Genomic DNA, 72,089 nt, shown 5'->3' with positions numbered 1-72,089 from the left:
TATACAACTTTACAATGGACTTACAGGTAAATCAAATATGCCAAACAGGTGTAAACCAAATATACCATCTTTAGAGGAGAAAGTGCATGTGCTTTGGCAATGGTCGTAGTGGTAAAGTGCCCAAAGTCAGAAAGACAACAAAAAGAAGGTAAAAAAAGGAAAAGAAAGGCAAAACGTTTGGGCTGACCCCTCAGAGAGGGCAATTTTCTAACATTGGCAAACCCTAACATTTATGTATTGTTACCGTAATGTAAAGTTTAATTGTAAAACAAATTAAATTTTTTAGTATCACTTTATAAAAGGTATAGTTTCTAAATAATTTTTAAAGTTGTTTTACACAATTTAAAATTGGTATTTACATTTTTTAACAAAATATTAAAATGTGTTTTATTTAAAATTTTATTACAAATATTTACCTTTATAATGTTTGGTTTTGCCTTTTTATTTTATTTTGTAAATAATTTTTGGTATGTTTTTTTATATTGTGTTAATTTATACAGTGTTTATCTAAATTCAGAGTATTTATTAACTAATTATTTAAATAAAAATGTATGGTGTTTTTTTAAAGTTTAAGCGTTTTTGTGTAATGCATATAGAGTTTTGAAATAGTAAATCTCACCCTTTCAGTCTCCAAGAGCTTACTCAAAATGGATTAGATTGGATTGGGAGAACTAAATCTGAGCCCTTAAGTGTCCAACACCTTGCTCAAAATGTTGTACATTGGAGAGGGTATAGCAAATCTGACCCCTTTAGTGCCTAATACTCCCTCAATGTGGTTTAAAGTGGAGTGGGATTAGTAAATGTAACTTTTTATATTAGATTGGAACTAGTACATGTTTCCCCTGTTGTGTACAACATGGTCCACAACAATGTTTAGATTACATTAGAAATAGTGAATTTGACCCTTAAGTTTCAAACACTTTTCTTCAAAACTGTTTAATTTGGAGTGGTAATAGTAGATCTAACCCCTATACTGCCTAACCTCTTACCCAAAATGCTTTGGATTGGAGTTGGAATACTACATTCGACTCGATTACTGTCGAAAACCTTCCCCAAAATGGTTTTGATTGAAGTGGGAATACTAATTGTTATGTGTTTAGTGTCCAGCTCCTTCCCCAAAGCAGTATACAGTTCATGCGTATATGTAGTGTGTTTGAATGTTTATGTCTTTCAATGTTCAAACCTGTTTTCATTCAGATGTGCTATTTATTTCACTCAAAGCACATTTCAATTTTTTTATGTCTACCTTTTTTAAGCAAGAACAAAAATTGATAACATTTTCACATTTTCCCTGATGGCACATTTCTATACACTTTCCTGTATAGTATCACTTTTATTTTTTTTAAGTGGTTGTAAGTCGTGCCTTTAAAAAAAATCAGAAACAGTACATATAGATCTGTTCATACATGTATTTTTTATGCATTGTGTATTGATATATTTAGCATACTTTATATTAATTCGTACTCCAGCGTAGTATTATTTAAGTTAAACTTAACATTTCTGTTTGTCTAATAAGTTGTTAAGCATTTTTACACATTTTTACAAGGATATCTCCTTTTTCACTTACCTTTAGTGACCATTGTATTTTACCACTACCTAGAATTTGTACTATATTAACATCATTGTGAGACAGATTTTGTTCCTGTCAGTCGCAATTTCATATTGTTGTTCAACTTATAAGGAAAGAACCTTTCTAAGTTATTATTTAGGGTTTTTGGGCTAGGGTGTGTGGGTAGGAATACTTGCTTTGTATTGTGGTGTTAGTTTGTTCCGGTATGGTCGTTTAGTGGTAGATTGTGTTTTGATATTGTGCTCTGTAGCCCGGTAGACCTATCTATGGATTGTCTGTATTACTTTGTTATCATAGATGTGATATTTTCTATGATGTTTATGTAGATATATTGTTATGTTTCCATTGTATTTGGCATTTATGTCATGTGAAGGTGGGTATATTATGTATTTTAAAGGTCTGTAGGTTGGAGTGCAACATTTGGAACTAATTGAAATGCATTTTTTTACAAAGTGAGATGTATTAGGTTTGTATTTAAACCAACATTATTTTTTAATTTCCTTTTATGTTTTTGGATTGCCTGGAGTGTTTTTTACTCTGACTTTTCCAACACACATGGATTAATTCAAGGGGTTTATTTTGGATATTTCATTTTTGCATTTTATTTTGAGATTGTTTTCACTTTTATGTGGATGTTCTTCAACAAATTGAAGGTAGATCAAGAGCATCAGCTGCACAACTCTAAGTTGAATATTTTTATTTCTTTTGGGTTGGGAAATGTTACATTATATTACATATATACATATATATTTTGCTTTCAGCTTGATTACAATGTTTTATTTAATATGTGAGAGTGTTATTGTGTGTGCCGCATAGTAAATGTTTCACATACAACCTTTTTATGTTGATGCCAATTATTTTAAATGATATATTATAATACATTATTTGTAAATGCCAGTCTTGTTCTGTAGTGTTTGAATAATCATTAGTATTGGCTGGTTCAGAAAAATAAATTTTGCTATATTTATTTTAAATTGGTTATAATATGTTGACTTTGCTTTTCTTTAATTTTATTTGCTCATATACTGCTAGGTGAGTAATAATAGTTATATAGCTGTTTTGTCAAGGAAGTCTCCTGCTATTGTATTTCCAAAGAGTCTAACATTGAGTTGTAGCATTTTGTACATTTGTATGATTTGTTTAGTTACTTTAAGCATGATGTGGTTAATTGCCACTACTATTGTTAGTTGTTGGCAGTTTTGTTCTTCTTGAACAGCTTCTATCAATCTGTACATTCTTGTTTGGGTTTGTCATAATGTGGTTTGGAAGGTATTGTGTCAACAATCCACTGCCTTGTTGGTTCTGGTTTGTTGAGCCATGATGCTGTCATAGATGTTCCACTATGGTATTAGAAATTTGGAACGGTGTCTGTGGGCAGAATGATGCAGTCGGCTTGCCCACATGTCCTCAAAATAGGCCATTAGAAGACTTAGTTTTTGCTAATTTCTTTGGTAACATAGGGTTTCTATCAGCTTTGTTTAGGGTTTTGGTGTATTTGTGACACACACATGTGCTAGGGTCATCAACTGTTTAATTTTGAAAGCAAACTTGTTGTTTGTTGCATGTACTATATTTATTACACATTTTTGCAGATATCACCAAATGCTTTGTTTGAAATCGTAATAGCAATCTTGTAGGGCTGTGTGTCGGTATAGTTTCAATATTGTTTGTATTATTGCCTGCTTAAAGTCTATTCTAATTTTATGTATAGATTGATAGTTAGTTTTTATATAACTGTAATTTAACAGTTCCAAATGTGTAGAAATTTCCATTTTAGGCAGGATTGATAAAGTTAGGGCTATGTTTTTATTTTGATAATCACTATATATGATGTATATCAGTGTGAATGGGGGGGCATACTTTTAAAGTTCTTTCCAACCTCCATGGTTCACATTGGATTAGGCTTAGTAGGTTATTCTCAGTTGAGAATATGATTATTCATCTGCCATCATTGTGATTGTCACGTAGCAGGAATTGTTCATTCTTATGTGTAGTGGTTAGTTATTCTGAAATGCCTTGGTATAATCTAAGAGTAGCATGGCTTTGACTTGTACCTTGTTTTAGTGCATGACATTGGTCATTTTAAAGTAAGACTTTCTGGTAGCTGACTAATAATGTGCTAAGGGACTTTAGGGAGTATGTCTTTTAAAGTTATGTAGAGGGTTATTGAAAACTGGTGCTTACTTCCTTTGACTAATGAAGTACATGCCTGGCTTATATCTTCGTTATATTTTGGGGGTGGTTTTGTTCTATGATGGTAACAAAATTGTTTTTCATTGTAGCCAAACCATAACGAGCTTTAGCATAAAACTAAGGTCCTGATTTTGACTATGGTGGTTCATTGAGCCACTGTAGTAGTGGTCGTGATCCATGGACTATCAGACTGGTGGTTCATCTATCGTATTATGACTTGGGCAGTTCGACTTCCACAGGACTGCTGCAACCGCTAGAGATTCTTGATCCTGTGGCGGTTGCGTAACAGTCAGGGGCAGCAATACGCTGGTGGTGTCGCAGCATATCACAAGTTGCCTCACTGCCATCATTTCCATGGCAGTGAGGTCGCCCTGGACAATATGGTGGTGAGGCAACTCAGCGTGCCCTTACAGAGCCTGCTTTTGCACCTGGGCCTGAGAATGCATGCAGGGGGGCACATGTTATTCCCAACTGTATGTTTGCACCTCCCAATTCCTGCATGGCATGGACTGCATCACATAGTGCATTCAATGCTGTGCAGGAAAGTGCTGCAGCATTTCAACCGCAGTGCCTTTTAAGGCTCTCCCATGAGCCTCTGTAAGGCACTGCTGTGGGACCACCGCAGCACCGCCTGCCAGACCAGGATTAGACTCCAAAACTAGCAGCTGCTGTATGAACGGGTTTGGCAAATCTCTAACTGAGCGCTGTGCTTGTGATTTCCTGGCTGAACATGCATCCCATATTCAATAGCAATAGTCTGCCTTTCTGTGATGCGATATATCTTACTCTTTCTGCCATTTGATCTTAAAGTACAATCATTTTGCTTTTAATACATTTTTTAAGATCTCCTTTTGTAGTTAATATTACAATGGAAGCATTAAAATGTTTTACATTTTAAACTTACATAGGAACTGTTGCTTTAAGATGACCTTGATTTTCTTCCTTTTGTGTTACATGGTATTGAGATTTGTGCAGCTGGGTCTTATTTCTCTGTAGATACGAAAACATTTGTTTTAGTGTTATGTTGAAAATTGAGGTTTGGTTAGTTTTGGTGGGGAGGTCGGATTTTAGGGTTAAGTTTAGCATTAAGGGGTTGTTGTATTTTTATACATGTGTTTATTGTACCTAGATATAAAGTGTCCTTGTCCAGAATTACAAGTGTTGAGTTAGCATTCTGGAGAGCACAACTTCATTTTTTGGTGAAGTGTTTATAATAGATAGTTAAAGAGAGAGTTTAGCGATTTATTTATACATTTGTGTTTTCAAAATATGTCAGTATACATTGCAGTTTAGTTAATTTTTAAACTTAGTTGTAATGGTGACATTTTTCTATTTTCATTTCTTCCTTCTGGCTTTACTTAGTGCAGTCCTGCAAAGTGTCCTTTTTTGCAGTTATTTAATTTTTAATGTGAAACAGTGAATCTTTGACTTTAATTAGGTGTATAGTTTTATTGGTTAGTTTGTTTTACAGCAGATTATATTGGCCAATTTGCATTTAGTTTGAATTTATTTTCAGTTATCTCCTTTTTTAGTAAACGTAACTTAATGATTATGTTTTCATTTGAACTATGTTTATGTGCTGGATTATTGCATAATTATTTTATTGTAAATGTAAAATTTCAAGTTATTAGCTTTTTATGTGTGATGCAATATTTATTTTAATATTGTAGTATTTGATTTATGTTAAAGTGTTTCTTTTTAACAGTAGATTTAGAGAGAATAGATATGTTTTTATTTGTGAAGGATTTTATGTTTGTGTTTCCAATGCATTAGTGTCATTTTATTTAGTGTATTGTGATTCTTTATCTTTTTTGCATTTATATTTAAAAAAATGTTTGCTTTTGATAATATTTTTTGGATGACTTTTACCTTTTCTTGTCTAGGGTGTAATTTCTACATTATGTACTATGGCTTACAAGTTAATTATATTACTAAAGACAGTGGTCCCTAGACAGTTACGGATTTCAAACATTAATGTTGTTCTCCCCTTTTCCTTCCCACTCATTTTCTCCTGACACTGTTAAATTGCTTCTGTATTTAGACATGATTTTAACAAATGTCAAGTACTGTTCCCACGCAGGCATGCTTATTTATAGGTCCTGAAGATGATCCCATGATTTTTTGCTTTAGGGATCGAAACGTCGTCGACATCCAATGTACCATATGTATTTGAAATAATGTGGACCATGATGTACTATGGTACCTTAATCTAAATTTGCCTAACTGTATGATATGCAGAAACCCCCTCTATTTCTTTGCCTGAAAAACTTTTCCTTATTTGTTGTTTGTCTATGTATGTAAGTTAGATACAGGCTGTGTCCCACTTGAAACCGTACTTGGTTTCACTTCAATGCACTTATTGGAAATATTAAAATCCTGTCCGGCTGGACAAAGAACATATACTCTATCTAGCTTATGTTTATTATCTGCTTGAAATCCGTGACTGTCTAGGGACCACTGTCTTTAGTAATAGCTTATGCACCCAAGGTCCCTGACGTATTGCCTTTGGGTTCCCTTGTTGTTTAAAATATTACAAGTTAAATATGTCAATCTGGGATTAGTAAATTTTTACATATTTTAGGGGTCACTGGACAGCTGTATACCAGCGTGTAGTCTGAAAACCAGTGTACATTTTCAACAAAAATGTGAAGGACAACACTTAAGGGACATTTTCTCACAGGAAGAATCAATCAAACCTGAAACAATCGGGTGTATTCAGTGCAGGCCATAAGCATGATTTTTAAAGCATATTGAAAATGGGCAAATTAACTGATCAATGATCATGTTCTGTCGTTCTATTAGGATGGTGGGTGAAATCTAGTTTTGCTGCTTTATTTATTGTTTTTAAATGTGTCCACACTGCCAGGCAGCCTCTTCAGAATACTTGTGAAGAGTAGTGATGTGGGGAACAGAAAGCCAAAATGGAACAGTAATAGAGATGATCATCATTAGCTTATGCAAGGAGCCTGTATTTCTTCGAAATAATGTGGTATAAAAAAACATTTGTACCCACCCCAACAATTGACATCACATTCCAATCTAAAAATGTCGTATGAGTTACCACCCCATCCTTCTTATTATTTTAGATAATCTATTCAACACGTGCTTTACTCTTTGCCTCTTCTGAGCACTACATGGTTTTCCAAAACCTTTTTTTGGCTTAAATTCTCTGTTTACCTGAGATAATTACCCTTACACCAAAAGTATAACTTTCACTCAATATAAGAACCAATCTCCCAGATGTTACTGCAGAACTGAGGGTGATATGTACAATGAAGCGGTGGAGCATGTTGTTAGCCTTCTGGGCTTAACGACACGCTCTGCCACTTCGGCAACGCAAGGCTGCACCATATTTACAGGAATGAGGTGCAGCCTTGCGTTTCCGCTGCGATTGTGGTAAGTTTAACAACTTAGGCCAACGCAGGCAGCCTTGCACCAGAGTGCAAGGGTGCCTGCGTGCAGGCAAGGATTGGTTATGTATAGGAAGGTGTTCCTTCCTGCACATAAACAATCCTTAAATGTCATTTTGTAACTTTCATGTGTGCTGCTTCATGCAGCACAGATGAAAGTTACAAAATTGTATTTTTTTAAAAGGTTTGTTTATGTACAGGAAGGGACACCTTACTGTAAATAAACACATCATGGCATTTTGCTTTTTCCATGTGTGCTGCACAAGGCAGCACACATGGAAAAAGCAAAAGTTAGGAGAAATAATACATTTTTCCTCGTGTTGTCAACTTAAGACCAGGATTTTCCTGCGCTTAATGTTGGCGCTGTCTCATATGTACGCCACCCTTGTACATAGGGGCAGGGTTAAGTACAATGGGTGTTGCGGGGGAACGCCTACCGCAACACCCACTGCACGCCACTTTCACACCGAACATAGCGTGAAAGGGTGCCTTATGTACATGGCTTAGAGCTGCCTTGCACATAAGGCACAGCCACTATCGCCACGAGAACGTCACACAAAGTACAGTTCCCTGCTGATAGGGGCTTGTACATATGCCCCTGAATGCTTTATCCAGTCTGTGGCATGGCAAACATGGCACACAAGTACCTGGAATACAAAGAATGCACATATTTTACAGTGCATGCCACTCCTGAGCCTTAGCTATTTATTACAGTCCCCAGGTCTTCTTCCACGTGTCTCTCTCCTGCTGTCGGGGTTGATTCACAAATGCAATTATGACTTTGGGCATCAGTACCACTTGAGTATCCTCTTACATACTTACAGATGTGTAAGTCTGCCCCAAAATGTCTAAGTGCAAATAGTAAACTACTGTTTCTATTTGTCCTTATTGTATATGGAAGTTACCTAAATATTCTCATTTATTCCCATTTATATGATTTAGAGTCAATTAACAAAAGCAAGTAAGGGTATGGAAGAGAATATTACAGGGTACTACTTTAGATACTCCAGCATACCGTTGTAATTAGTCTCCATCATCTGCAAAACGTATCTCCTCACTTGCCAGTAAATATACGAGGAACTTATCTCTCATCCACTAACCTTGCCTTACAGGAAAATAAAACCGAGTATTAACAACGAATATAAAGGGGTGTAAAAGTAAATTCTTGACATTTCAAGCTTGAATTCCCGCAATAGTATTGAAGATGTCACACACACTACTTGAAAGTCATGAGGTGATGAATGTGCATTTGACATTTGAAATGTCACTTGGAGAGCACTGAACTAATAAGAGCCAAGCTCGACTTTTAAAGCCAGAAATGAGACTACAATGATTTATGGGTTTGATTCATGCAAGACGATCCAATCTTTCCAGCAAAGCGAGATAATGTTTGAGGAGTTTCATCCACGTGCAGTTTAAACACCCACGGCTGCATCTTAAAGCAGACCCCTGGGGTACCATTAAGTCCATTAAGATTAACTCAGTGGGTGTCTCGAGGTTCATCTTCGCACTCTTTTCGAGCTTCATCTTTATTCTCCTATCAGTTTACCTTGAATTGAAAACCAGAGTGTTGAATGTCGTTCATTTTGTCTTGAATGTGGCCCTGCTCAGTTTTCTTCACCTAGCTTGTAGTTTCCTATTTCTTGAAGGAAGCCAGGATATAAATATCGCATGTCCCTGTATAAGCCTTGGAAATTTTACAATGGAAGACGAGTACGGTAATTTATGGAGTAGGGTCATTATCCTTCTGTGCCTCAGTTCAACAGACCTCTACTTGATGATAATGCTGCTAACAGATGCATTATGATAACTTTCACCTTGCTGCCACTGATGCCAAACTGCCTACATGCCTTGTATTGAAATAGTGCTGCTCAGCATTTAAAAGTGCTGTAATGCGGCAGCGCGAGAAGAAAAGCTGTGTCCTGACTAGAGTTATTAATGCACGTTAACTGCAAGAAAGAGAGGAAAGATCCGACAAAGCAAAGCTGGCAGGTAATTTCTCATACTATTTCAAATGGCAAATATCTCCATAACTGCCTAAAAAGTAGAACAAATCTTGTCATGTTTTACTCAGTTACAAACGTCAATGCATGTTTTGTGTGTTGGCAAGCGCGTGTGTGTATGTAAGCCTATTTGCCATCTGATACCTCCCCAAAACACTCCTGCAGAACATTGCTACATGTGAAATGGGTGTGGCCAGTGACGAGGAATCCATCAGGGGGAGGATGGGTTCCATTGGAATTCGCCTACAACAATCTGTTGCTTTATGTAGCCCCTCTTAGCTCTGGAATTTGCACCCAGTTGCTTTGAAATAGCGGCCTGAATTCTCTTTTACTTTGATCAACATATGACATATGTGAGTTATGGGTTGTGTATCATGCTAGATTTCACAAACGCTGAGTGTTTCTTCCAAATAGTTGAGGCAAGGCCCGCAGATGCTGGAAGACCCAGTCTTCCGAGACAAGTTAGGGTCGGCCATCACAAACTACTTCGTTGAGAATGCCAACTCTGCCTCATCCAACCTCATAGAGTGGGATACAGCAAAGACAGTAATCTGAGGTACTGCTATCAGTGCCATGGTGGGGGCCCGTCAAGACGTCGACAAAAACCTAACAGCGCTAGAGGCCTCTTTAAACACACTAGAACAAGAGAGGAGCAACAATCCCACCAAACATGAAACGCTGCAAGAAGGGCGAATATGGCACGCAGAACTCCTAGAACAACTTCGATTGATAGACTATCAAGCATACATCTAACACAAACATGCAGAAGCGAATACATCTGGAACATTATTAGCGCAATGAATGTGAGAGGCACCCCCTCCTGTCCCATACATGAAGTGGCCTTGCCAAATGGTGTGATAGTGCACACCCAGGAAGAAATAAACCTGACCTTTAGTAATACAGTGCCCCCAATGTAGCAATACCAGACTCCATAGCGACTTTCATGGCTGGATTAACCTACTCCAAGTTAATAGAGGCGGCTCAAGAGAAGCTAGATGGCCCCATTACATGGGCCAAAATTAATGAGGCAATCCGCTAGCTTCACCGCAATAAAGCCCCAGGATTGGATGGTATCCCAGCAGAATTCTACACCACCTTTGCAAACAAATTAACACCACACCTTGAAAGTATGTACCAAGCAGCTTATGAGTCTCATTCTCTTCCGCTCTCCACTATGCAAGACCTAGTCACGTCCCTCCCCAAACCAGGCAGAGACCTACGGGATATGTCAGGCTACCAGCCCTCTCTCTCTTACCCACAGAATTTAAAATCCTAAGCAAAATCCTTGCCGGTCATCTTCTTCCTTACCTCCCAAAATTAATTCACACTGACCAGTGCGCCTTTGTCCCAGGCTGAAGTACATCCCTGAAGATCAGATGCCTGCACTATGTCCTGGAAGCTGCCCCTGAGGTCTCTCACGAGGCTGGATGCATCACTCTTGATCTGCTGTAAGCTTTTAACACTTTATATTGGGAATACAAGTCAGCAGCCATGAACAAAGTTGGCATCCCACCGGTATACATGGGTTAGGTTAAGTTATTATATACGGCTCCTACATCTCGATTCCGTACTGGTTCTCATATTTCACGTTCCTATACAGTAGCAAGAAGTACGCGACAGGGCTGTCGCCACTGCTGTTTGTACTAGGTCTAGAGCCCCTTACCATCAAACTCCAGAAAGAGGCAGAGAACAGGGATCAGAACAGGAGATACGCCACATGTATTATCGGCATATGCCAATGACCTCATTCTATATATCCATGACCTGGGAGCATATTTAGAACCTATTGCAAGTATATTTCAGCTATTTGAATGCATTTCAGAGATGGCTATCAATGAAAAGATATCACACGCTTTCTTTGCTCGCTGTAGGAAGGGTCTGGGTACCGTCAAATTCGGGCAGTTCACCCCACAAATATTGAGCACCTTGGTATACAAATCTACAGGATGTCCTAAGATCTTATAGAGGGTCATTTACTGAAAGCAATCAGAGCACCACGTGCCCAGGTCTACTTTTGGATATCCTTACCCCTCTCAGTGATGGGCATCGTTTTTTTTTTGCTCACCATGCCATTCCAGTTTGAACCCAGCTATATGCATAACAGTCTTGAACCTGGTCCCCATGTGAACAGGTCAGCCTGAACTGCCAAGCCAGGTCCTCCCTGGACTGTAAACACGCCTCCTAGGTCCGGTTTTGGGCTTTCAGCCCTCATCAGCCAGGATAGCTTGATTCCACTGGCATGGAGAGCACGGGACTCACGTCTGAGCATACCCGTCCTACTTGGGGTGACAAATGCAAAAACAACAGTTGATGGACAGAATGCAGAACAATGTCATACATTCACCCCAGTACAGTGATCTGGGCCTAAATCAATCTCAGAGCACCTCCAGTCTTTCACAAATTGCCAAACAACTACAGACTCTGGACTACTGAAATGCTGCTCCCCGGTGACTCCGATGCAGCACCCAGATCAATAATTGTAATCCAGCTTTGAAGGGTCAGATCTGTCCCTCCACTAATTGTTGGGCCACCAGGACCTACAGGAGCCGTGATGCAACACTACCCAGGGTACTAGACTTTTTGCAACCTGCACCAAGACAAAGAGTCCTCTCCAGACACCAGCTGCCCATGAAGCAAGCACCTGTTGAGGGATCTGTAGACCCCTGTGACCCACATTGTGAGTGGCCAAGCTGTACCAAAATCACCTCTTCAAGTTCCCTACTTCTGACTGAAAAGACATCTTGAGAAATGCTGCCCTGCTGATATATCTGCTCCGCTCCCGGCCAGACTGGCTCCGGTAATGACAATCCAGTTGTGGTCCCATAGCTCCCTTAGTCCTGAGCCCCTTGTGACCTGCTCCCCCAAGTTGGCCCTCTCTGACTTACTTGTAAGTCCCTTTGTGCATTGTATTTTCAATTGGTACCCTCTCCTGTAACTCACCAGCTACCAATGATCTCAGCACCATGCTCCTGGCTGAATCCTGAATGCTCCAGAGAGTACTTTCAGAACATTTAATTTCTTGGCATGAAATACTGTATAAAAATGTATTTTATTTTTGTAAATTGGTATCACATTTATTCTTCTGTGTGTGTCTCATCGAATTGCCTCTCAGAGTATAACAGATGCTTAGCGCTACAAATGCTTAGCACTACCCTCTGATTTCCTAAGTTCTTGCCTACACTACCACACATACTGTGCTAGTATTATCTATTGGCAAGCACTGAGTCACAAACCTGCACTGGAACTCATAAAGTTACTCACAGACAAATACACCCTCTATCAGACCCATTAAAAAACTGATTAATTAACTCACACCCACGGAGAGACATGCGGCCACTCACAGACCCACCCAGACATCCATGAACCCACTCACAGAATCAGTCAAAGATGAATGCATTCAGTTACAGACTGACTCAGATTCATGCACCCACTAAAAAATCTAATCAGATAGTGATACACCCATTCACAAATCAACTCAAAAGCTCATGAACATGCTTAGACATCTACTCAAACTCAGAAACTCACTCAGATAGTGATAGACTCACTCGTACACCCAGTGAGATACTTACACAGGTAGTCCCAGACACACTCAGACACACTGTTCCAGACAAACTCAGACACACACATCCAGTCAGACAACCATTAAAAAACTCACGCACTCAGTCACACGCCCACTGAGGCACTTTTAAACTCCCATCACACATACACATTTTCAAAGGTAACAGGTTACAGATAGGACATAGAATTATATAAAAAACCTCAGAAATTCAATTGAAAAAAGAATGCAGGGACGTTGTAGTTATGAAATAGAATGTAAATAACCTTAAAAATTCAGTGAAAGGATTAAGGCATGGATTCACGCCTTGAAGGATGGTCACTTTCTGCTGAGGCTCTGGTGTAGTCATGAAGAAGGTACCAGCGGTTCCTTGCACACAGCTTCTTTCTCCTGCAGACAGGCACTCACATGTCATGTAACACTTGCTGATTATGAGGTGTGTTTCAGCATTTGTTTCTTGCCAAATTGATTATTTTTATAGGCAGAATCGGTGGATGCATTGTAGGGAGGTTCATGCCCCCCATTTTGTTTTCTTTCTGTGAACACTGATGGAGTAATTGTTTCCTCCTTGTCTCTCCTCTGTCCCTCTAAAGATGGTTGTTCTTTCTCCTTATTGATTCTGCATTACTTTTGAGGTGCTGGACACATCATTTGCTCAATATACTTCCATGGAACTTTCGTAACTGTGAGAGATGCGCTGACAAGAAACATACACCGCCATTTTCTTTCTAGATGCTAATGTTGGAATTATTATCCTTACTGCTCATTATGCCTTCAGACTTTTACATTGGAAGACAGGAGTCCAGCTACAATATCCTTTTAAATGGTGTAGCTGAAGAATTTTCATTAGCTGTTTGGTTGTCTGCAGAAGGTATCCTGCTATAGCTCTCTTATAACCTACTGACTGTTCATCTTTCAATAAACTGTTGCTATTGTGCAGAGCTCTGCTGTGGTGACTTCTTTATTTACACAAGCTGATGACTTTATGTATGGGAAAGACGAGGACTCAAACTAGGTACTCCTACTCCATCGTTTACCAAGTTTCATGCTAAAGTAGATACCTTTAATACCTTTTCTGTACTTGCGAATATGGAAGAGACTATAGAAACTAGCCATGATCTTTCAGTGTCTTCCTCTAACATGCCTTGAGCATCCTCAACTACCACTAAGGTATCTTCTAAGCTTCCTTCAGTTACTTCTTTCTCAGCTGTTAAAAGAGCTACTGTGCAGAGCTCTGCTGTGGTGACGTCTTTATTTACACAAGCTGATACCTTTATGTATGGGAAAGACCAGGACTCAAACTAGGTACTCCTACTCCATCGTTTACCAAGTTTCATGCTAAAGTAGATACCTTTAATACCTTTTCTGTACTTGCGAATATGGAAGAGACTATAGAAACTAGCCATGATCTTTCAGTGTCTTCCTCTAACATGCCTTGTGCATCCACAACTATCACTAAGGTATCTTCTAAGCTTTCCTTCAGTTACTACTTTCTCAGCTGTTAAAAGAGTCAAAAAAGATCCCCCCGCATTAAAGCCACTGCAGCAATATCAATGGAACTGCTTCTTGAGGAGATGAGGGTACTTAAACCCTATATGGAGGGCATTAATAAATAGCTTCAACTTGTAGATAAGAAATGGTCTCTTGTAGAGAACAGAGTTATTCAGGTGGAGGGAAGGGTTGAAATTCTTGATGATTCAAGGCAGACTGTTAAAATATTGCAGGAAATAATGTCCTTAAAAAAGCATGCTGAGGACTTGCGAGAACCCTGATAGAAGAGATACTTTATGTATTTAGGGTCTGTTTGAAGGAGTGAAGGGTTTGGATCCTATTTCTTTCTTTAAAACATTTATTCGCCAGATCCTGGATCTTCCTCCTTTGCTTCTTTTAAACATACAACATGCGCATAGACTTGGCCATCCATCTTACATTTCATCAACTTCACACAAACCTAGAGAAGTCATCATCTATTTCCTAACATTCTTGATCTTCTTAGAGTGATCAAAACAGTCAAAGCTAAATATTGCATTTTGTGGTATGGCTCTAATTTGTTTTTTTTGTGCAAGACCTTGCCAAAACTACAGCAGACTGAAGGAATACATTTCTGGATATGCATCCAGCTCTTCGTGTGCTAAATGCCAGACTTGGTCTTTTCCCCTTATTTTTTCAAAGTAAATTTTAACAATAAAACTACCACGTATGAAGTTCCCTATCTTCTCCAGAAATGTAATGACAGCTGCAGAGGAGTGACAATGGAATCTTCCAATGAACAATATCACCAGATGTTTCTTTGCTCACATATTCTCCATAAATATGACTGACATCTCCAATTGGAAATTTACCAGTTACTGATGGTTATATATTTTACTAATTGTTTGTTTAAATACATGTTTTCTAATTTGTTAATGTGTTTTTTTCTCTCCTTTTCTAAGATATGTTTTGTGTGTCCATAAGAATTTGATTGAAGTCCGTTATGTTGTCTGGTTCCATCCCATGTGTCAGCTGCTTCAGGTTTCGGTCATGTCATCCCCATTATGTGGCTTCACAACCTCCGATTTTTTGTTTATTCTATAGTTATGTTAATTTTGCGGTCTAATAAATTCAATTTGTTTTTTTTTCTGTTTCCTTTTTTTTCTTCCTTTCTGTTTTTTTTCATCTTTTTTGTTCTTCTAGATGTTCACATTTTTGGTTATTTAACCTTTCAGTTTGCTTTTCTTCTAAATGCTCACAACTTATTCTCAAGTATCCTTTCGAATTCGTTACTTATTGCTTATCTTTTCAAATATTTCATGACAGCTTACTGGTAATTAATTTTTAATTAATTTCATGGTGCTCAGCATGTTTTAGAATTTTTACTATACTATAAATGGTTGTTTCTTGTAAAATTAAGTGTTTGTGTTCTCCTATAAAGCGTCAATGTTGTTTAACTCATCTTTCTAAATTAAAAAGTAACCTTGTTTTATTGCAAGAAACTTGTGTGGAATCAGAAATTGTTAAACGCAGTGGGTGGGTCATATTTTCTCTTCTCCAGACAGAGGCAAACATAATGGAGTGGCAATGCTATGTAACAAATGTTTGACTATTCAAGTTATTTCTTAAAATTTGGATTGTACTGGTAGATCAATTGTTGTTTCCATAACTTTCAATAACATTCATATTTTAATTTCCAATATATATACTCCCATACAACTAGATAAAACCTTTGGTCTGGTATTTTATGTAAATTGATGACCCTCCCTGACAAATATTTAATTTTTGGGGGTGACTGAAACATGGTTCTGGATCCATTTATTGACAGACATTCCAATTCTGAATTTGTCCCATCATACATGCACTGACATTTCATTGGGACATTAAAACAAAGGGCATTTATTGGTGTCTATAGAATATGTAAACCTACAGAAATATACATTTTTCTCTCTGATTCATGTTCCTCAATCTAGGATTGATTATTTGTTTGTTTCACAGTCTTTAGTACAACACATTACACATTCTGAAATGTTGCCAACTTACGACTCATATAAAACAATTGGCACATAAGTATTATACTTCTAAGTCAAAGGCGTATTTAAATTAATTAACCCAAGCCAAATGTACTTTTCATAGTAATTCATATCCCTCTCAAACCCTGTGCTAACTATTATGGAGGACAAAACAAATCAGGTAAAACTCTTGCTAACGATCTTAAAATTAAAAATGAATGTATTAAAATAGATTCTATTTTATCATTAATGTATACCCTTCTTCATAAGATTGGGGACATTTTAATTACACTTACTAAATATTTTAGTAATCTATAAACTCTTAAATCCAAAACTTTCCCAAAAGATATTTTACGATATTTAGCTTTTATCTACCCACCTCATTCTATTGATACTTATGTCTCTTGGTTAGATAATGATGCTTCAATTGAGTATATATTTTTGCCATGCAGTCAGTTAAAAAAAGGAAAGCTCCTGATCTGGTGGTTTTACTATTGTATTTTTTTTGCATTGTTCTAAATTTTAAATTCCCAAATTATATTATCTTGTTACTCACTTTGTGATGTCTCAATCTGCTGGAGACTAGTTTCAGGATGTCCTAATCTGCCTTATTCCAAAAGGTAATACAGATTTTACAGTGTACAAAAACGATAGGCCCATATCCTTTGTGAATAGAGATTATAAAATATTTGCTAAAATACTTGCCCTATGTCTTGAACTCTTACGTCTCCAATTATTATATAGGGAACACTCTGTTTTTATTAAAGGCAAACATCTCTCTGATAACACAAGATTATTTTTTAATGTCTTAAGTAAATCTAAATTATATAAACAGTCTTTAGAAACTATTGCATTTGATGCAGAAAAAGCTTTTGATTGAGTTACACAGCCCTTTATTTTCTCCACTCATTATTAGCTTGAATTTGGTATAAATTGCATCTCTCTGGTATAATCTCCTCCTCATGCTTCTGTTGTGGTTAACGGTCTCAAAGCCTCACAATTCTCTCTTTGTAGAGGTGTTTGGCAGGGTTGTCCTTTATCCCTGCTTTTATTTATTGTTACTCTAGAGCCTTTTCTAACAAAACCTTGTTGAAATCTGCATATTCATCAATTAAAATGTTCTGCTTATGCTGAATATATTCCTCTTTTTAGGTCAAATCATCAAAGTTTTTTGCCACGCTTTTTAGCAGAGTTTGCATATTTTGCTTCTATTTCAGGATATAAATTAAGTAGAGATAAATGTGAAATTCTCACTTTAAATACATTCTGTTTTCATGCTGATTTTATTGATTCTAATTTTCATTGGAACCCAGATAAAATCAAATATATCGGTCTTTTGTTTCATTCCACCAACAAAGAAACAGTCTCTACTAACATGAAACATGTTTTCCAGCCTATCACTTCTCTTATATCTCGATGGAACCCTTTATGTTTGTCCTGGTGGGGCAGAGAGACTCCTCAAAGAGGATGTTAGTTCCAGTTATACTTTTTACCTTATATAATATTCCCATAAATATTCCATGCTTTCATTTTTTAAAAATAATTAATTAGTTTCTAGTTTCTTGTGGAATAATAAAAACGTTTATCTGTCCCTACAGGAGCTTAAACATCCTAAGCATTTAGATGGAATTAATTCATCAGATTTTCATACTGCTTTCTTCCTCAGACAAGCTGTTTTCTTACTAAATGAGGATAGTGCTATTGAGTCTACCCATGTGTTAAAATAAATGATGAAGCAATTTTTTGGAAACTGGGCATATCAATAGTTTAAAATGGATTCATAACATTTATGAAAGTAACTCTTGCTTTACATTTACTATAGCTCAACAGCATTTTTTCCTTTTCCCCCTATTTTTCCCTAATATCGTCTATCCACTCTGTTAATATTTGTTTCCAGATGACACTTTTCCCACCATTCACTTTCCTCCTTTATTTTCCTCTTTGTTATCCTTCCCATCCATGTCACAAATTTATAATACAATTCTTGATTCTCCAGAACATAGGGATAAGATAGATGTGAAGTTACTGTGGTAAATAAAGTATTACCCTGTCATAATTTCTATAAATAAACAAAGGGTCATGCATATAATGAGAGGCAGAGTCCGTGGTGTCCGATTCAAAGGGGCTTTATTTCAATAACTCGAGTTAGGGGAGAATCAGTTCCATCACCACTAAGGTTCAGGAAGGGTCTTCTAAACTTTATTCACAGAGTACAATATTTATACATTCAATTTCGCACATAGGGAGGAGCGCTCCAGGCAGAGCAAGAGAAAGAGAGATAAGAACATGTGGGCGTGCATGAGGGTGTACATTTGAGGAGTCATAGGTGAGTCATAGGTGGGTGGATACATGGAGGGGGGTTGCATGGCCAGCTGGGAACTTTGCCCTACTTGTGTGCGCAACTTGGTCGTGACGTGCAATTGACGTGTAACTGGGGAAACTGGGGGGAGCTGACTTTTGGTCTAGTAGGGAGGCCTTCAGTGTCAGGACGACCAGCACGTCTGGCATTATCTGATATCTTATGTCCGGGGATGCATTATCTGAAGCAAAGGTCGCTCATCACCAAGAGCCAGTGTGTGCATATATTTCTTCATTCATTGCGTGGGGGCTTTGGGCTTTCTATGGATGCGAGATCTGTAAATCACTTAAACGGAGACAGAAAGGCTAGGCCCTATCTCTGCAGACGGGTTCTGTTTACCTTCTTCACCAGGCAGGAATGTGATTCTGTAGAGCAAGCAGATAACTGTTATGCACAATACTGTCTTGGCACCCGGGGCTGGGCCCCTCTCGGCTTAGCCAGAAGTATGTGAGAGGTCAGGGATACGTAGCTGCAGCCCTCAGAGTGTCTGGATGCATGAAAACCCTAATTCGGAGGCTGGCTCAGGCTGAGCCACAAAATGGGTTCATCTCTATATTAAAAGTGAAATGCAAACACATGGGTAACATGGGCCTCAGTGCAGAATTAACGTTTCTTTTATGGAAAACTTGGTGACTGACATCCTAATGTAGGATGCAAATGCAAAGGCATTATTATTGCAGGTCATAGAGGGAAAATGCATGGGTGACATGTACATACACTAAACGTTGGGGTACACGCAGGGGACACATTGGCCATGTAAAATGTCATTTTCCTCATTACAGTGAGAGCATGACTTAGGTACTTGTTTTTCAATTCCTTTTTGGAATATAATGGCTCAAAATATGCAAATCCTCAAGAGCAGCTAATACTATTCAACCCCTATTTTTTTTATTTATAATTATCTAAGGATTACATCTACCACGTTACATATGATATGTCATACTTCCCCTCTTTTTTGTTTGGTTTGCAACACATCTCTTTCTGATGTTAAAGATATGCCTTTTGAATATCCCACAACATATCAATTTTGGCTGAGAATTTGGAAACAAATAAGTATTATTTTTAATACACATGTCCCTCTTAATTTTAAAAATATAATTTTGGGTTGCCTTTCAGAAGATTGGTTTGTATAGTGATAGAACTACCATGTTAGATTCACTTATTTTTTTTTTCAAGTATGCTGGTATAAGATTTGTTATAATTATAGAATGGCTTGATAATATGCAAATCCCATATCACTTGGCAACAAAAGAGCCATTATTTGGCTGCCTGTGACCTGTTTCTGGATTTCTGAGCATAATCACCCATCATCCATGATTCTTGAATGGAAGAAGTTCCCAAATCCCTCATGAGATATTTATTATCTATATTATCAACTCTTCTCTCAAAATGTTGTTATTGTATTTTACTTATCTATGTTTATCTAATCAATCCCTCTCTTAACTGCATTCTTTCTCCTAAACCTGAAGTGGCTTATCTCTACATCCCTCACTCCCACTTATCATCTCCTACCACCTGGCCTGCTCTATGACTGACCCATCCTTCTCTATGCTTTACACTTCGCCCAACACCCAGAACACTCTTCTGACTCCCCCTGGCCTCTCCCCCCTCTGCTCATCAGACTTCCCTCTCCAGCCAATACAGACCCCACTTAATTCCCCCTCATTTGAAACTGAGCTCCCCCTCAATCTTTTAGCTCAGACACTAACTAACATAGAACGTAATCTCTCAACCTTGACACATGAACTTACACAACTTAGAGATGATAACAACGCCCTTAACTCCAGGACCTTACTTAATTAATTACACTGACTCCCTCTGTTCTTGCTCCCCAAAACATCTCCCGATATCATCAATGGAGAACTACACACCCATGCAGGCGATCACACTGTGAGCTACTTATCCATGTCTGACTTTATTGACCTTTGCAACTTCTACCTACCTAAACCTTTGATTTCTGATCATCCCCTCCCATACAACAGCATCCCAGTGAATGTGGGAATTTACAGAATCCCTTCCCCACCCATCTCCCCTAGACCCTCAGCTCAGCATACCACTTCCACTCTTGCTATCCCACCAAAGACAACCCTAATCCCCTCTCTTGCATGCTTGTGAACTACTGATCTGCTGTCTGCATTGCAAAGGAAATATCAGACACCATCCTCAGGAAAGCTATTGACATCGCCTTCCTAACGGAATCCTAGCTCAATGACCACTCATCAGCTATTCTTGACTTATTCAAACCCCTGGCTACTCTATTATTAGGGAAGACAGACCCGACAGAAAAGGGGTAGACTAGCAATAATCTATGAAAATGAACTTCAACTCACCCTTTTAAACGACACAGACCACTTTACCTTTGAATACCTTGGACCCTGAATTCACCGCACAGGTCTCTTCCCCGATTCGACTACATAACATCTACCACCCTCTGGGTGAATCTCTTCTCATTGCTGATGAATTATCCGACTTTCTTACACAATCCTCACTTTCCACATATCTCTTCTTAGGAGATGTTAACATCCATTGGAAAAATACGCAGGATCCCACAGTCATGAACCTCATTAACCTTTTAGAGATTAATGACCTAAAACAACTATGTCATAATCCAACCCATACCAAAGGGGTCACTCTCAATGCCATCATTTCAAACAATGACTTGACCTCCCTCTCCAACATCATTCCCATTGACTGGTCTGACCATCATCTCATTCTGTTTAAGAGAGCAACCAATGCCCTTTTCCCCCCTACAAAAAATATTAAACCCATGAAATGGACCAGAAATCTTAGTCAAATCCCCCCTGATGTACTTAAGTTTAAACTCCAAGCACAACTTCTTCTCACCCCTCTCTCCCCTCTCTACCAAAATGCCAATTAGCTAACAGATCATTTCAATAAAACAGTTAAGGATGTAAAAACAGGCCTCCGCAGCCCCTGCGGTGCGGGGGCCCCCTCTGTACTTCACTCTAGCAAGAGTGATCCTGATAGAGCCTGGAGGGGCCCTTCTTTGTACCGTGCACCGAGTCCCCCTCAATGTTCATTACGCCAGTGGACCAAATAGCTCCTTCTAAACTAAAAAAACTAATAATAATTCCCTCCAAATATTGCTTTAATTCAGATCTCAATAATGATAGACATTCTCTTAGACTGATTGAAAAAATTGGGAGACAACACCACTTCCATCTCGCCCTCCTCAGATCCAGGTGATCAACTTACAAGAAACACATTTTCAATGAAAAGGCACCCCTCTTTCAAGCACAACTTGATCATGACAAAAATAGGCCCAGAGAACTGTTTAACAATGTTAGAAAATGAACATCTTCTGCCCCCCCTGAGCTGATGGCCTCAACAGAGAGATGCAAGGAAATTGCTAACTTCCTCTCAGATAAAATCACCAAAGTTGATCAATCCTTACATCTAACTCAGGCCTTAACCACCCCCCAATTTGCCGTTGACGTTGCAATAGATTTACCTACCTTGTTGATCCAGCCCCTGCCTCTTAATCCTTCTACTCACCAACCCGTTTTAACTTCTTCTGAAGCCAGCCTTTCCAAACTCAAGCTACCCTCACACACCAAATATTCTCTCCCTTTTAACCTTGTCCATGATCTAAACCACATCATTGCCCCTTACTGGACTACTATCATTAACACCTCCTTTGCCACACGATGTGTCCCCGACTCCCTCCAACTCGGACAAACCATTCTTAAAAACCTCACTGCTGACCCTAACAACACTAAGAATCTCTGCCCTATGTTGAACCTCCCACTTTAATCTAAAGCCCTTGAAAAATGTGCTCTCCGACAATTGGATAATCACATCGGCAATTACAAGTTACTTGACTCCTTGCAATCGGGCTTCAGAAAAGGTTGCAGCACTGAAACCACCATGCTAAATATAGTGGTTGACTTCCACTGTTACAGTGACAATAGTGAGTCCTGCCTACTTATTCTCCTCAACCTCACTGCTTCCTTTGAAACAGTTAACCATTCTTCTTTACTGACTGACTTAAAGCTTGATTTGACCTTAATGGTCTGGTCCTCAAATGGTTTGCCTCTTGCCTCCAACAAAGAACACAAGAAATAAAAATCAATGACTACCTCTCAAACCCTACACCTGTCTCCCTAGGTGTCCCTCTAGATCTATTCTCAGCCCCTCTCTCTTCAACCTTTTTATGGAACTCCTTACCCTTATTCCGAAACAAGCTGGAATCAACTATCACCTCCATGCTGATGACACCCAACTTCACTATAAGATTAGATCCCACTTTTATGTACTTCATCTAAACAATACCCTAAGTAAGATCCAATTTTGGTTCTACTCCATCCCAAACTTAACCCTAAAAAAATGAAATCAATCTCTTCTCTCCCCCAAAAAAACAGCTCCCCATCCAACGCTGGCTCTCTGACCTTAATGTCCTCAACTGCTCGCTCTCCTTATCAAACTCAGTGAAATCACTTGGTTTCACTATTGACAAAAACCTACCTCTTAACGACCACATAAAAAACTTGGCTAAAGGAGCTCTCTTCACTCTCCGACATATCAAGAAAATCAAACCCTTCATTTCATCTGACGACTTTAAATGTCCAATCACTAATCCACTAGAAAAATTGACTATAATAACGCTATCCTCACCGGAACCCCAAAGTACACCTAGCCCTCTTTAGATCTGTGCTCAACCTAGTGGCCAGGCTAATCACTTACTTTAGAGTCCTTAATTGGCTACCAGTTGAAGGAAGATCCTCCTACAAGACTGCATGCATAACGCACAAAGCTCTACACCAACAAACTCCGTTTTACCTTACAAACACACTAAAAAAAGCAGGATGCTCCCGACCGATGTCAAGCAGTAACACTCTTCTACTCGTCCCCCCTGTTAAAAACACCCACATAATCTCGCTCCTTCTCCGGGAATGCCTCAAACATCTGAAATGCTCTCGCTAGGGGCTTGCACTGTAACTCCTCCTACCTTAGCTTTAAAAAAGACCTCAAACATCACCGTCTCACCAAATATTTGGGTCCATAATCTTGCCTTTGACCCTACATTCTACTACCCCCGCTAATTAGCTTTCCTTTTAGACTAAAAAAAGAAATTCAATGAAAACAAAGAAAGGTTACAGGGACGTTATAGTTACGCTCACATTTCATTTGCATCACTTACTTATTTAAGTTTTGCTAAATCTTAGTATATATCTTTACCACTAACAAACGTTTAGTAAATACTTACACTCACTGGATGATGTAATTTAAAATGTCATCAGTGATGTCACTGACCATGTCATAAGTGATGGAAAATGCGAGGTCATAAGCAGTGCATTGCGGCGGAGTAACTTATAGTTAGCTCAGGCAACTGTAACAGCAGAATTTTACTTGTTTTGAATGAGTTCTCCCAGCAAAAGAGTTTTTTACAGAGAAAATCACCTTAGAATACCAATATTCCTAAAATAATATGGTACCATCAACAAGTGATTACTCGTTTTTGTGTCCCTCAAAATCTAACTATCACCACATTGCATTTCAAAGGGGTGCTATCATGTATATTGGTCCCAAAATGGCTGCCATCACTTTATGGTTGAAGAGTTGAAAGCCACTCAGATCTCACCATGAGATCTGTATTTATGCTTCGCCCATATATCCTTATTTGCTTTCCATTAATGTTTTCAACAACTACCAAATGGATTTACACCGAATAACTGAAAGCATGATCTGTGAACCAAAAATCTATGTTCCTGCCAAATTTGGTGTAATTCCATCCAGTGGTTCGGGCCGTATTTCTGTTCACAGCTCCCAAGGGAATTAATATGGGAAATAGTCAATCCCCATTTTCACTACCTCTACTTGACGCATCACCCCAAATCTTTCAATGCAGCACAAGACTCACTATTACACATTTTTGGGGAAAATTTCACGAAGATTCATCAAACAATGCAGAAAATACAAAATTAGTCAAAAAAGACTTTTTCTATGGAAGCTTGGTCCATGATTCGGTAGTTCTAGTTACAACCACTTTTCCATAGGAACAGCATTTTTTTACTTGCCTATAACATTGACGTTTGATGAATCTTCATGACATTTAAAAAAAAAGTGTCAAGATAGGTTCTGGTTGTCATGGAAAGTTTGGGGGTTATCCTTGCAGTGGGGAGTGAGAATTTTGGGTGCAAAATAAGGGTGAATTTGTAATGCTAATTCCCATAAAAACCCTTAGCCACAGCTACAGCCCGAACTACTGATCGGACCTACCCCAAATTTGGGAGGGAGGTAGATGTTGGTACAAGGAAGTGCCTTTTGGCTATTTGGTGTAAATCCTTTCAGTAATGTTTGTGAAAGGTATGCCGAAAATGATAGTGATATCTCTGGCCGCAGATATTTCGCACCGGTTTTGCAATGAATCATGAATGCACGTGCCTGAGTGTCTGTGTGTGTCTGTGTGGGTGGGTGACTTTGTGCATAGATATGTGAGTGGGTGATTTACTGGGTGTATGGGTTCAAGAGCACATCTGTGAAGGGCTGTATGGGTGGGTGAGTGTATTTATGGGTGTGTTAGTGAGTGTTTAGATGTCTCAGTGGTACATGTGTGAGTAACTACATATGTAAAAGGCAGTAAATGTGAGTGTTGGAGTATATAAATGACTATATGTGAGAGTAAGTGATTGTGAGAGTGGCTGCATTGATGAGTGTGCACTTGTATTAGTTAGTGTATAAGAGTGTAAGTATGTGTTAGTCAGTCAGTCAGTCAAAAAAGTCTTTATTCGATTTGCATCATAAAAGACATACTATACAATACAGCACAAATCCAGGTAAAATATCATGATAAGATCCATAAATACGAAACATTTGAAAACAAGAATAAAAAGGTATTAAATTGGGTATACAAAGACTCACGACTGGAACAATCAATAAAACATATAGTGATTAAAAACGAAAATCATGAGAAGTAGACAATCTTGCTAAAGTGCATGGTTCATAAAATACACAATGTTTAGGGTCTCATTTTCCGGGACCGAATTATCCACGCCCAACTGAAAAATTTAAATACGCATATAACAATACATTTTGAGGTTTCAGATTGTAAAATTCTTCTGGCAACAAATGCGAATCTGGTACCCAGCGAGCGACATACAGGCCTCAGCCAGGCTTGTCTGGGTTGTGAATACGTTGGGCAACAGAAGAGGAAGTGGTCAACTGTTTCCACCTCCTCCACACAAAAGGGACATTTGTCAGAACTACCAGAATTCCACGAGCAGGTTAACCCTCTGAGCGGGAGAGAACCTACTCTTAGCTGGTGATAGAGTTTACGATCTACCTGTTTTGTAATAATGTCCCAATATTCCTTGTAGTGGGGAGAGTCCTTAATGGCAAGGAATAAAGTAGTCATACAGATTCCCATAACAGAAAGTCACCCTCTTTTCCCTGATCCTGCTCCAATAAATTTCATTAAGACGCTTCTTAGAGGGGAAGACAGCAGTAACTGGATCCACCCATAAGGATCCCAGCCCCATATCCATCAGGCAAGCTTTTATTCCTGATAGCCAGGGAATCCTGTGTGCACCCCGAAGCCCCCTTACTTCCAAAAGGGCCTTATAGCATACAATGACAGTTCCGGTGTCGTCCACAGGCGCCGCCAAAACGCCAATGGCCAACAGGAATGCTCTTATTGGCTGGATGAAGCCAGGACAGAAAGTTGCAGCCACCATTTTATTGATCAGAAATGGTTCCCAGGGCTGAAAAATTCTGTTAAAGCTAACATAAGGGGTCAAATTAGAGGTACTATGACCCCATGGTTGAGAAATGGGGGTGTTAGTGACACAAGTTGTGCTTCCAAAATGTATTTTTCTAATCGCACGTGATATTTGCAATGACACTGCAACCACAAGCATGGCCCCCCATGTACCAGCAGGGGGACATTGCGACTACCAACGTTGCAGCGAATATTGGTAGGAATATTTTAAAAAATCAATGAATCATTAATACGCATTGTTATAAAGATATTGAGATTCTGGGAAATATTTTTATAGAGTTGTTTATATAGGGAGTTATCTACTATGATGGTTAGAATTAATTTTATAGTTATAATTTTTCAATGTGTTGGTGGTCATTGAATGTCTGCTTTTTTCCCATTTTCACCACGTCTCCGGAGTCTCCGCGAAAATCCAAAAAAGGATTTAGAAATGGTTTTTATAGAAACTCTATAGAAAAACATGACTGTAGATAATACTGAAAAAAAATCTAGTGTGTCAAATATTGGAGTATGTGTGGATATAGGTGTTTTTAGACTTTATGGAAAGGGAATATAAAGTTATGAACTACCATTTTAAAACCTTAGAAATTCACAGAAAAAAAGATTACAGGGACGTTATAGTTGGGAAATAGAATTAAAAATACATTAGACATTCACTGAAAAAAACAAAGGTTACAGGGACGTACCATGAGAGATTGCCTCGTACTGTCATCATCATGGCACGGGAGTCCAACCATATACTGCCCTGAATGGGCCTACTACCCAAGTTACTGGGCATCACCATGATGCAAAAATATCGGATGCCCAAGCTGATTGACCTTCAATGTGCCATGATGATGACAGAAGGAGCCGATCTCCCATGGTATTAGATATGCAGGGATGCGAATATTGTGAAATTGTAAGATTATATTTGAAATACAACCTTTACTCGTTTTAAGCCATGTTCATATTTGGTACAGATATCCTCCATCACCATTACAAGTTACTGCCATTAGTGAGCTGACATCCTGTAGGATAGAAGAGCTCTCCCTTCATTGTGAACCACTTAGGAAATATATTCCTTGTAAAATTGTATCAAATACATGGATTACATCAGACGTCAGAATCATGTAATTGCTAGTTGGTTCTTTCTTTTCATGAATATAGATTATTTGGGTAATTATAAATATTAATTTTGATTTGGGAATGATTTTGTGCACTTTCTGTATTGGCTTAGATTTCAGTTTGTATTTGAAGTGTGACTGATAAGTCTATTGTTTCATGTGCCGCCAAACAATGGTATGCTAAAATATAAGGGGGTCGTTCATCACTTATAACTGACACAGATGAAGTCTAGGAGGCTGAAATGGGTCTGCCAGTTTTTTTTCACAAATTGGGTTGTACATATGAATAAAGATTTGGAATCCTATAAACCTGGAGTGTTAGACTGTAATGATAATGAGTGGGTGTATAAGTATTTGAATGGATGATTTAGTAGGTGCGTGACGGTCTGTATAAGTGAGTGATTAAACTTAGTTTACAGAATGCATAGGTTAGTGACAAAACCTTTATAAATGTCTGTATTAGTCAGTTGGTGTGTAAGCAGTTGCATGGGTTGGTGAGTAGCTAAATGAGTGTCTATTTGGGTTATTCATTGGTTGTCTGAGTATCTGTATGGGTGCCTGAGTGTCTGTGTGGGTGGGTGACTTTGTGCATAGATATGTGAGTGGGTGATTTACTGGGTGTATGGGTTCAAGAGCACATCTGTGAAGGGCTGTATGGGTGGGTGAGTGTATTTATGGGTGTGTTAGTGAGTGTTTAGATGTCTCAGTGGTACATGTGTGAGTAACTACATATGTAAAAGGCAGTAAATGTGAGTGTTGGAGTATATAAATGACTATATGTGAGAGTAAGTGATTGTGAGAGTGGCTGCATTGATGAGTGTGCACTTGTATTAGTTAGTGTATAAGAGTGTAAGTATGTGTTAGTCAGTCAGTCAGTCAAAAAAGTCTTTATTCGATTTGCATCATAAAAGACATACTATACAATACAGCACAAATCCAGGTAAAATATCATGATAAGATCCATAAATACGAAACATTTGAAAACAAGAATAAAAAGGTATTAAATTGGGTATACAAAGACTCACGACTGGAACAATCAATAAAACATATAGTGATTAAAAACGAAAATCATGAGAAGTAGACAATCTTGCTAAAGTGCATGGCTCATAAAATACACAATGTTTAGGGTCTCATTTTCCGGGACCGAATTATCCACGCCCAACTGAAAAATTTAAATACGCATATAACAATACATTTTGAGGTTTCAGATTGTAAAATTCTTCTGGCAACAAATGCGAATCTGGTACCCAGCGAGCGACATACAGGCCTCAGCCAGGCTTGTCTGGGTTGTGAATACGTTGGGCAACAGAAGAGGAAGTGGTCAACTGTTTCCACCTCCTCCACACAAAAGGGACATTTGTCAGAACTACCAGAATTCCACGAGCAGGTTAACCCTCTGAGCGGGAGAGAACCTACTCTTAGCTGGTGATAGAGTTTACGATCTACCTGTTTTGTAATAATGTCCCAATATTCCTTGTAGTGGGGAGAGTCCTTAATGGCAAGGAATAAAGTAGTCATACAGATTCCCATAACAGAAAGTCACCCTCTTTTCCCTGATCCTGCTCCAATAAATTTCATTAAGACGCTTCTTAGAGGGGAAGACAGCAGTAACTGGATCCACCCATAAGGATCCCAGCCCCATATCCATCAGGCAAGCTTTTATTCCTGATAGCCAGGGAATCCTGTGTGCACCCCGAAGCCCCCTTACTTCCAAAAGGGCCTTATAGCATACAATGACAGTTCCGGTGTCGTCCACAGGCGCCGCCAAAACGCCAATGGCCAACAGGAATGCTCTTATTGGCTGGATGAAGCCAGGACAGAAAGTTGCAGCCACCATTTTATTGATCAGAAATGGTTCCCAGGGCTGAAAAATTCTGTTAAAGCTAACATAAGGGGTCAAATTAGAGGTACTATGACCCCATGGTTGAGAAATGGGGGTGTTAGTGACACAAGTTGTGCTTCCAAAATGTATTTTTCTAATCGCACGTGATATTTGCAATGACACTGCAACCACAAGCATGGCCCCCCATGTACCAGCAGGGGGACATTGCGACTACCAACGTTGCAGCGAATATTGGTAGGAATATTTTAAAAAATCAATGAATCATTAATACGCATTGTTATAAAGATATTGAGATTCTGGGAAATATTTTTATAGAGTTGTTTATATAGGGAGTTATCTACTATGATGGTTAGAATTAATTTTATAGTTATAATTTTTCAATGTGTTGGTGGTCATTGAATGTCTGCTTTTTTCCCATTTTCACCACGTCTCCGGAGTCTCCGCGAAAATCCAAAAAAGGATTTAGAAATGGTTTTTATAGAAACTCTATAGAAAAACATGACTGTAGATAATACTGAAAAAAAATCTAGTGTGTCAAATATTGGAGTATGTGTGGATATAGGTGTTTTTAGACTTTATGGAAAGGGAATATAAAGTTATGAACTACCATTTTAAAACCTTAGAAATTCACAGAAAAAAAGATTACAGGGACGTTATAGTTGGGAAATAGAATTAAAAATACATTAGACATTCACTGAAAAAAACAAATGTTACAGGGACGTACCATGAGAGATTGCCTCGTACTGTCATCATCATGGCACGGGAGTCCAACCATATACTGCCCTGAATGGGCCTACTACCCAAGTTACTGGGCATCACCATGATGCAAAAATATCGGATGCCCAAGCTGATTGACCTTCAATGTGCCATGATGATGACAGAAGGAGCCGATCTCCCATGGTATTAGATATGCAGGGATGCGAATATTGTGAAATTGTAAGATTATATTTGAAATACAACCTTTACTCGTTTTAAGCCATGTTCATATTTGGTACAGATATCCTCCATCACCATTACAAGTTACTGCCATTAGTGAGCTGACATCCTGTAGGATAGAAGAGCTCTCCCTTCATTGTGAACCACTTAGGAAATATATTCCTTGTAAAATTGTATCAAATACATGGATTACATCAGACGTCAGAATCATGTAATTGCTAGTTGGTTCTTTCTTTTCATGAATATAGATTATTTGGGTAATTATAAATATTAATTTTGATTTGGGAATGATTTTGTGCACTTTCTGTATTGGCTTAGATTTCAGTTTGTATTTGAAGTGTGACTGATAAGTCTATTGTTTCATGTGCCGCCAAACAATGGTATGCTAAAATATAAGGGGGTCGTTCATCACTTATAACTGACACAGATGAAGTCTAGGAGGCTGAAATGGGTCTGCCAGTTTTTTTTCACAAATTGGGTTGTACATATGAATAAAGATTTGGAATCCTATAAACCTGGAGTGTTAGACTGTAATGATAATGAGTGGGTGTATAAGTATTTGAATGGATGATTTAGTAGGTGCGTGACGGTCTGTATAAGTGAGTGATTAAACTTAGTTTACAGAATGCATAGGTTAGTGACAAAACCTTTATAAATGTCTGTATTAGTCAGTTGGTGTGTAAGCAGTTGCATGGGTTGGTGAGTAGCTAAATGAGTGTCTATTTGGGTTATTCATTGGTTGTCTGAGTATCTGTATGGGTGCCTGAGTGTCTGTGTGGGTGGGTGACTTTGTGCATAGATATGTGAGTGGGTGATTTACTGGGTGTATGGGTTCAAGAGCACATCTGTGAAGGGCTGTATGGGTGGGTGAGTGTATTTATGGGTGTGTTAGTGAGTGTTTAGATGTCTCAGTGGTACATGTGTGAGTAACTACATATGTAAAAGGCAGTAAATGTGAGTGTTGGAGTATATAAATGACTATATGTGAGAGTAAGTGATTGTGAGAGTGGCTGCATTGATGAGTGTGCGCTTGTATTAGTTAGTGTATAAGAGTGTAAGTATGTGTTAGTCAGTCAGTCAGTCAAAAAAGTCTTTTTTCGATTTGCATCATAAAAGACATACTATACAATACAGCACAAATCCAGGTAAAATATCATGATAAGATCCATAAATACGAAACATTTGAAAACAAGAATAAAAAGGTATTAAATTGGGTATACAAAGACTCACGACTGGAACAATCAATAAAACATATAGTGATTAAAAACGAAAATCATGAGAAGTAGACAATCTTGCTAAAGTGCATGGTTCATAAAATACACAATGTTTAGGGTCTCATTTTCCGGGACCGAATTATCCACGCCCAACTGAAAAATTTAAATACGCATATAACAATACATTTTGAGGTTTCAGATTGTAAAATTCTTCTGGCAACAAATGCGAATCTGGTACCCAGCGAGCGACATACAGGCCTCAGCCAGGCTTGTCTGGGTTGTGAATACGTTGGGCAACAGAAGAGGAAGTGGTCAACTGTTTCCACCTCCTCCACATAAAAGGGACATTTGTCAGAACTACCAGAATTCCACGAGCAGGTTAACCCTCTGAGCGGGAGAGAACCTACTCTTAGCTGGTGATAGAGTTTACGATCTACCTGTTTTGTAATAATGTCCCAATATTCCTTGTAGTGGGGAGAGTCCTTAATGGCAAGGAATAAAGTAGTCATACAGATTCCCATAACAGAAAGTCACCCTCTTTTCCCTGATCCTGCTCCAATAAATTTCATTAAGACGCTTCTTAGAGGGGAAGACAGCAGTAACTGGATCCACCCATAAGGATCCCAGCCCCATATCCATCAGGCAAGCTTTTATTCCTGATAGCCAGGGAATCCTGTGTGCACCCCGAAGCCCCCTTACTTCCAAAAGAGCCTTATAGCATACAATGACAGTTCCGGTGTCGTCCACAGGCGCCGCCAAAACGCCAATGGTCTATACCTAATCACGTCTTCCACGGGGTCACATCCTAGGTCGTATGATTGAGGAATACGAGGTGTTGATTGGGGTAGCCCTAATGCCGATCTAAAAAATGTATTCTGTGCGATCCTAATTTGGGAAGTGTCGCTAAACCCCCACAGTTCCGCTCCATGCATAATGGCTAGTAATATTTTGGAACCATACATGTTAATCAAGGGGCCGAAAGGTTTGGTTAGGGAGTTTCAGTGCTCCTTCAACAGAGCACCACCAAGTTGGGCATGCTTTAGGTTTAGGAGGTCTAGTTGCGGTTTCCAACTAAGGTATTCACTAAAGGTGACACCCAAGTATGTGAAGACGGCTGTCTGTTTAAGGATGACCCCACCCATGTTGACTCTGGCTTTAACTGGTTTTGTGCCACGGAAGACCACAAATTTGGTCTTCCCTATGTTGACTTCCAGCTGTTCGCGGCAGAAGAGCTCAAAGCGAGACAGTGCGAGTTGTAACCCCTGTCTCGTCTTAGAAATTAGGAGCGTGTCGTCCGCGAAAATGAGCAATGGAATTTTCTTGCCAACAAGGGAGGGTGCGTCAGTCGGGTGGTTATGAAAATAATTCATAACCTCATTAATGAACAGAGAAAATAAAGTGGGAGCTAATACACACCCTTGTCTGACCCCTTTAGAAACCTCAAAACTGTCGGTCACCTCCCCAGGCTTACCCCATCGAACTCTAGCATATGTATGATCACGCAGGTTGATGAGGAAGGCTACCAACTCTTTAGGCATACCCATCCCCAATAGTACTTCCCACAGCTTAATCCTCGGGACTAGATCGAATGCGAACCTTAGGTCTCACGAGAAATGCAGATGCGCGGGCGGCCGCGCCTGCACATTTGGATGGAAGACGCGGCGCGAAATAGAAGAGGGAGCCCCGGGACGCCGCGGACCAGGTAAGTGCCTTTAATTTACTTTTCAAGTATTTTTAAGCAGAAATTAGGTTTTTCCAAGAGGGCGGGAGGAAGGCGGGCGTCGCATAGTGGGGCTACGCTAAGTGCGTGGGGGGCGTAGCTTCATGCCCACTTCACGTAGCTTCGGGTAGCCCCACTACACATACTACGCCCACCCTTAGTGCTGGGTGTCCAAACAGCGCTCAGGAATTCCGCTGCATTGGACATAGAGGAGGTACCAAGAGGGCTTCTTGGCACCCAAAGTCCCTCAGGAGTAAATTGGACTTCATCCCCCATCCTGTAGTCTACCAGGAGGTACATTTGCATTGTGGTGGAGGAAGGGGGGCATGTCCTCCTTAGACATCTTAGCAATTCCACTGTGTGGGACTTACAGCAGGTAACAAGAGGAGTAGTTGTCCCCCAACGACAACCTTGGGGGCCAACTATCCCTCCTATTGCCTCTGGTAAGTCCCATACAGCAGGATTGTTAAGATATCATAGCAGGCCATGCCTCCTATGTCCACCACTCTGCAAAAGAGCTCCTTGGTGCGCTCTTGGGCAGGGGGGTAAAGTCCCCTACGCTGCAGGGGGTCCTTTAAGGGTGAACTAGCCTATATAGTACCTCCAGTAAGCCCCACACAGTGGGATTGCTGAGAGGTGGACAAAGGCCATGCCCCTTTTGCCCACCACTCTGCAAACGTGCCTCCTGGCACGGTCTAAGTTGGGATATTAAGTTCCTTTCATTTCTGAGGGTCCCTGGGGGCCAAATAGCCCACCAAGGACCTCCAATAAGCACCACACACATGGATTACTGAGAGAGGTCCAAGGTTATGCCCCCTTTTTACACCACTCTGCTAACGTGGCTCCTGATGCACTGCTCCTTGGAGGAGGAAGTCCACTTTGGTCCTGAGGTCCTCAGCTCGCTAATGATAATACTTAACTGGTAGAAATATCATCTATCACAAAGTTACTAGAGAAAATGCATACACTGTTTTTTTTTCTTGGCAACACATGACTAATCACAATAGCCAACATTTAACCACTGGATTAACTACTTACCTTGGGTTCCAGAGCTTCTGGCCATAAAGCACTTCAGTGTCTCATCAGTCATAGTAAGTGTTATATAATTACAATTTCAATTTCAATAAATGTTACAAAAAGTACATATCCTTTTCTTGGATTCCAATACTCATCTTGGATCCTCCTAATTTAAAATTGCATAGCCGGACCAATTGCAGGCTAAATATTTACTGAAGCCACGATACAAAATTTAATTACTTCCACAACGCATTAAAGACTATTTAATCATACTTGTAAAACCACATTTTTAACAGAAAGCACCCAAAAATGTTTTGCCCATGTTCCAATAAACCAGCAACAACATGTATTTGTTTTCTACATTCAATGGCCCTTTCTCTGGGCCTAATCTACAATTGCACCGTGGGCCTCATCGCTGTATATTTTACTATTAATCTATGACATCTACATTTGATGTTTGATTTGCTAACACTTGTATGCCCCCTTGTCAGTGACAGTTTGTGGGTCACAAATAGTGCTTGCCAGCCAGACAGCATTTCAGGGATTTTTCTTTGGCTTTATGATTCGGAAGCACATTTCATAGACTCAAGGCTTTCGGTTGTATAGTGCTTCCCAAAGTACTTGAAAATTAAGGGGACCATTAGGATCTCAGGCGGATCACCACCGCCCGCATGGCAGTGGTGATCTGCCTGAGATCCTTTCCCGCCCGCCACCCATTTACTCCCGCCATATTACTATGGCGGGGGGACCGCGGCAGACGGAAAGACCGTCCGCCGCTTTTCCGCCCGATTTCCTAGCGACCGGGGCAGAAAAGGGTTTATATGGTGGCGTTGACTGTCAGACACCGCCAACCATATTAGGATGAGGGCGGAAACATGCCTTTCCGTGGCGGAAATGCCGCCATGGAATGGCATGCGGGTATTGCTTGCGGGGGCCGGTTGCGGGCCCCCAGGGAATCTTGGGGATACCCCCTGCAGTTCCATGAACAACATGGCAGGCACCGCGTGGTGCCTGTCATGTTGTGCATGGAAGACCATGATATGAATTTTAAAGCACCGCCGCAATGCTAAAAATGTGGGATGCGCCCGCCAGTGTGGCGGGTGGTCCCGATTTGCATCAGAATGGCGGGCGGACTAAGTCCACCCACCATCCTAATGTGCTCCTTAGTTTAAATTGACAGGGAAATGAAGATCTGCATCTGTTATCACCAGGAGTTTCTTTTTTCTCTGAGACTTTAGGAGAGATTGAGATGTGATTGGGAGGGTTTTTCCAACAAATCTTTGTGTCTTTTTACCCATTGTGCATCAAAATTTTCTTTAATAGTGTTATTGCCTGAGAGAATTGCTGCTCCCCTACATGCTCGTCTGTGCCTCTAAGACTCAAGTGTATACCTTTTGAAGATCTCAAATAAATATCCTCCAATCTTGCTCATAGAGTCCATTTGTTAGTGTCAATTATACCTGATTACTTTTTGGAAACATATTGAGGTTGTAGAATGGATTGAGAAACTAGCACCAAACAGCTTTCTAGATCAAAACTAAGGGATACAGTCAGCAATCGCAAGTGGTCTAGGAACATCAGAAAGTCATTACTCACAAGAATATTTACGAGAGAAAAAAGAAGCGGAGAATCACAGACAAATTATGTACAAAGCTTTGAAAGTGACACTTGCCATGATGTTGCACTAGTCTCACTTAAGGCTCACCACATGACACTGCCATCACTTACCTACTTTCCAGGGGAATACACTGTGAAGTCAAGATCCTGTACCAAGATGACTTTTCCAAGTCACATATGTGGTCATCTGTATTTCTGTGTGTACTTGTATAAAACAAACGTATGTACATAGATTTGCCACACTGTACATTATATGGTGTTTATAGACCCAGTGGAGCACCCCACAGTACTGGCAAGTGTAGAGGATGGAAGTTGCTGAATGTGTAGAATGGTACAGGTAGGAAGGGGCTGAATAATCAAGGTCACAGAGAGACAGAGGAGACTCAAAAGTGTTGGTTTTCCTTAGTGGGAGTTTGTTGACCTGTGCATGTACAGGGATGAGATGATCTGAAGCAAACACTTACGCGTCTTCAGTGGGCAGAAGAATGTATTGGAGATAACAGCAAAACAGTGTGTCTATCCTAACAGGGGCCCATAGGAAACTACCCGTCCTGGAATCCCAAAAGTTCCGGGGTTCCATGACAGAGAAGCATTCCAGTCTCACATTCCCACACTTCTCCCTTTTTCCTAATAAGAAAAAATTAAAGAAGGAAATAATAAAGAACATATAACTAGAGCAAGTCTGGAAATAATGCAATACATTACATCAATAAACAAGTTAACAATATAAACTCAAAGCACAAAACTCTTTCCTTCCCCTTTAAAGGAAAAAAAAACTAATCACAAATAAAATCTTGCCACTTGCTCGGTGTGAACTTAGTGCGAACCCACCTCCTTAAAGATCCATGTAAGTCTCCCTCATCAACTTTTTTGGATGGTTGGCTACAAGTGTTTTGTTCTCTGACATCCTTAAAAGCACTGGGATCCCACAAGACAGGGATTATTGACGCAAACCCAGTCACCTATTTTCAATCTGTTCATTTTTTTATTATCAAAATGTACTCTTTTTGCACTAGAGTAATGAGAGTTAGATTTTGCTATACTTCACAATTCTTTCACATTTAGATCTTTGTTAATAGTTGGTCATCCAAAAAGGGCAAACATCAGTGGTTGCTTTTCTGACACGCATAAGTTCAAATGGAGTCTTAGTTGTGACACTGTGAGGAGGTGTTCCATAGCTCCAAATCAATTCTTTTAACGCCTTTTCAACATTCATGTTACATCTCAACGTAGATTAAATACACTTTTCCATTACTTTGGGATTATATAATGGTGTTTTAATATGATTCATATTACACTTTTCTAAAAAAAAAAATAATTCAGAGAGAAGTGAATTGAACACCGTAATCTATTAGGATTCCACCTGGAATGCCTTCCCTTGCAAACACATCTTGAAAGAAATTACTAAAAACTTTTGTGGTTGGTTCCATTACACCTCTAAATTTCACCCATCTAGACAAGTGGTCAATCATAACAATGAAATATCTCATATAGTTGGAAAGAATATGATAGGGTCCTAAGACATCCACTCCTACATGTTGCCATGCTTTTCCTGGACAAGTAGTAGGAGATTCAAACACTCCTTCAGTTTTCAAAACCTTGTCACTAACTTTGCACTTTTAACAACCATGTACATAAGTGTCTAATTCATGGTGCATTTTTGGTCACCAAAAATGTTCTCTTGCTTTTCTTTTAGTGGAGGTGGAACCTAAACGTGCCAATTCAACTATGTGTTTGTGAAAACAAGTGGGAGGGATTAATTCATCACCACGCATTAGTTTACCTCTCTCTAATGATAATTCATCAGAGACTTTCCGGAATACTTGTAACGTATCAGATAAACGTCTTTCTTTTGGCCAACCTAAAGTGACCATTCGTAACACGTCTTTAAACACAATATCATTGTTTAACTCTTCCTTGCAAATGCTGAAATCACCAATGTAGGCAATAACACATTCAGATAACTTGTCCTGGAGTTTTTCCCACCTTGAATGTACTCTATAGAGAATGTAAATTTTAATAGGCTTGCAGAAAGTCAAGCTATGCTGGCAGTAGTGCGTTTTAATTTTCTCCCTGATAAAATATCCACTAGTGGATGACGATCAGTCCTCAAAGTGAAAGGTCTTCCCCACAAATAGGCTCTAAATTTCTCTACACTCCATACACATGCCAAGAGTTCTTTTTCTATGACAGAGTATTTGCGTTCAGGTGAACGTAATGTCCTAGAGGCAAAACCTACAGTTGTCTCATGTCTAATATTGAGTTGAGTTAAAAAAAACTGCCCCTAAACCATACTCAGAAGCATCCACTGTAACCCAAGTCTTTCTTCTCTCTGCAAAATATTGTAGTGCTGGTACAGAAGTGATATCTTTCTTAACGTTCTCAAAAGTGCTTTGACATAGGTCTGACCAAACAATTGTTTCACCTTTTTTGAGTAAAACTTTAAAACATTCAGTAATAGTGGCAAAGTTTTGCATAAAATTCACATAGACCTAAGAACAATAGCAATTGCTCACTATTTCGTGGGGAAGGAGCATCTACGATACTTTTTACTAGGCTAGGTCTAGGTTTTACAACTTGTTCACAAATTACACGTCCAAGATATTCAATTTCTCTGGTTTTGCATGTACATTTATCTTTCCGTAGTGTGGCACCCCTTTTATCCAAAATTTCTAAAACATAATTTAGTGCAAGATCATGTTCATGTACAGTAACAGCAAAATAAAAATGTCATCTTGAAAAATTACAACATGTTCCTTGCCAATGAACATATCTGTCATGAGTCTCTTAAAAACTGCTGCAGCAGAGGCAATGCCAAATGGCATCCGACAAAATTGAAAAACTCCATCAGGAGTTACAAACGCTGTCAAATGATGAGAACTTTCATCTAGTTCGACTCGGTAATAAGTCGCTCTGCAATCTACCTTACTAAACCAACTGGCTTGACGAACTTTTGTTACAAGGTCTTCAATTGTGGGTAGGGAATAATTGTTTACCCAAATAGCTTCATTTACACTCCTATCAACACACATGTGCAGCTCTCCATTCTTTTACTTTGCTAAAACCATGGGAGATAACCACAAACTTCCTTCTGTCTTCTCAATAATGCCTTGTGTGCACATATCATTAAGCATTGCAGAAAGATCTCTTCCTACACTTAATGGGATGTTACACTAATTATGTTTGACTGGGGGAATGCCATGTTTGACTTTGATACAATATACAAAATCTGAACTTTTACCTAACTTATCTTGAAAAACTTTGGTGAATTTTTCATCCCATACGATTTTACTGTTGCTCACTGATCCTAATCTCTTCTTTTCAAATGAGATAGGTTGATCTAGACCTGGTTCGATTGTAATGCCAAATTCCGCTTGGTGAATTAAACCTAAGACATTAATTCCTCTTTTGGCAACATATACTTTCTCATTAATTGGTTCATCTAAAATCTTAATGTCAGCCCAAAAGAAGCCAATGAGTTCTACTCTGCTTTTTTAAAATGCTACTGTAAGAATGTCTGGTGGAAGTAAAGCTTTGCCATACCAGTATTTCACAAAAACATCATGTGAAATTATAGTTATGCAAGCACCAGTGCCAACTAATAGTTGAATAAAGTGACCTTCAATAGAAACATTAAGATTCGAATCAACTACTAAGTCTTCATCATTTGACTGGTGCATAGATTGAAAAGACGTACCTAACTGTGCTTTCTTTTTGCACATCTTAATCAGCAGTCAGATGGTGTTCTGGCTGCAGGAGTGCTGAGGCCCAACATGGATTGTGAGCTTTGCTTAAATAAAAAGAATAAAGCCAGCAGCCGACTATATAGGGTGCACCTCAATCACCAGTCAAAACAAGTATAATAGCCTGTGCGCAATTCTTCCAGCACCTGCCGCTGTTTGTTGCCAATGTCCAGCAGATCCAAGATTACAAGATATGAGGAGGTGCACCAGAAAAAGTTCAATTCCAGTATTCATTTCAAAGTGTCTCCTTAATTATTATTCTTCGATATAAAAGAGTTAAAATCCAGCAAACGCATTTTGTTCCATATACTCATGGAACTACAATAGGGTTCTAAACCGTGTACAGCAATTATTTTTATTGACTGTGTATCTTGATAATCCATCCATAAAATATAATATGAAAGTCCACCACATTAGATCTTCAATCTGTTTGGTGGCCTGTTGTTAATACCGAGAAAATTCATCAAGCCCCATATTTATTACTGTGATGCATATCCATGTTTTGAGTGTTATGCGGTCTGACCTCTTTTAATGTGATATTATATTGTGAGCTTGGCTGCAAGTTGTATGTGATAGCTCTGTAAATGATACAGCTGGTTTTGAAGATGGTGCGGATCAGCAATGGAAGCTAACGGAGTTCCATTTTGAATGTGGGTGAGAGGATCATATGATGGTATCATATTTCTCAATGCCCTGGATAAACTGTATATATAGGACGCCCTTAAGGCTTAAGGGGTGTCAGTGAGGTGCGGAGGTCATGGGTTAGGGAATTACAAGGATCCTTATGCAACAGTATGAAGGCTTGAGCAACAGTTGTAAAGTCACTTTCTGAGAGAGAGCTGGTACCAGACCTTTGTTTTCTGGGCACTGTGTTATTTAAGGGTGAGTCTGGTGTCCAGGGTGAATCCCAGTGATTTGGCATTTATTGAAAGGAAAGTCCAGAAATGGGGCTAAATCACAATCAGATGTGCCTGTGAGATTTCAAACAGAAACACTTCCATTTTAAACACTGCCTTTTGCAGATCAAATGCTGTGTTATTTTGACTTGAATGAAATATTTAGGCTGTACCTTTCACTATGTCAAACTACAGGTCTGTGACTTCTGCACCACAAACAAATGTGCATTGTAATGTCACTGCCACGTTCACAACTATAAACGTGGAAGAGGTTGGAGGACATATTTCACGAACCATCGGTGGTGGGTGCCTAGATCAGGTTTCTCCATAGTCGGTCATGGAGGGCTGGATCCATGCCAGAGTTTTAGCATATCCCCAATTAGATATATGTAGTTCTCTTGAATATCTGGGACTTTGGAGGACCCTGGCCTAGATCATTACACCAACCAGGCCCCCTCAGACTTGATCTGCCCCTCACCTAAGATAAATGTTAAGCATCTTGCATTGTTTTTTGCTGTTGTTCAGCACTCCATTAAAGTTAGATTCCTTCGCTCGTGATAAAAGAGATATGCATGAATTTCAAAATAATATATATAGTTGTCTAGTATAAAATTCACAGTTATTTGATTCCTAATCTCAGGATTCCTGCTGATCCTTATGTTCTGCTTTGCATTATCTTACCCGTGTCACCTATCTGAACATTTTGTTTCTATAATGGAACATTGTTTTTTCAATCACCCTGTCTCTACTAATGTTCTTTTAGTTAAAAGGAACAATCACAACAAATATTTTAATGGCATGAAACTAATTCAACCAGAAGACTTTGCCATCATCATCCTATAAAGGAGAGCATTAGGGAGTTCGTTTTAAATGCTGTAAAAGCAAAGCAATAAAACGTTCTGCATGATAAAGAAATAACTAGTCTACCTTGCTTTCCAGATACAAGTATTGTTAAACTATTTAATGAGAATTATTTCCTGAATCCCGTGGGAGAAAGTTTAGAATCCAAACATAAACTCAAATAGCAGTATGTTTGACAATACTGAAAAATAAGCTCCTACCTGAAGAAACACACTAATCGAGAAATTGAAAAAGTAGGAAAATGACAAGGGAAACATTGTATCATATGGAAAAGGTGTCTGAAGCATAGGGATGACTCTATCATGTAGCAAGTTAAAGCAAAGGCAACAGGCTAGTGGGCACACATAAACCCTCGTTTCAACGAGCACATAGTTAATCCTGTTATTTCCTCATCCACGCAATTAACTTTATTGGGGATCCCGGTAATTCCAGAGCTAGGGAAATAACGTGAATTACATGTTTTCGGGAAATGACATGTGGAATTCAGTATGTCTGCCCTGATCACTGCTTGTTTTTTCATTGTTTCACATTCAGATTTCATCTGCAGAGTTCTGATGGGTCTGGCAACGTTTATTATCATGTCAATTGGATGTAATGGCCACTTGTAATGAAATCCATAGTGGTTGTGTTACATTATGACTAAAGACCCAAACATTAGCTTCTTGCAGTGCATGTGTCTGAGAAAGGACTTCTTTTTGCCAGTCACTCCCATGTTTGTGCACTGATGCAGCTCGCATTTGAACTCTGTACATCTTACTGTAGAGTCGCCAGTGTATGTACACTGACCCCTAAGTGGGGCTAATCCCAAAGAGCCCTAATTAACTTTCGAGTAAGCCTTAGGATGGGCCAAAGAAAAATACACCAGTGGCATGGAAATGGAAATGTCACTATCTGACAATAGCCTGGCTATGCAGCTATTAAACCTGCAGATGAACTTGTAAACATAAATAAGATTTGACGGGAAGGGGCGATTCATTAGGTAGGATGCCTAGCATTTACAAGTAAAAGCTGTAAACATATTTGTTGGCAAGTTCCTCCAGTGGCTTGCACCTCAAAGCTATTTTTACTGTAAGGCCTGTAGTCGATCTTTTGAGAAAAAGTAAAGTGCAATTAATATATAATTTTTGTCAACTTTTCTTTAAAATAGGCGAGAGAAATGATTCAACCACTGTCTGTTTTAATATTCAACTTTTACTTCAGTTTGTGATAATCTAATACATAAGCAGGGAAATTCACTTTTAAAAAGTTAGATGTGTAACATCTAACATTTATTAATTGGATAAAATGTATTCACTTCCCAACACATACCCTTACAAAGCCCACAACGCACATCTTAAATCTAAATAAAATACATGTATTTGCACAATTAACATAAATAATTATTGATTAAACAAATATTATTAATTAGAAACCAAATTATAACCATTAATATTAATTAACTCCTCAACATTTACCCATATAGCCACATAACCTGCACTTAAAATTAAACCTAGAAAAATTAATTGCACAACTAAAATACATTTTAAATTAAATAACGAATAGTATTTAACAACTAATTATAAAGTACTTACAATTAAAGTACTCCCCACCTGTTAGCCTTATAAACTCAAACCCACACCTAAGAAAAATATGTAAACAATTAACATATTTAATTATCAAATAATTAAGTCATAGTAAATAACAACTAATTATTAATTATTTAAACAAAGATTAAGCCACCACATGGTCGAAATGCAATTTTTTTCATTGCGGCGTGTGCTGCTGGCCGCAGCACCCGCCGCAATGCAAAATAGGAACACCAGACATATCCCTGCTCTACATGCCTGCCACATGGTGCAGGGTTATGTACAGGGGCATCATAGGCCAACAGCTTAGGACCAGGATGGGAAGGAGGACTGCTACGGGCCCCCAAAGTTCCTTTTTCCATGCCTGTTCATGGCGGGTGGAAAGGAACATCAAAATCCCTACCGCTGTGCCTAACAGGCACTGCCATCATTGTAGAGATAATATTCTCCTCTGACGGTCCCATCTAAACCGTGGCAGACAGTCTTTCTGACCGCCAACAAAACACCCGCTATTGTAATGTGGCGGACTATTCCCATGAGGTACATGGTCATACTGATTTGCATATAGCCATGTCTGAACTGGGGTGGCAGAGTGGGCTAATGAACGGTGATGGATTAAACCCAGATCCTTTGACTGGGTGTGAGTGTTTGATTGGTTCAGATGCTCCGTCCACTACCACCCCACTTTTGTACCGCTTTTGGCCGCCATAAGTGTGGCAGGGTATGCTCAGACGTGAGTCCCTTGCTCACTTTGCCACTGGATTTAAGCAAGCCGGGCTGAAGACGGCTGGAATGCCAGAAACCGGTCCTCGGAAGCTTGTTTCCGGTCCAGGGAAGGCATGGCTTGGCAGTTTGGGCTGGACTGTTCCCATGAGGCACAGGGTCAGACTGATTTGCATATAGCCATGTCTGAACTGGGGTGGCAGAGTGGGCTAAAGAACGGTGATGGATTAAACCCAGATCCTTTGACTGGGTGTGAGTGTTTGATTGGTTCAGATGCTCCGTCCATTACCACCCCCCTTTGGTACTGCATTTGGCCACCATAAGTGTGGCAGGGTATGCTCAGACTTGAGTCCCTTGCTCACTTTGCCACTGGATTCAAGCTAGCCTGGCTGAAGACGGCTGGAATGCCAGAAACCGGTCCTCAGAAGCTTGTTTCCGGTCCAGGGAAGGCATGGCTTGGCAGTTCAGGCTGGACTGTTCCCATGAGGCACAGGGTCAGGCTGATTTGCATATAGCCATGTCTGAACTGGGGTGGCAGAGTGGGCTAAAGAACGGTGGTATATTAAACCCATACCTTTTGACTGGGTGTGAGTGTTTGATTGGTTCAGATGCTCTGTCCATTACGACCCCCCTTTTGTACCGCTTTTGGCCACCATAAGTGTGGCAGGGTATGCTCAGACATGAGTCCCTTGCTCACTTTGCCACTGGATTCAAGCAAGCCGGGCTGAAGACGGCTGGAATGCCAGAAACCGGTCTTCGGAAGCTTGTTTCCGGTCCAGGGAGGGCATAGCTTGGCAGTTCAGGCTGGACTGTTCCCAAGAGGCACAGGGTCAGACTGATTTGCATATAGCCATGTCTGAACTGGGGTGGCAGAGTGGGCTAAAGAACGGTGATGGATTAAACCCAGATCCTTTGACTGGGTGTGAGTGTTTGATTGGTTCAGATGCTCCGTCCATTACCACCCCCCTTTGGTACTGCTTTTGGCTGCCATAAGTGTGGCAGGGTATGCTCAGACGGGAGTCCCTTGCTCACTTTGCCACTGGATTCAAGCAAGTCGGGCTGAAGACGGCTGGAATGCCAGAAACCGGTCCACGTAGGTTTGTTTCCAGTACTGGAAAGGCATTGGTTGGCAGTTCGGGCTGGACTGTTCCTCTGAGGCACAGGGTCAGACTGATTTGCATAGAGCCATGTCTGAACTGGGGTGGCAGAGTGGGCTAAAGAACGGTGATGGATTAAACCCAGATCTTTTGACTGGGTGTGAGTGTTTGATTGGTTCAGATGCTCCGCCCATTACCATCCCCCCTTTCTTACCATTTTTGGCCGCCATCAGTGTGGCAGGGTATGCTCAGACATGAGTCTCTTGCTCACTTTGCCACTGGATTCAAGCAAGCCGGGCTGAAGACGGCTGGAATGCCAGAAACCGGTCTTCGGAAGCTTGTTTCTGGTCCAGGGAAGGCATGGCTTGACAGTTTGGGCTGGACTGTTCCCATGAGGCACAGGGTCAGACTGATTTGCATATAGCCATGTCTGAACTGAGGTGGCAGAGTGGGCTTAAGGACGGTGATATATTAAACCCAGATCTTTTGGCTGGGTGTGAGTGTTTGATTGGTTCAGATGCTCCGTCCATTACCACCCCCCTTTTGTACCGCTTTTAGCCACCATAAGTGTGGCAGGGTATGCTGAGACGTGAGTCCCTTGCTCACTTTGCCACTGGATTCAAGCAAGACGGGCTGAAGACGGCTGGATTGCCAGAAACCGGTCCTCGGAAGCTTGTTTCCGGTCCAGCGAAGGCATGGCTTGGCAGTTCGGGCTGGACTGTTCCCATGAGGCACAGGGTCAGACTGATTTGCATAGAGCCATGTCTGAACTGGGGTGGCAGAGTGGGCTAAAGAACGGTGATGGATTAAACCCAGATCTTTTGACTGGGTGTGAGTGTTTGATTGGTTCAGATGCTCCGTCCATTCCCACTCGCCTTTTGTACCGCTTTTGGCCGCCATAAGTGTGGCAGGGTATGCTCAGACGGGAGTCCCTTGCTCACTTTGCCACTGGATTCAAGCAAGCCGGGCTGAAGACGGCTGGAATGCCAGAAACCGGTTCTCGGAAGATTGTTTCTGGTCCAGGGAAGGCATGGCTTGACAGTTTGGGCTGGACTGTTCCCATGAGGCACAGGGTCAGACTGATTTGCATATAGCCATGTCTGAACTGAGGTGGCAGAGTGGGCTAAAGGACGGTGATATATTAAACCCAGATCTTTTGGCTGGGTGTGAGTGTTTGATTGGTTCAGATGCTCCGTCCATTACCACCCCCCTTTTGTACCGCTTTTAGCCACCATAAGTGTGGCAGGGTATGCTCAGACGTGAGTCCCTTGCTCACTTTGCCACTGGATTCAAGCAAGACGGGCTGAAGACGGCTGGATTGCCAGAAACCGGTCCTCGGAAGCTTGTTTCCGGTCCAGCGAAGGCATGGCTTGGCAGTTCGGGCTGGACTGTTCCCATGAGGCACAGGGTCAGACTGATTTGCATAGAGCCATGTCTGAACTGGGGTGGCAGAGTGGGCTAAAGAACGGTGATGGATTAAACCCAGATATTTTGACTGGGTGTGAGTGTTTGATTGGTTCAGATGCTCCGTCCATTCCCACTCCCCTTTTGTACCGCTTTTGGCCGCCATAAGTGTGGCAGGGTATGCTCAGACGTGAGACCCTTGCTCACTTTGCCACTGGATTCAAGCAAGCCGGGCTGAAGACGGCTGGAATGCCAGAAACTGGTCCACGGAAGCTTGTTTCCGGTCCAGGGAATGCATGGCTTGGCAGTTCGGGCTGGACTGTTCCCATGTGGCACAGGGTCAGACTGATTTGCATATAGCCATGTCTGAACTGGGGTGGCAGAGTTGGCTAAAAAACGGTGATGGATTAAATCCAGAACTTTTGACTGGGTGAGAGTGTTTGATTGGGTCAGATGCTCCATCCATTACAAGCCCCCTTTTGTATCGCTTTTGGCTGCCATAAGTGTGGCAGGGTATGCTCAGACGGGAGTCCCTTGCTCACTTTGCCACTGAATTCAAGCAAGTCGGGCTGAAGACGGCTGGAATGCCAGAAACCGGTCCACGTAGGTTTGTTTCCGGTCCTGGAAAGGCATTGGTTGGCAGTTCGGGCTGGACTGTTCCCCTGAGGCACAGGGTCAGACTGATTTGCATATAGCCATGTCTGAACTGGGGTGGCAGATTGGGCTAAAGAACGGTGATGGATTAAACCCAGATCTTTTGACTGGGTGTGAGTGTTTGATTGGTTCAGATACTCCATCCATTACAATCCCCCTATTGTACCGCTTTTGGCTGCCATAAGTGTGGCAGGGTACACTCAGACGTGAGTCCCTTGCTCACTTTGCCACAGGATTCAAGCAAGCCGGGCTGAAGACGGCTGGAATGTCAGAAACCGTGCCACGTAGGTTTTTGTTTCCGGTCCTGGGAAGGCATGGCTTGGCAGGTCGGGCTGGACTGTTCCCCTGAGGCACAGGGTCAGACTGATTTGCATAGAGCCATGTCTGAACTGGGGTGGCTGAGTGGGCTAAAGAACGGTGATGGATTAAACCCAGATCTTTTGACTGGGTGTGAGTGTTTGATTGGTTCAGATGCTCCGCCCATTACCATCCCCCCTTTCTTACCATTTTTGGCCGCCAGCAGTGTGGCAGGGTATGCTCAGACATGAGTCTCTTGCTCACTTTGCCACTGGATTCAAGCAAGCCGGGCTGAAGACGGCTGGAATGCCAGAAACCGGTCTTCGGAAGCTTGTTTCCGGTCCAGGGAGGGCATGGCTTGGCAGTTTGGGCTGGACTGTTCCCATGAGGCACAGGGTCAGACTGATTTGCATAGAGCCATGTCTGAACTGGGGTGGCAGAGTGGGCTAAAGAACGGTGATGGATTAAACACAGAACTTTTGACTGGGTGTGAGTGTTTGATTGGTTCAGATGCTCCATCCATTACCACCCCCCCTTTGGTACCGCTTTTGGCCTCCATAAGTGTGGCAGGGTATGCTTAGACGTAAGTCCCTTGCTCACTTTGCCACTGGATTCAAGCAAGCCGGGCTGAAGACGGCTGGAATGCCAGAAACCGGTCTTCGGGAGCTTGTTTCCGGTCCAGGGAGGGCATGGCTTGGCAGTTCGGGCTGGACTGTTCCCATGAGGCACAGGGTCAGACTGATTTGCATAGAGCCATGTCTGAACTGGGGTGGCAGAGTGGGCTAAAGAACGGTGATGGATTAAACACAGAACTTTTGACTGGGTGTGAGTGTTTGATTGTTTCAGATGCTCCATCCATTACCACCCCCCCTTTTGTACCGCTTTTGGCCTCCATAAGTGTGGCAGGGTATGCTTAGACGTAAGTCCCTTGCTCACTTTGCCACTGGATTCAAGCAAGCCGGGCTGAAGACGGCTGGAATGCCATAAACCGGTCCTCGGAAGCTTGTTTCCGGTCCACGGAAGGCATGGCTTGGCAGTTCGGGCTGGACTGTTCCCATGAGGCGCAGGGTCAGACTGATTTGCATAGAGCCATGTCTGAACTGGGGTGGCAGAGTGGGCTAAAGAACGGTGATGGATTAAACCCAGATCTTTTGACTGGGTGTGAGTGTTTGATTGGTTCAGATGCTCCGCCCATTACCATCCCCCCTTTCTTACCATTTTTGGCCGCCATCAGTGTGGCAGGGTATGCTCAGACATGAATCTCTTGCTCACTTTGCCACTGGATTCAAGCAAGCTGGGCTGAAGACGGCTGGAATGCCAGAAACCGGTTCTCGGAATGTTGTTTCCGGTCCAGGGAAGGCATGGCTTGGCAGTTTGGGCTGGACTGTTCCCATGAGGCACAGGGTCAGGCTGATTTGCATATAGCCATGTCTGAACTGAGGTGGCAGAGTGGGCTAAAGGACGGTGATATATTAAACCCAGATCTTTTGGCTGGTTGTGAGTGTTTGATTGGTTCAGATGCTCCGTCCATTACCACCCCCCTTTGGTACCGCTTTTGGCAGCCATAAGTGTGGCAGGGTATGCTCAGAAGTGAGTCCCTTGCTCACTTTGCAACTGGATTCAAGCAAGCCGGGCTGAAGACGGCTGGAATGCCATAAACCGGTCCTCGGAAGCTTGTTTCCGGTCCAGGGAAGGCATGGCTTGGCAGTTCGGGCTGGACTGTTCCCATGAGGCGCAGGGTCAGACTGATTTGCATAGAGCCATGTCTGAACTGGGGTGGCAGAGCGGGCTAAAGAACGGTGATGGATTAAACCCAGATCTTTTGACTGGGTGTGAGTGTTTGATTGGTTCAGATGCTCCGCCCATTACCATCCCCCCTTTCTTACCATTTTTGGCCGCCATCAGTGTGGCAGGGTATGCTCAGACATGAGTCTCTTGCTCACTTTGCCACTGGATTCAAGCAAGACGGGCTGACGACGGCTGGAATGCCAGAAACCGGTTCTCGGAAGCTTGTTTCTGGTCCAGGGAAGGCATGGCTTGACAGTTTGGGCTGGACTGTTCCCATGAGGCACAGGGTCGGACTGATTTGCATATAGCCATGTCTGAACTGAGGTGGCAGAGTGGGCTAAAGGACGGTGATATATTAAACCCAGATCTTTTGGCTGGGTGTGAGTGTTTGATTGGTTCAGATGCTCCGTCCATTACCACCCCCCTTTTGTACCGCTTTTAGCCACCATAAGTGTGGCAGGGTATGCTCAGACGTGAGTCCCTTGCTCACTTTGCCACTGGATTCAAGCAAGACAGGCTAAAGACGGCTGGATTGCCAGAAACCGGTCCTCGGAAGCTTGTTTCCGGTCCAGCGAATGCATGGCTTGGCAGTTCGGGCTGGACTGTTCCCATGAGGCACAGGGTCAGACTGATTTGCATAGAGCCATGTCTGAACTGGGGTGGCAGAGTGGGCTAAAGAACGGTGATGGATTAAACCCAGATCTTTTGACTGGGTGTGAGTGTTTGATTGGTTCAGATGCTCCGTCCATTCCCACTCCCCTTTTGTACCGCTTTTGGCCGCCATAAGTGTGGCAGGGTATGCTCAGACGTGAGTCCCTTGCTCACTTTGCCACTGGATTCAAGCAAGCCGGGCTGAAGACGGCTGGAATGCCAGAAACTGGTCCACGGAAGCTTGTTTCCGGTCCAGGGAATGCATGGCTTGGCAGTTCGGGCTGGACTGTTCCCATGTGGCACAGGGTCAGACTGATTTGCATATAGCCATGTCTGAACTTGGGTGGCAGAGTGGGCTAAAAAACGGTGATGGATTAAACCCAGATCTTTTGACTGGGTGAGAGTGTTTGATTGGGTCTGATGCTCCATCCATTACAAGCCCCCTTTTGTACCGCTTTTGGCTGCCATAAGTGTGGCAGGGTATGCTCAGACGGGAGTCCCTTGCTCACTCTGCCACTGAATTCAAGCAAGTCGGGCTGAAGACGGCTGGAATGCCAGAAACCGGTCCACGTAGGTTTGTTTCCGGTCCTGGAAAGGCATTGGTTGGCAGTTCGGGCTGGACTGTTCCCCTGATGCACAGGGTCAGACTGATTTGCATATAGCCATGTCTGAACTGGGGTGGCAGATTGGGCTAAAGAACGGTGATGGATTAAACCCAGATCTTTTGACTGGGTGTGAGTGTTTGATTGGTTCAGATACTCCATCCATTACAATCCCCCTATTGTACCGCTTTTGGCTGCCATAAGTGTGGCAGGGTACACTCAGACGTGAGTCCCTTGCTCACTTTGCCACAGGATTGAAGCAAGCCGGGCTGAAGACGGCTGGAATGTCAGAAACCGGTCCACGTAGGTTTTTGTTTCCGGTCCTGGGAAGGCATGGCTTGGCAGGTCGGGCTGGACTGTTCCCCTGAGGCACAGGGTCAGACTGATTTGCATAGAGCCATGTCTGAACTGGGGTGGCAGAGTGGGCTAAAGAACGGTGATGGATTAAACACAGAACCTTTGACTGGGTGTGAGTGTTTGATTGGTTCAGATGCTCCATCCATTACCACCCCCCCTTTTGTACCGCTTTTGGCCTCCATAAGTGTGGCAGGGTATGCTTAGACGTAAGTCCCTTGCTCACTTTGCCACTGGATTCAAGCAAGCCGGGCTGAAGACGGCTGGAATGCCAGAAACCGGTCTTCGGAAGCTTGTTTCCGGTCCAGGGAGGGCATGGCTTGGCAGTTCGGGCTGGACTGTTCCCATGAGGCACAGGGTCAGACTGATTTGCATAGAGCCATGTCTGAACTGGGGTGGCAGAGTGGGCTAAAGAACGGTGATGGATTAAACACAGAACTTTTGACTGGGTGTGAGTGTTTGATTGGTTCAGATGCTCCATCCATTACCACCCCCCCTTTTGTACCGCCTTTGGCCTCCATAAGTGTGGCAGGGTATGCTTAGACGTAAGTCCCTTGCTCACTTTGCCACTGGATTCAAGCAAGCCGGGCTGAAGACAGCTGGAATGCCATAAACCGGTCCTCGGAAGCTTGTTTCCCGTCCACGGAAGGCATGGCTTGGCAGTTCGGGCTGGACTGTTCCCATGAGGCGCAGGGTCAGACTGATTTGCATAGAGCCATGTCTGAACTGGGGTGGCAGAGTGGACTAAAGAACGGTGATGGATTAAACCCAGATCTTTTGACTGGGTGTGAGTGTTTGATTGGTTCAGATGCTCCGCCCATTACCATCCCCCCTTTCTTACCATTTTTGGCCGCCATCAGTGTGGCAGGGTATGCTCAGACATGAGTCTCTTGCTCACTTTGCCACTGGATTCAAGCAAGCCGGGCTGAAGACGGCTGGAATGCCAGAAACCGGTTCTCGGAAGCTTGTTTCTGGTCCAGGGAATGCATGGCTTGACACTTTGGGCTGGACTGATCCCATGTGGCACAGGGTCGGACTGATTTGCATATAGCCATGTCTGAACTGAGGTGGCAGAGTGGGCTAAAGGACGGTGATATATTAAACCCAGATCTTTTGGCTGGTTGTGAGTGTTTGATTGGTTCAGATGCTCCGTCCATTACCACCCCCCTTTGGTACCGCTTTTGGCAGCCATAAGTGTGGCAGGGTATGCTCAGAAGTGAGTTCCTTGCTCACTTTGCAACTGGATTCAAGCAAGCCGGGCTGAAGACGGCTGGAATGCCATAAACCAGTCCTCGGAAGCTTGTTTCCGGTCCAGGGAAGGCATGGCTTGGCAGTTCGGGCTGTACTGTTCCCATGAGGCGCAGGGTCAGACTGATTTGCATAGAGCCATGTCTGAACTGGGGTGGCAGAGCGGGCTAAAGAACGGTGATGGATTAAACCCAGATCTTTTGACTGGGTGTGAGTGTTTGATTGGTTCAGATGCTCCGCCCATTACCATCCCCCCTTTCTTACCATTTTTGGCCGCCATCAGTGTGGCAGGGTATGCTCAGACATGAGCCTCTTGCTCACTTTGCCACTGGATTCAAGCAAGACGGGCTGACGACGGCTGGAATGCCAGAAACCGGTTCTCGGAAGCTTGTTTCTGGTCCAGGGAAGGCATGGCTTGACACTTTGGGCTGGACTGATCCCATGTGGCACAGGGTCGGACTGATTTGCATATAGCCATGTCTGAACTGAGGTGGCAGAGTGGGCTAAAGGACGGTGATATATTAAACCCAGATCTTTTGGCTGGGTGTGAGTGTTTGATTGGTTCAGATGCTCCGTCCATTACCACCCCCCTTTTGTACCGCTTTTAGCCACCATAAGTGTGGCAGGGTATGCTTAGACGTGAGTCCCTTGCTCACTTTGCCACTGGATTCAAGCAAGACGGGCTGAAGACGGCTGGATTGCCAGAAACCGGTCCTCGGAAGCTTGTTTCCGGTCCAGCGAAGGCATGGCTTGGCAGTTCGGGCTGGACTGTTCCCATGAGGCAGAGGGTCAGACTGATTTGCATAAAGCCATGTCTGAACTGGGGTGGCAGAGTGGGCTAAAGAACGGTGATGGATTAAACCCAGATCTTTTGACTGGGTGTGAGTGTTTGATTGGTTCAGATGCTCCGTCCATTCCCACTCCCCTTTTGTACCGCTTTTGGCCGCCATAAGTGTGGCAGGGTATGCTCAGACGTGAGTCCCTTGCTCACTTTGCCACTGGATTCAAGCAAGCCGGGCTGAAGACGGCTGGAATGCAAGAAACTGGTCCACGGAAGCTTGTTTCCGGTCCAGGGAATGCATGGCTTGGCAGTTCGGGCTGGACTGTTCCCATGTGGCACAGGGTCAGACTGATTTGCATATGTCTGAACTGGTGTGGCAGAGTGGGCTAAAAAACGGTGATGGATTAAACCCAGATCTTTTGACTGGGTGAGAGTGTTTGATTGGGTCAGATGCTCCATCCATTACAAGCCCCCTTTTGTACCGCTTTTGGCTGCCATAAGTGTGGCAGGGTATGCTCAGACGGGAGTCCCTTGCTCACTTTGCCACTGAATTCAAGCAAGTCGGGCTCAAGACGGCTGGAATGCCAGAAACCGGTCCACGTAGGTTTGTTTCCGGTCCTGGAAAGGCATTGGTTGGCAGTTCGGGCTGGACTGTTCCCCTGAGGCACAGGGTCAGACTGATTTGCAAATAGCCATGTCTGAACTGGGGTGGCAGATTGGGCTAAAGAACGGTGATGGATTAAACCCAGATCTTTTGACTGGGTGTGAGTGTTTGATTGGTTCAGATACTCCATCCATTACAATCCCCCTATTGTACCGCTTTTGGCTGCCATAAGTGTGGCAGGGTACACTCAGACGTGAGTCCCTTGCTCACTTGCCACAGGATTCAAGCAAGCCGGGCTGAAGACGGCTGGAATGTCAGAAACCGGTCCACATAGGTTTTTGTTTCCGGTCCTGGGAAGGCATGGCTTGGCAGGTCGGGCTGGACTGTTCCCATGAGGCACAGGGTCAGACTGATTTGCATAGAGCCATGTCTGAACTGGGGTGGCAGAGTGGGCTAAAGAACGGTGATGGATTAAACACAGAACTTTTGACTAGGTGTGAGTGTTTGATTGGTTCAGATGCTTCATCCATTACCACCCCCCCTTTTGTACCGCTTTTGGCCTCCATAAGTGTGGCAGGGTATGCTTAGACGTAAGTCCCTTGCTCACTTTGCCACTGGATTCAAGCAAGCCGGGCTGAAGACGGCTGGAATGCCAGAAACCGGTCTTTGGAAGCTTGTTTCCGGTCCAGGGAGGGCATGGCTTGGCAGTTCGGGCTGGACTGTTCCCATGAGGCACAGGGTCAGACTGATTTGCATAGAGCCATGTCTGAACTGGGGTGGCAGAGTGGGCTAAAGAACGGTGATGGATTAAACACAGAACTTTTGACTGGGTGTGAGTGTTTGATTGGTTCAGATGCTCCATCCATTACCACCCCCGCTTTTGTACCGCTTTTGGCCTCCATAAGTGTGGCAGGGTATGCTTAGACGTAAGTCCCTTGCTCACTTTGCCACTGGATTCAAGCAAGCCGGGCTGAAGACGGCTGGAATGCCATAAACCGGTTCTCGGAAGCTTGTTTCCGGTCCACGGAAGGCATGGCTTGGCAGTTCGGGCTGGACTGTTCCCATGAGGCGCAGATCAGACTGATTTGCATAGAGCCATGTCTGAACTGGGTGGCAGAGTGGGCTAAAGAACGGTGATGGATTAAACCCAGATCTTTTGACTGGGTGTGAGTGTTTGATTGGTTCAGATGCTCCGCCCATTACCATCCCCCCTTTCTTACCATTTTTGGCCGCCATCAGTGTGGCAGGGTATGCTCAGACATGAGTCTCTTGCTCACTTTGCCACTGGATTCAAGCAAGCCGGGCTGAAGACGGCTGGAATGAAAGAAACCGGTCTTCGGAAGCTTGTTTCCGGTCCAGGGAGGGCATGGCTTGGCAGTTCGGGCTGGACTGTTCCCATGAGGCACAGGGTCAGACTGATTTGCATAGAGCCATGTCTGAACTGGGGTGGCAGAGTGCTAAAGAACGGTGATGGATTAAACACAAAACTTTTGACTGGGTGTGAGTGTTTGATCGGTTCAGATGCTCCATCCATTACCACCCCCCCTTTTGTACCGCTTTTGGCCTCCATAAGTGTGGCAGGGTATGCTTAGACGTAAGTCCCTTGCTCACTTTGCCACTGGATTCAAGCAAGCCGGGCTGAAGACGGCTGGAATGCCAGAAACCGGTTCTCGGAAGCTTGTTTCTGGTCCAGGGAAGGCATGGCTTGACAGTTTGGGCTGGACTGTTCCCATGAGGCACAGGGTCAGACTGATTTGCATATAGCCATGTCTGAACTGAGGTGGCAGAGTTGGCTAAAGGACGGTGATATATTAAACCCAGATCTTTTGGCTGGGTGTGAGTGTTTGATTGGTTCAGATGCTCCGTCCATTACCACCCCCCTTTTGTACCGCTTTTAGCCACCATAAGTGTGGCAGGGTATGCTCAGACGTGAGTCCCTTGCTCACTTTGCCACTGGATTCAAGCAAGACGGGCTGAAGACGGCTGGATTGCCGGAAACCGGTCCTCGGAAGCTTGTTTCTGGTCCAGCGAAGGCATGGCTTGGCAGTTCAGACTGGGCTGTTCCCATGAGGCACAGGGTCAGACTGATTTGCATATAGCCATGTCTGAACTGCGGTGGCAGAGTGGGCTAAAGAACGGTGATGGATTAAACCCAGATCTTTTGACTGGGTATGAGTGTTTGATTGGTTCAGATGCTCCGTCCATTACCACCCCCCTTTTGTACAGCTTTTAGCCACCATAAGTGTGGCAGGGTAAGCTCGGTCGTGAGTCCCTTGCTCACTTTGCCCCTGGAATCAAGCAAGCCGGGCTGAAGACGGCTGGAATGCCAGAAACCCTTCCTCGGAAGCTTGTTTCCGGTCCAGGGAGGGCAGGGCTTGGCAGTTCGGGTTGGACTGTTCCCATGAGGCATAGGGTCAGACTGATTTGCATATAGCCATGTCTAAACTGGGGTGGCAGAGTGGGCTAAAGAACGGTGGTGGATTAAACCCAGATCTTTTGACTGGGTGTTAGTGTTTGATTGTTTCAGATGCTCCGTCCATTACCACCCCCCTTTTGTACCGCTTTTGGCCACCATAAATGTGGCAGGGTATGCTCAGACGTGAGTCCCTTGCTCACTTTGCCACTGGATTGAAGCAAGCCGGGCTGAAGACAGCTGGAATGCCAGAAACAGGTCCTCGGAAGCTTGTTTCCGGTCCATGGAAGGCATGGCTTGGCAGTTCGGGCTGGACTGTTCCCATGAGGCACAAGGTCAGACTGATTTGCATATAGCCATGTCTGAACTGGGGTGGCAGAGTGGGCTAAAGAACGGTGATGGATTAAACCCATATCTTTTGACTTGGTGTGAGTGTTTGATTGGTTCTAATGCTCCGTCCATTACCACCCCCCTTTTGTACTGCTTTTGGCTGCCATAAGTTTGGCAGGGTATGCTCAGACGTGAGTCCCTTGCTCACTTTGCCACTGGATTCAAGAAAGCCGGGCCGAAGACGGCTGGAATGCCAGAAACCGGTCCTCGGAAGCTTGTTTCCGGTCCAGGGAAGGCATGGATTGGCAGTTCGGGCTGGACTGTTCCCATGAGGCACAAGGTCAGACTGATTTGCATATAGCCATGTCTGAACTGGGGTGGCAGAGTGGGCTCTAGTAACACAGCCTGCACTACTAATTCCAATGCTATATGGGTTTTGTGAGGAGGGAGTATGCACAATTGGTTTTCATGCTCTACCTGTTTGTGGCATCAATTCACACTACTGCTACCCGTGCTGTACCTGTTTTGAAGGAGGAAAGTCTAGGTATTTGCTGTTGTTACTGTACCTGTTTTGTGATGTAGTATATTTCTAAGCTGTGAAGTTGGCTTTTATAGTTGATGTCCCTTCTGTGGCTTTGCTTTGTGTGGCAAGCATTCACTTCTGTTGCACCTGTTGTGTTTGTTTTGTATTGAAGAAGCATGTACAGAGACTCTATATGTTCACCTGGTTGAATGATGGGAAACTTCACTGTTGATTCTGAACCTATCCTGTTTGTCCAATTTTATCCTTGCTGTATCTCATTTGTGTGTGCATGTACTTTCCACTACTATTGATACCCCTGCAGTGCCATTTGTATGTGTCAACAAATGTGTGCTGCTGTTGCCTGTGCTATTCCTTAGAGGAGAAACCTCTCGGGGTGCATCCCCGAGGAGTTAACTCTATGGTCTCCTGCCACTGTCCCCAACAATTTGAACTCAGCCATTTCTACTGGCTTACCTTCTGTCCAGGACTGTCATGCAATGTATGGGAAGAAAAGCTCTTGAAAGTTTCTACACTTCCCCACATAATGTGCTCCAAGAACATTAGGGACATTAGTTACTGGAGTACTCCCTTTTTGGTCACAGATACTTTGGAACTAGAACAACCAGTGGGTCCCACTTTTTACAGTAAGGCAGGCATGTGATATGAGTCCATTTTCTGTCGTATAGTGCTTTACGATGTGGTGTGGTTTTTCCTTTCAAGTAACCTTTCCAGGCTGCTTTATAGACACAGCCTTTGTGTAGAGTGATGTCCTCATAACAGTGTAGTCCCCAGACTAGAGGTGTAAAGAGATGTGATCTTTCTGACACAGCCACAATCGGGGAAAGACAAAAAAGCTAGCTTCACCTAGAGCATCCCTTTTAACTAGAAAAAAATAGACTGCAGTTCCACCCTTCACCCCCACCATTTTCCAAATGACAGTGCTACAGGAAGACTAATCAGCAGCTCCTCTCAGAAAAAGGTATAATTGAATTGCTAAAGTACACTCTTATTCCCACCCTTCAGTGCCAGCATTACACTCTCACTCTCTAAGAAAATAAAAGAAGTTTGCCTTCACCTTGTATATATGGCCAGACCAGGTGCATCCAGAATGGACTCCACAGGCCTTGATTTACTCTAGCACACTCATATAAACAATGCATGTGCCATACTGGCCACATACAGACAAATTAACATATACCTGGATATTAGTGTTAGGATGGATGTTAGTGTGTAGAAGGAGAACTCTACCAAAGTGGGTTAGTAAGTCTGTAATCTGGTAACCCAGATAAAAATATGTCTAGCCACAGCTATGATTTCATGGTATGCTGCCACCACCATTCTATGAGCTATATGTCCTTCCCTTAACAGGGAAGGAATTCCACTGTCAGTGCAATAAGGTTAAGCTTGGAATGCTCTTCCAGGACACAGAATAGGTCCAGCACCTCACTCATGTCAAGCCTATCCCTCTGCACATGCAGTGGATTAGGTTGAGGCTATTGCTAAAATTAAAATCTAGGATGTCAAAAACACACAAATGGCCCTCAGAGAAAGAGAACATAACTGCACACCATGCATATGTTATTACTGTTCTAACCATAGCTGTGCACACCCCATCATAAAAACAGGTGCAGCATGGGAAATGGCAGTCTATTATGTAGTATCATACAGGGGCATCATTGCTGTAAGGCTATGGAGGAGTTCCTCACTGAACACAGGTAGCATAAGGGATGGAAACATTGTAGGAAGCTAGCCCTTTAGATAGATAGTATAGAGTTTAGTGGTTTCCCAAAAGTGTACAGAGCTCAGTGTAAAACCCAAAGTGCTCTATTATTGGTAGTATGGGGGAGCACCCTTAGGTCTAACACAGAGAATTGTAAGACATTTATTTTACAACATTGACTAATAATGAATGAACGAATCAAAAAGGAGATCCACACCAGTTTTTGAAAAATAAACTTTGTTTGTATTTTATTTTAAGACCAAGGTAAATATGTTTTTAAATAAAAATAAATTTCAGTTTCAAAAGTCAAACAATTTCTGGGCAGTTAAATGATATCCTATGGAGTAAAATAATAATGCAGTTATACAGGTAAGTATCACACTTACAGATCTAGTCTTCAGGACCAAAGGTCTGCAAGGATGAGGTGAGTATCAAAACTGCACCACCAGCGGCAAAGGGGTGGCCAGAAGCCAAAGGCCAAAAATGGAGTTCGGCCCAATGTGTTTCAATGGAGACTCGGGGTGCTCAAAGCCACACTGCAGGTAAGTAAATCAGTTGCAGGGGCCAAGCTTTGGGAGTTAGGTCAAGTGTAGAGGGGTCCCACAAAGCAGCACCAATCATACACCTCCAGCTACATGGGGCGGCAGGGTTCCAAGTGCAAACACAGGATCAGGAGCATAATTGATTGAAAAAGCTTTATTCGAGTTATACACTCATAAAAGACATACTTTTTAAAATTCATACATTTTAAATACATTACAATTAAAATTCATATTTCATACACATAAAATACATTTTAATAACTTGTGCAAGCTTTGACAAAAAGAATTTTTGTAATTATTATAAAATTTAGTACATGTTGGAAGGTAGAGCCCTCCGCCTAATAGACCATGCCCACCCCAAGTATTTAGCTGTTCCCAGCACAATAGGCATTTCGGTGGAGGTACAAATGATTCTCAACCCCTCAACACCGCTTAATACCCCAAGGTTTCTACAAACTGGGGCCAACCATACTTTCCTTGGGTTTGCATAGGCCTCACACAAAAATAAAAAGTGAGTAATGCTTTCATTGGGGGCACCACATACCGGGCAACACGAGCTATTACTACTCCTCCACCTACCAGTCAATGACCTCAAGGGGAGAGAACCTGACCTTAACTGGAAAAATAACTTCCTATCTGTCGGGACAGTTATACTGTCCCAATACTGTTCCAGTGCAGGTCTCGTTTTGATTACCATAAATCTACCCCCCATTGTTTCTGCATGTGTACTCCTCCAGAGCTTGTGTTCTATATAATCCCAATATATGGCCTTGATAGTTTTTTTACTTGGGAATACTTCCCCAGAGGGATTTTCCCAAAGGCTAGAGAGACCGAGCTCATCAAGAACAACCCTGAGCGTCTTCAACCATGTTATTTTGTGAAATGTATCAGATTTAACTAGGGCTAGAAACCCATCAGCATAGTGTTGGATCTCTGGGGTCGTCCAAAGCCGTCTCCAATAAAGGATAGGCCTTAATCGGGCACGGTCACTAACCAATCTCCTTCCTAAATCAAGTGGTATTAGGGGCGTACTCTGGGGGGGACTCGTTATTCCCCTCAGAAACCTATTCTCTGATATTTGTAGGGTAGGGAGCCTCTCAAAACCCCATACTTCTGCCCCGTACAGGGCTGCACCCAAGGCTTTAGCATTGTAGACCATGAGGACCGGTTTTATAGGCCTAGTTTTCGATTTTACTTGTTCTACCCGGAGCGCCCCTGAAATCTGCTGGTGTCTCAGTACCGCCTTCTCAATGTGTCGTGACCAACCTGGTTTGCTTGATATCTCTACCCCTAGGTAAGTAAAAACATTTACTACCTCAAGCTCGATGTTATTCAGAGATACCCTTGGTTGGGATCGGCGCCTTTGACCAAAAACCATCAGCTTTGTTTTGCTAACATTGACTTTGAGACCATGTTCCCTGCAAAACATGTCAAATATGTTCAGAGCGCGCTGCAGTCCTGCCGGGGTTTTGGACACAATTAGGGTATCGTCAGCGAACATCAGGATCGGGACCCTGATGCCCGCTAGCGAGGGTGCATCCACACTTGCATCCAGCATCCTATCCACAATACCATTGATGAACAGGGAGAATAGCAAGGGTGCCATTGCGCATCCCTGCCGTACACCCCGCTCGACAGGAAAATTAACGGTAGATTCCCCGTTACTCCCCCACTGGACTTTGGCAAAGTTGCTTTCGTGGAGACGCATTATTAGAGTAAGCAACTCGAGTGGGACCCCTATCTTTTTCAGAACTGCCCATAGCTTGCTCCTTGGCACCAGGTCGAAGGCAGCCCTCAAGTCTACAAATGCGACATATAGGCTGCCTTCGCCAAGGAGTACAGTCCCCCACCGTAACATGGTAAATCGAAATATTTGATCTACCGTGCTGGTTGCCCGCCTAAATCCTGCCTGATAGGGGGAGAGGGCATTATTTTTGTCTACCCAATCCATAAGTTTGTTGACCACCATCTTCCCCACCACTTTTTGGATAGTGGCAATCAAACTTATCGGCCTGTAATTGGCCGGGAGTGACCGATCGCCTTTCTTGTAGATCGGTATAATTATTGCCCCCTTCCATATTTCTGGGATTTTAGCCCCTTTAGCTAGAGCATTTCCCAGTGAGGTCGCATACCTATCCCACCGTACCTTGTCATGCTTAAATATGTCTGAGGGAATTCCATCTAACCCCGGTGCTTTCCCCCCTTGTAGGGTTGAAATTACCAATTCTGCTTCTTTATTTGAGAACAAGTTTCCCTTACAAAATACCACTGGAATAAGTTCTATGGCCATAATATCCCTGTTCTCTGCATACTGGGGTTTAAAATACTCAACCCATGATGCCTCATTGACATTATTATCTGGATTGTTAGGGGTACCACCTCGGCCTCACTTCACAATTTTCCAGAAAAGTCTGGAATCTCTTGACCCAGAAGCTTCGAGTAGCTCTTCCCAATATTCCTCATCCCACTTTTTCTTGGCCTTACGGATGTTATCATTATATTGTTTCCTAGCTATACTAATCGAAGCCTTGTCTCTGCTTTTAATTGCCCTACCCAACTCCAATCTAGTTAACCTGCACTGTTTATTAAACCACCTCGCCAATTTAATTGGTGCTTTTCTATTTGCCTTAGTTAATCCAGTAAAATGTGGTTTTATAAGGGAAAAGAACGTGTCGTGTATGGCTGTTATTGAGGAGGAACCATGGTGTTACAGGATTTACTATCTCCATGGCGGCAATTGCTTTATCCACCTCCAAGTTTATGTAATCCATGGAAGCCACATTTGCCAACACATTTGGCCATTTAAATCTTCGTGTATCATTGGCCATAACCGGTACAACCTCGCTACGCGACTCTGAGTTGTCAGGCGTGGCCCTCCACCAGGAATGGGTGACACAAAGGGGATTATGATCGCTTTCTAATCTACCCTTGATTTCCATATCACCTACCCCACACCATAGATTAAGGCTACAAATGACATAGTCTATTCTACTTTTGCTGTGACCATTGTCAAATGTACAGTTGCCTCCCTGGTCGCTCTTTGTCCTTCCATTAAGGGCCCTCAAGCCATATTCCAAACATAACGCATTCAGCAACAATATATCTTTTGTCCACCGCTTAACTGGTATAAATATATTTAGATTTGGGACACCCCATTGGGCATCTTCCTCCTGCCCTATTGGGTGTTCCGTATTTTCCAGCGGCTCGAAGGTCCTGTTGAGGTCACCAGCCACAACCACTCTATTTCCCAGAGACTGCGATTCTAGGAAGGTGGATAGAGCCTCTAGGGTAGGAGAATTCCCAGCGTTCGTACCCCTGGCATAGATATTGTATATGTCTATCACACCCCCCTTATCTGGTGATATTCTTAGCAATTGTATATCCTTGCAACCCAGGTCAAGCACTTTTATTTTAACTTGTAAACTTTGCTTGATCCAGACTGTTAAACCTCCCATAGGTCTGCCCCTTGGGCCTCTACTCGCTGGGATACAGAAATTTAAATAACCTGGGAGGAAGATTGGGTCGCAAGCCCATGTCTCCTGGAATAAACACATTTCAAACCCGTTGACAAAATCTATCCAATTTTGTGACAGTAATCTAGTACTCAGCCCCGTGATATTCCACGAAAAGAACCTCCCCGTGGTATTGCCATTACAAATTCCCACATCAATGACTGGCATAGACGGGAGGTTAATCAAGCTCTCACAATTATCTCCCTCTTCTATAACAGTGTCCACACAGTTACCATCCTTGCCCTCATTAGCACCCATATTTGATAAAAGTCTTGATTCACCCCCCATATCTTCCATACATACCATACTGTCCCCCCGCGCATTTCCATTTTCCCTATTAATGATCACTCCATCTAGACTGGACGTTACATCCTTAATTATTGCCAGTGGTTTCTCAGATATGTTCTCCCTGGCCATATTACCCCCAACATCAATGGGTTCAGCCAATTTCCGTCAACATCCCCACCTAAAATTTCCCAGCCCATCATGAGGATTGCATGCCTGTTCATAGCAGTCATTTAGCCGTGGGATAGGAACAAAAAAAGGGTTGTTCTCAGCCCGAGGAAAGAAACTGAGTCTCACTGGCTCGTTGTTCCCACCAAAATAAGTGTCCACAGGTCTTGGATAAAAAAAAGTGAAATCCACAATACCAATCCCACCACTGCTAGTACTTCAACCAGGTCTCGTGATCAATCCTACCACCCTTGGATCTTGGAAGTTAATTATAATGCATTCACCCCCCAGTTTTTTCAGGGTGCTTCCTATCCAATTAACCCTTCTTACCCGATAATCAAACCATCCACTTCCCCGGGCAGAGGTCTATTGACCCTTAACCAATGCATAACCTTATTTTTTAACATGTCATAGGTTTCTCTTTGCCCTACCAATAGGGGTGGAACATTGGTAAGGATAGCCACATAGGGATAGGAATCAGGGGTAAGTTGTATCGGGGGTATCCTAGTCGGAAGTTTTGTCACATAGGGTATTGGTTGGCTTTGTTCTGGAACGACAGGGCATGGTGGGGCAACATTCTATGGAACTATGGGAGCCTTATTTCCCTCAAATATATTATTTCCGTCACTTGCAGGACCACCCCTATTTGGCACTTTTGGAACATGGGGCATATATGTTCCAACACTATTTTTACAGGGATTTTTATCATTACTTGCCAAAGGACCATGACTAGTTGTCGAAGTGCTTGGCAGGGGTAAAGTATTATTGTTGTTAACAGGGGTGGCATTCTTTGTGCAATCCTTTCTGCCTTTGACTACAGTACTATGGGGCTTGGTTTTCCCACAATTGCTATTAGTTGCAGTAGTTGATTGGTCATTGGTAGTCTTACTAATTTGAGACAAGAGAGGCTAGGTGCAATAATCGCAGTAGAAGGTTGTAAATCAACCGACGGGGCACCTACATCTCGCTCAACTGTTTGTTGGTTGTTCCCATTTTCTCCCGTTTTGAGGCAAGACTTAATTAGAGATTTTGTAGAAAAAAATGTATCTAGGCTAGCCTGCTCTAGGTGATCCAATTGTTCAGCTAGCTTTTTAAGTCTAACCTCAAAGGGGTTCAAGAGGGACCGTATTAATTTTTCCAATTCTAGAAGGAATTCTGGCTTGGATGTTGGTGTCCCAGCGGATGCTATAACAATGGGATCTGGGCCTGATGATAATGGTGTCCTAGGAGATACCAATGTTATGGTATCTACACCTGACGAAACAACTTCTCCCTCTCCCGCTGGTAACCCGGTAGGATAGTCCCCAGAAGCATGACGAGGACGTGTGATAGTGCCCAATTTCCTATATTTTTTGGGGGGTTTTGGGACCTGGCATTTCTTTACAGTGACACCCCTTTTCCTTTTTGGACAGGGTTTGGGTTTTATAGCATGTGTTAGAACACTGGGTTGGGATGTAGAATGTTGCCCAGTGGGTGTATTAGTGAGAACACCGGGGGACTTTGCAGGCACAGTAGCGGTTACTATTTCTAAGGGGAAGGTAACCAATGACTCATTTACTGGGGCTGAAAGATGCGGAATGTCATGTACAACGGGCAATGAATTAGATGATAAGGGGGTGACCAGTGAGGGGAAACTTTGACTTTTACGTTTCTCAAGAGGGGTTTTCATAAGCTCAATGGACAACCTACGCCCAGCACGTCTTTCTGCCAAGGCGATTTCCCTATCAATATCCTGAGGCAGCCGTTTAAAATAGGTACCTAGGGGGCCCATAACAGCAGCCTCCACCTCACCCATGGATGGCAGCAAGGTGGAAGTGTTTGTAGAACAGGCCATATGGGTAACCCTTTGCCACCTCAATATATAGGAACAAGTTAGGTCGCTAACACTATACAAATAACTTGCTTACAGTACCAGTTCTGCAAATGTCAATGGAATGGCCCAGCCCGGCCTCCTTCGGTCCCTGACGGCCACAGACGGTCCCGCCCTTGTCCCGGGCTTCTCCAAGCGCCCTCCCGGGCAACGGTAGTTTAGTCCACTTAAAAAGTTATTAGGGCAAATAGAAATGGGTCTTTTGGTCACCCGGTGCTCAGGGGGGCGGGGCTTGCAGGGAGAGCGGCCAGGTGTGCTTAATCGGCCGGCAGGGACTCCTGGGACATTGAGTCCCTGCGCTTTCTCGTAGCCCTGCTTAGCCCTTACTTCACCCTGAGTGGTCCTCGGCTCCTCCAAAGTCCAGGCAGCGAAGCAGGTCCCGCGAAGCGGGAACCGCGAGGTGTAGCGGCAGAAATCCGGTGGATTGGTCAGCTGGGCACAGAGCACACCGACGACAACAAAAAGCAACAGCAGCTCAAGAACAGAGGGTAATGCTTTTCAATGGAGATTCTGCTTTCAACAAACAGGCTTCAGCCGTTGCTCCAGAGGTTGCTGGTGGGAGAACAACAACCGTAGAAGTAAGCCAAGATGCAGAGGGTCATAGGGATACTGTTGATTCAGCTCACCAAGGCATACAGGCTTTGGGTGCAGGGATGCCTTTGGACATTGGACATTGGAATCTTCTGGCAGGTTCCGGTCACTGTCTTGGGAAGCCCCTAGATTCAGGCTGCTTGTGTCATTGTGGAGTCCAGAAGGTATCAGCCAGCTGGACTTGATGTCAGGATCATTGGGGAACCTGTTCTGGATCGGTGGGCCACTTAGACATGGGCCGTAGGTGTCGGGTGCAGAGTTGGCAGGACTCTGGGTCCACAGGCCCCCTAAGTCCTTTGTGCTGGATTCTTGGGGACATAACCACTGTCCTCTGGCGTTCTGGCCTTTTTCAAAGTTCAGGCAATCTTCCTAGGGTTTCTGAAAGTCACTGGCTGTTGGACAGGTGTTGTCTTCTTGCAGACTCTTGGAAGTTAGGGACTGGCCAGTAGGGCTGTGGTCAAGCAGTCATCATCTTCAAGCTTTGCTGCATGACATCTTTTTTATCCTTCTTATTAGGTCATAGGTAACTGATGTCTAGCTCTGAAATAGCCATCAAAATACAAAATGTAGGGAAGATGTAGGTAGGGCCAATGGGCCCCTCATCTGGCGTGCCTACACCCAATATTATGCCACCCTTCTTTGGGAGGGGGCATAGACATAGCCCTGATTTGAGGAGTCCCCTCATCTGCAAGATGAGGGGACAGAAAAATGTGCTAACTTTGCCACTTCCAACTGATGGGTGGAGTTGGAAAAGTAGGCACACCTGCTAGCCTTTCTAAGTTTTCCTGCCAGTTTTCCCACCCAAATTGGGGGTGTACACCGGGGCTGCCATCTGCTGCTAGCAGCAGAGGCTAGAGGTCAAATTACAAAAGCGGCTGGCCTTTGAAGCTTCCCCTTCGAGCACTGGCCCATCCTGGGAGAGGAGGTGTGACATCTCTGCCCAGGATGTACATTGCTTCTGGTCCCAGAGAGCAAAGGCTCTCCACCCACGGAACCAGAAACATGTCTGTGTGTGGCAGGCTGCCTAAAGCAGGTCAGTGACCACACAAGCATTGATAGGTTTTCAGGGAATACCTCTGAAATGCCCTCTGAGTACATGTTTTAATAAATATCACACTGGCTTCAGTGTGGATTTATTACAAGGAGCTGTTGGGTACCAAACACTCACGGTTTCAGAGAAGCCATCATGGTGCTGGAGAACTCAAGTTGTCGAGTTTCCAACCCTTGTACTCTTTTAGGCTTCCTTGGTAAGACACTTGCAATATTAAAGACTTAAGTATTGTAGGGGCATATATACTCATGCACATATGCACTCACCTGTGGTATAGTGTACCCTGCCTGGGGGCTGTAAGGCCGGGTAGAAGGGTGACCTCCCTATACCTTGAGGCAGTGCTGGCTGGCATGATAACCAGGCAGGGTGCCATTTCAACGTTGTAGTTTTCACCTCACAGGGGCATGCAAGCTGCAGAGGCAGAAGCATGGTCCTAGTGAGGGGTCCCAGGGGACCCACTTCAGCTCCCAAGCCCTAGGTACCCAGGGTACCACGTACTAGGGACTTATGGGGGCAGAAGTACCAATTGTGGATATGATTTTAAGGAAGAAACACGTGCACAGGGGACCTGGTTGGCAGGGACACTGTGCACTAAAGTCAAAGCCGATCAATGTCCAGGCAAAAAGTGGGTGTTAAACATGTCAAATGAGGACCTTCTTTACAGCATTACAAACCCTTTTCATGCCGCAGGTATATAACAGAACAGGATTTTATCACACAAAATTAGTTACAGTGCAAGCAGCGCAAAATAATTATATCACTGTCAGCTAAATAAAATCAAAATTCAGTGAAGGGATGATGTGCTCAGCTGCCAAGTGGCATCAGCCAAATATGATTCCTTCAGCCCGTCTTTTTGTAGACAAAACACCTTGCAATCTTTCAGGTTTGTATTCTCAGAAACAAGAATAAGGGGCCCATTAGGATGTCGGGCGGATTGCCCCCATCAGGTTGGCGGTAGCCACAGCTGACCTGGCGGGGGCAATCTGCCCGACATCCTCTCCTGAATTCCCACCCGCCACATTAAAATGGCTGGGGGACCGCGGCAGACGGAGAGACCGTCCGCCGCTTTTCCGCCCCGGTCGCCTTGCGGCAGGGCCAGAAAAGGATTAAAATGGTGATGGTGTCTTTCAGACACCGCCAGCCAAATTAGCATGGGCTTCTAGTGATGCCTTTCCGTGGCGGCGATGCCGCCAAGGAATGGCATTCGGTCTTCACTATGGGGGCCCCCTGCGGGCCCCCAGAGTGAAGGAGAGGTTGTGGGTGCACACGAGGGTACCTGTGGTACCCCCCTTCATTTGCATAAACAAAGCGGCAGGCATCGCGCGGTGCCTGCCACTTTGTTTATGCAAATGCTTTAATGCATTTATAGCATTGTGGCGGGCGGTGCAGAGAGCACCCCCCGCCACAATGCTATAAATGCAGGATGTGCCCGCCACTGTGGCGGGCACATCCTAATAACCCCACGGGATCCCACGCCCTAATGGTGGGCGGTCCCGAATTCCGACAGGATGGCGGGCGGACAAAGTCCGTCCGTCATCCTAATGAGCCCCTATGAGTTCAAGAATACAAAGTAATGTTGGCTACAATGTCAGGATTCAGCAGACATGTTACATATGACTTTGGGCCAACTACCAGATGCGTACATTCACTTGTGCCAGATATTCATCCTTAAAATGTAACTAATCTTCAATACCAGCCATAGTACCTCCCAAAGTAACACCTAGAGCATTTAGAATTACATTTTGAAAGTGCATTGTTTGAGGTCAGCTACTGAGATCCGATAGGCATGCTCAAAACCTTCTGACTTGCAAGTCTGAATATGTGTATTTTTTTGGAACGAACAGCCTCATATTTGTATTTAGACAGCTGGGGCTGTATTAATTTCACTCTACATGCATCAGCTACAAATGTGAAAATAAAACCGCTGCAGGGAGAGGCAAACTGCTGACTCTCACAAGGTGAGTGGGCCACACCTGAAGGGGGACCCACAGGAAAGAGTCTCAGTTTAAGAATGCTCTGCACCTTCCCCAGAGAGACTCAGCAACTATATACTGAAGAGACCCACTAAACCCTGCCAGTTCTCCCTCTCAGCTGAGCAAAATGCGTGCAATTAAAGTGTTTCTTCTTCTGCAGTTGGGGGCGCCTGAAAAACAGGGCCCCTCTTTAGCGCAGGGGCTGTAGGGACATTTATTATGCCCCTGGGTGCTACATGAAGAACAACTAAGTTGTTTGTGGAAAAAGACAGCTGTACTGAATCAGGTGTGAATTATAAAACAGTTCCCAACAAATGCCTTACAGGCTAACTACCAACCTCACTATTCATTAAGTGAACCCTAACCTTAAACACCTGACAAACTTTGACCTAATTAAAACTATGTAACAACCCCCACTAAATCCTCCTTCCCCAAGCACACTTCCATCAATCAGGCCCCTTAGCTAAAACCTTTCAAAACAATTATGCTTCAGCACATAATAACCACATCACAACAACATACCACTTTTATCCCTGGGGCAGGACTGCCCAACCAGTAGAGAGACCAACCAAGGCTTGCAACCCACAACTAAAAATGACCATGCCAATAACCATAAAACCCAGTTGTTCATCAGCAACACATATGATGTGTTGGAAAATGGCCCTCTCTGCTGGATTACACCCACACTCTTTGTTTTCCTCCACCCATTTTTATGACCGTGTTTTTGTTGGCCTTAGGACTCTGAGCTCTTTACCACTGCTAACCCATTCTAAAGTGCTTGTACTCTCTTCTCTCAACATGGTAATATTGGCTCAAAACCAATTGCATAATAATTTACTTATTAGTCCCTATTAAAGTGAGACTCCCTGTACACAGGGCCTGTAAATAAAATGCTACTAGTGGGCCTGCAGAACTGCTTGTGGCACCCACTTAAGTAGGCCCCTAACCATGTCTCAGGCCTGCCAATGCAGAACCTGTGTGTACAGTTTACACTGCCATGTCCACCTGGCAAAATAAACCTTTTGCCAGGCCCAAATCATCCCTTTTTATATATATGTCATTCCTAAAATAAGTGGTAAGTGGGCAGTGGCAGTGTCCCTACCGCTTTACTGAAGCGCTACCGGCGTATTGGTGAATAATACTTGTATGCTGCTATAGCGCGTGAGCTCTTTTAAAAATAACTTTTAATTCACTTGGGCACTGTGGTGATCCAGTGCGTGCAAGCCACTTATGCACTGTTTGTTTTGGCACAACTGCTGATAACTTTAATCGGACTAACCTGCATTTTGCTCGGCTGAGCTCTTCGAAGCAGACAGGCAGTTGCTGTAACCTAGCAACGAAGTGCTGGACTCGCCCCTCCCTCCCGCCTCGTTCTGACGCCGGTGACTAGCACCGTTCTAGCAGAGGTCGTGGAGGGTCCGAGCCAAACACTTCCGGCAGGTACCTGCAGCGCTCTAGTTGTTGGGACGCTGGGGGGATATAAGGCACTGGATCCTGGATCCCCTCGTGGTAAGTGGGCAGTGGCAGTGTCCCTACCGCTTTTACTGAAGCGCTACCGGTGTATTGGTGAATAATACTTGTATGCTGCTATAGCGCGTGAGCTCTTTTAAAAATAACTTTTAATTCACTTGGGCACTGTGGTGAGCCAGTGCGTGCAAGCCACTTATGCACTGTTTGTTTTGGCACAACTGCTGATAACTTTAATCGGACTAACCTGCATTTTGCTCGGCTGAGCTCTTCGAAGCAGACAGGCAGTTGCTGTAACCTAGCAACGAAGTGCTGGACTCGCCCCTCCCTCCCGCCTCATTCTGACGCCGGTGACTAGCACCGTTCGAGCAGAGGGCGTGGAGGGTCCGAGCCAGACACTTCCGGCAGGTACCTGCAGCGCTCTAGTTGTTGGGACGCTGGGGGGGATATAAGGCGGATGTGCTATAGGCAGCACAGCGGACGAGCGCAGCGGGCGCGACAAAGGCGCGCCGAAGTTGCGCCTAAGTTAAGCCCGTCTGCACCCGTCCGCTGCCGACCGCGGCCAACCGCGGCCCAGGGCCAGTCCCCCTGCCCCTCCATTAGAGCATGTCAGTTGGAGTCGAGAGGATCTACTTTTCCTCCGCAGTGAGCAACTAGGACCTTGCTTACATAGTATGGAGGTGGAAAACAACTCGGGCTGCAGCTACTGCAGCTTCAACTTCCGTAAAGGGGATGCTAAAATCGGAGAGCAACATAACTTGGTATGTGGGCTGCTGAATGTACGTTCCTTACGCAAGCACTGCCTTGATATGCACAACCTCCTTATTGGGAAGCAATGGGACCTGCTCTTTCTCACGGAAACATGGTTAGACCATGATTCCATGCCGGAGATTGTTGAGGCTATCCCGGAGGGCTACTCCCTGCAGAGGTTAGATAGCGTACTAGGCAGAGGGAGTGGCATAGCCATAGTAGCTAAGCAGGGCTTTCAATGCCATCTAGAACAAATCGCAATTGAGGACAGCGAAGCCGGAGCTTTCTCTATCTCGATAAATGGAAACTTCACCTTGAAGGGCCTTCTGATCTATCGCCCGCCTGGTTCGACAGCAACATTTATTGAGAAGCTAGTTGAAGGCGTCACAGAGGCGGCACTAAGAGCTGACAAATATTTAGTACTGGGTGACCTTAACTTACATCTAGATATCCCTACGGACAAGGTGGCTAGGGATCTCTGTCAAGCAATGGCAGGACTGCAATTTGAGCAGAAAGTTAAGCACCCCACCCACCAACTGGGCCACCTTCTTGACCCGATTTTCGCAAATTGGGAACAAGTGGTAACTCAGAACCCGGTCCCTATCCCATGGTCGGATCACCATCTCATCCCGTTCACTATTGGGATGCAGGGAGCACGACCGACAGAACCTCCTGCTGATAAACACCCTAGGCGGAGATGGGCGGCGTTCTCTCAAGCTAAATTCAATCAGGCGCTCACTGCGAAGGGCAACCCGGGGGGAGTGGGAGTAGAAGAAATTAACACCAACCTGGCCCAGCGTATCACGGAAGCCCTAGACTTGGTGGCCCCACTCGGTGTGGCAAGAGTGGGGGGCCGTGCACAGAGATCGGCACCATGGTATAATGAGGAGGTGCGGGTGGCCAAAGCAGCATGCAAACGCGCTGAAAGGCAATGGAGGATTGCCTACACTGCCCATGCTAAAGCAGAGTACATAGACTGCAGGCGCATCTACCATAGACTGATAAGGATGGCTAAAACATTGTACTTTAGCAATAGGATTGAAGAAGCAGAGCAGTCAACTAAGGAACTTTTCTCAATCTATAAATCACTCTCGGTAGGGAAGCCTGCTGTGGTGCCCAAGAATCTTTGCTCAACGAAGGGCTGTGATCGCATCGCAGAGTTTTTTGCCAATAAGGTGGCGAACATCACCTCCTTTCCTCAGCAGGCTGGCAACAGCCCTAAGCACCTGGAAACCACTAAGGCCAAAGGGGAACTGCGATTAACCACCTTTTTCACCCCTCCTACTGAGGAACTTCTCCGCATTTGCGGGTCTAAAAAATCTGGTTCTCCAAGGGACCCTACTACTCCGAGTCGGCTGAAGGGCAGTTTGCAAGTACTTGAACCTTATATCCGCCATCTATTAGATGCCTCCTTTAAGTCCCAGACTGTTCCTAATGCTTGGAAACAAGCAGTTGTACTTCCTCTGCAGAAAAAAACTAACATCAGCTTCGAAAAACTTTACAATCTTCGCCCAATCTCTCTCCTGCCCTATATGGTTAAAGTGGCGGAAAAAATAGCTAACCTACAACTTATGCATTTTGTGGAGGAGGCATCCCTACTCTATGACTCTCAATTTGGCTTCCGCCCCCGTCATTCGACGGAGTCAGCGCTACTCATGGCAGTCGAAACTCTACGACAGGGTGTGGATGAGGGCCAAACCATGGCTTTGATCCTACTGGATCTAAGCGCGGCATTCAACACTGTAGCACATTCCACCTTGCTGCAGTGTCTGAATGAAGGAGGGGTATCAGGAGAAGCGCTTGGCTGGATTAGATCCTTCCTGTCAGACAGGTGCTTTCAGGTTCGCTTGGGTGACTGCTACTCG

The sequence above is a fragment of the Lissotriton vulgaris genome, unplaced genomic scaffold (assembly GCF_964263255.1).
Source record: "Lissotriton vulgaris unplaced genomic scaffold, aLisVul1.2 SCAFFOLD_679, whole genome shotgun sequence".
Classification (NCBI taxonomy): Eukaryota; Metazoa; Chordata; class Amphibia; order Caudata; family Salamandridae; genus Lissotriton; species Lissotriton vulgaris.
This window is presented reverse-complemented; position numbering follows the sequence as displayed.